This window comes from Silene latifolia, chromosome X (assembly GCF_048544455.1).
Source record: "Silene latifolia isolate original U9 population chromosome X, ASM4854445v1, whole genome shotgun sequence".
NCBI lineage: Eukaryota > Viridiplantae > Streptophyta > Magnoliopsida > Caryophyllales > Caryophyllaceae > Silene > Silene latifolia.
In genome coordinates, this window is record NC_133537.1 from 183,505,694 (window position 1) to 183,577,782 (window position 72,089).

Sequence of the window (72,089 nt, forward strand, 5' to 3'; positions counted from 1 at the left end):
TGTTTTATGACCATAACATGCTAAAACATGCATAACACGATCCAAAACATAGGATAGACGAGCCAAAACTGAGTTTTGGCCTGAGGCAGAATCCCCTTGTCCTGTACAGAGGCCCGCGCCTCAATGGGGTGCCCAGGTCAGAACTCAACCGTGTTTGTTCTCGTCCTTCCTCATTAAACTATTTTCATATTTGTAATCGGTTTTTACCATTTCGAATATTTTCAAACTCTTTTATTTATTTTTACAAATTTTAACCATAAAACATTTTTCACCCTTGGTTCTTAATACCATGATGGTTTAATCCGTGTCTCGGTGATAATATTTGGTTAATAACATTTAAAAGGTATATTAAAGCCTTTTATTTCATTTCTTTACATTTTGAGAGGTATTTTAGAGCCTTTCATCATTTCTTTACATTTCCAAAATTAACATATTAGTCACCAACACAAAGTCATCCTTGGTTCCACATACCCTGCCGGATTTTAACCCGGGTACGATGATGAGTATCGACTAATTATATTCAAATGAACTTAAAACAATTAGTTCATAATTATTTTCAAAACTATTCATGTCAAGCTCGCCAAGTCGAACCCGACACCGAATATCATCAAAATAATGATGATTATTCGAGTCTGGTTCCTCAAATCAACACAAATACGGTCTAAACGACCCTTTTAAACCAAAACGGGCCAAATACCCATTTTCAATATGTTTTATAAACGTTTTTCAAATGGTCAGAGCACGGCATATATCCTTTGGCAGACCCTCGCCTAAACAGGCCTTTTCTTTCTTATTTTCAAAACCAGGGGAGGCCCCCTTACACCGCCGGCATGCTCGCGCCTCATATGGCCGTCTGGCACAGGGCCTGTTTCCTTTCCAGCATTAGTCTAGGACGATCCCGACTCCGGTTAACCCGGATATAGGACGCATCAGACGACTAATCATATTTGCAAAATGCCTTACTAAGACAAATGGACCGCGTTATGCACCATCAACCTAATACGGTAAATGGATGCTTAATTTCCGTCTTGCATGCAAATCAACCATAAATCCAACTCGACATCTTATAATTGATACTTGGATTAAATAAACCGACTTAGAAAGCTCTCACATGTTAGGTTTAAATTATTGGATGCGTATTCATGCATTTAAACCGTTTTATCAACTTTTGCATTCAACCAACCAAGATCGATCAGTAGAGGCCGCTACCGCGGGCGGGATTGGGTGTCTGATTAAAGGGCTTCCCAATACGTACCTTCACCTCTTACTCAGAAACTTTGGATAGTGGACGACCTTATCCAGGGCGTACGAGAGTCATTATAGAGATAGGATGCTAAAGAGGGACGATTCCTTATCTTTAGTACCAATGTCAAACCCTGCTTTGTGCTTCATTTGACCGAGGTATAAAGTGGATTCGAACGGGTTCTAAGCATCCCACAAATGCTTGGTGGCGACTCCGAACATCTCTAATCGTTTCGAGACCCTTACCGAGACGAAACCGACCGATCTAAAACGATCTGGTCGAAAGCATTTTTACGCCGCCGAGCGTGGCTTTCAAAAGACCGCTGCACGTCCGCAGATCGACCGGGCTTGCAGGTGGGTCGATGTCCACAAGAAGAAAGTAGTCTTTCTTAGTAGCTACATTCAATTTGTTGTAGTCAATACACATCCTCCATCCCGTCACTAGTCTAGTAGCAGTTAACTCATTTTTATCATTAGTGACAATCGTAGTTCCTCCCTTCTTAGGAACTACCTGGACAAGACTGACCCATTTAGAATCATAAATAGCATAAATAATACCAGCATCCAATCATTTCTGTACCTCCTTTCTAACAACTTCCTGCATAGGAGGATTTAAACGGCGCTGACCCTGTGCACTAGTTTATGACCCTCTTCTAAGTGAATACGGTGTATACAAAAGTCAGGACTAATACCATGTAAATCATTAATGCTATGCCCAATTGCCTTTTTATGTCTTTTCAAAACATCCAACAAAACAGATAGTTGGTTTTTGGTTTGCCTAGCATTGACAATTACAGGATTCATCTCTTTATCATCCAGAAATTCATATTTAAGATGAGAGGGAAGGGGTTTAAGTTCATGTTTCTTTACCTTGATAACCTTAGAGGGGTTACCTAAGCTATACATCTTTTTCAGTTTGCACTCCTCTCCAATCAGTAGCTTCTCTATCTCGTCCCCCTTTTTGCTCCATGAACTCGTCCCGACATCAGCAGCGTGAGACAGAAGGGTAATCTCTAGAGGATCCTTGTTCGAACATAGAGCAAGACAATCATCAATATTCATATGCACCATATCAATTCTATGAAAAGTTTCTTCTAACATGGGATGTTTTAATGCATGATTAAGGTTCAATGTAATGGTGTCATCCCCAACAGTTAGTGTCACTCTCCTATGCCTAACATCTATAACCGCCACTACTGTATGAATGAATGGTCTCCCCAAGATGATAGGTACTTGGGTGTCCTCAGCCATATCTAACACTACAAAGTCAACTGGTATGAAAAGCTTCCCTACTCTAACTGGCACGTCTTTCATGAGTCATAATTATATAAACATTTATGCCTCCCCTTAGTTGCTTTTGAGATGGTTTTATGCTATAATATGTTAATTATATGCCGTTTATATTAGAAATGTCGATACTTCTGCCTTTTTGTGTTTTAATGCAGATTGGATGCATTTGTGGAGCAAAATAGTAAAATGGAGCACCGCGGAGTCGACAAGACGAAAACAAGAAGAGAAGAAGACACGAAGACACGAAGCTGAAGTTGCTGAAGATACTCGATCGAGTATCCTAGACTGACATAATTTCTACGAAACTTTCCTTAAATCAGTTTAATTAATTATTATATAATAGTATAAATAGGAAATTCCTGCACAAAAATTAGGTTATGCCTCTTTTACATTAAAACTCTTAGAAAACCCTTAGTTTAGTTTTGCTACTTTATTGCTTTCAGATCTACTTTGCTAATTAGGGTACTTCGTTAATCTTTCTTCATTAATCGTTTATTCAAGTTCCAATTTCATAATTGCTTTGTTGTTCATATTTTTCGTGCTTTCAATTATGTTTTCCATTCGTCTTATTATTGTTAGTTTAATTATCATGAGTAGCTAAATTGTTAATTTAGGGTGAAAGGGGATCTAGGATGTATGTTAGAAGGGGGTAATTAATGAATTAATCGTTAAACTGCTTTTGGTTGTTATTCAAATGTTGTCCTGAATCTAGTTAATTAATTACTGATCAGAATTGGTTAATTAATCTAGCAAATTAGGATTTTTACCGACTGGGTTAAGACTAATATAGGTTACGACAACTGAATAGACTAGCTTAATTATAGCGACCACGTGTTAAGTCTAGATCTAAAGGGCATAAATGAATCGATTGTGTGGGATTTATCTGTATGCATCCCTTTAAATATAAGGACTATAACGAATTATAATGATGAAACTAGTCATAAAATTTAAATTGCATAAACAAAATTATATAGGATTTAGAAATAACCTTCGGTCCTAGCAAATACGGCCTAAGAACAATATCAAAGTAGATATTCGCCTATCAGTTGCACCCAAGACGATATGAGATATGCCCTTTGATTATGCTAGAATCGATCCAAAAATTAACTAAATAATTTTAGGTTTTTTTGTGTTTTTTTTCTGATGAGAGGGAGGCAAGAATGGCTTAGGAAAAATTAGGTTAGAAAAACCTCTCCCTACTCCCCTATAAACCGTGTATAGGAATGGATTAGGGTAGGATTTTATTTTATTTTTTATTTTTCTCGGCCCATATCCGAAAATAAGATGATAATTTTCTTCTTATTTTCGGTTATTCCAAAAATGTATAAAATGTGTAAATTGTCATCTAGTGAGGATCGAACCCATGACCTCTTGGTTTGAGTACCCTCACTATTACCACTATGACACATTCTTCTTGTTGATATTAAATATAACCAATTACATTTAATTACAAATTAACAGATTAATTCGTTCAAACTAACATTACATACATTTAATTAAATATAACTTATTATATTCAATTTACGAATTGACAGTTAATTCGTCTCTACTAATATTATTTAATCTTCATTAAATAATTGTCTCATCAACACATTGACTAACTGTTTAGTCATATAAGGCATCAATGTGATTATATTTCTATAACCACATCTCTCAAACACATCCTATAGGTGTGACCTTTAGGGACCAGTTGATCACCGCCATCTGTATGATAATAACGTCAAACTTTCTAGCAAGCCAACCGTTATTAGGTAATCGTTAATCAACTGATTAAAATACGAAGTATACCCTTGTGAACCTGTAAGAGATTTACAAATGTTATCACACTAATTTGTGGAGGACACAAGCTCCAACAGATTGATCTTGTGATCTTAAACAACATAAATTGCTTTGTTAATTAATTAAATCACACCCCTGGATAACCACCTAGTGAACTTGATCCCTAGACTTTTAAATCTTATTGTATTCATCTTTTACTTTATTGCAATTAGTTTAGAAATCAAACAAACAAAACATATCTTCGTTACCTTAAGACAAACTTAGATAAAACAAACTAGATAATTACCGCCTCTTTGTGGATACGATACCTGTCTTACAACTAGCTATTTGTTAGCAGTACTGTAGGTTTACTTTGATTAAGGTGATACAACTTTAGCCTTATCAAATTTGGCGCCGTTGCCGGGGAGGCAACTATTTTCTGTTTGTTTTTGTTTAGTTTGTCTTTTGTCTCAGGGAACATCAGTTCCTTGAGACCGTTCTAATGATTTACATCTAGTTTTCACAGGGTGAAGTTGAGAACCTCCACGATTACATGCTTAGATGGAATGATTGGATTCGTTCTCATAACTGCGAATACACACTCCCACGGCTTATTGTGTGCCTTGCCATCATAAGAGGTATGAACAAACAAACCCAAGCCTATATTGACTCCATACGTACGGGAGATTATGGTGGTAAGAATATTGAAGATGTCCTTTGTTTCTTTGAATGACTTGTTGTTGAATGCATTAAACCCACTTTTTCATTTCAGCCATATATGAAAGAGGGTGTGGGTGAGACCATAGAAACCGTTTCAGCCAATGAAAAAGATATCGCCGGACACATAGAGGAGGAGACGATATGCTCAGTTGATAACCCCTTCTTTGAGGATAATCTAGAACCCCTCTATGAGAATTTTACAGACAGTGAGTCACATGAGGAAGACTTGACGGACCCCCTAGAGTACCCCTTTTGTGATGAGTCTTGGGATAAGGAGGGTGAGGATGCGCGATTCGAAGATCTTGAGGTCAAATGGGACTCATGTGACGATATGTTGACTCTTTCTTTGGATACTCCTCCTTCAGTTGTTTCTGATGTTGAAGATGATATTGATGAATACTCTGCACAAGGGCCCTCCACTAAGGAACCTTCAGATGCTTTGATATGTTTTGAGACATGTACAGGTGAATCTCCCATTTCGAAAGCTGAGTTGGATGCTTTAGAGGCTGCAATATATGAGATAGAGCCTAAAATACCCCGTATTTTTATATAATAAATTAAATGGATATTATTAAACGGATATTATTATATATTAATTATTTTACATTTTATATTACCAATTAAGTCGGGTAAATTGTCGAGTTGATAATTATGATAAGTTATTTTAATTAACTCGCGTTGTATCGATATAAGTTAATTAAGACGGGTTTAAAAGGAATTCGAAAGGTGAGCTAAACAATTAAACATTGACCCATTTGAGCTGGCCCAATACACGTCCAGCCCATTTAACCCTAAGCCCTAACCTTAACCCTAACCCTAACCCTAAATACCCTAACCAACCCGCCTCCCTCATCACACACACCCTCAACCCGCCTCCCTCTTTTCTTCAGCTTAGATCTCAGCCTTTCACGCAAAACGAGAGAGAGAGAGAGAGAGAGCGTGAGTGTTGATGGCACGGCAGGGAGGAGCTAGGGACTATTGTGGACGGTCGTGGGTGGCCGTGGTGGCTGTTGTGGTGGCGGCAAGGTAAGCATTCAATCCCCTTCTCTGTTTTTCGAATTGATGTCGGGCTTTTGGGGGTATTTTCGTGTCTTGTTGGGGAATTACTGGTGGTTGTTGGAAGAGTAAGGGAGTAGGGTGGTAAGGGGCGAGTGTAGTGGTGGTGTTTAGGGTGGTTGTTGGTGGTGATAGTGGCGGAAGAAGGCAGCAGCGACAGGGGTGGTTAAATGGGTTATAATACGGGTTTTCAGGGGAGTTTTAGACGGGTAAGGTTTGGGTGGCACCACCGTGGACTAGGGGGAGGTCGAAACAGTGGTGCTATGGTGTCTGTGGGCGTGGGTTGACGGAGAGTAGGACGGTGGTAGTTGGGCAGGGATATGGTGTTGGTTGCGGTGGAGGAAAGGAGAGAAACAGAGGGGTTTGGTGATGATGCACGGTGAACCGGCCAGATTGCCAGCCCCTGGTTCGACTCGGCGGCATGGATCGAGCTGGTGGTGGTCGTTGGTGGTGGGGTCGAAGTGGGGAACACGGCTGGTGGTTGTCGTGGTGTTTTCGGGCGGCGCGTGAGGAGTTGTGTCGAGTTGAAGAGGGTGCGTGTGTAGTCGGGTTTGATTCGCTTTATTATTTAAGTTATCGTGTTCTTAATTAATTAATTTAATCCCGAGTCATTTAAATAATTTATTTAATTAATTCCCGAGTGTATTAAAATAATTAAAGACGGATTTTTGAGTCGGGTTTGTTAAAAGAGAAAAGTTACTATATCGGGAAAGTTTCCATTTTAAGAAATTATACTTTAATAACTGCCTATATTGGGAAGTTGAGTCAAATATTAATCGGGTTATTTTAGTTACCAGTTGGGCATAAGTTGGTGTCGGGATTGTATCTCGGGAAAGCTTCTATTTTGGGAGATTGCTATATTTAGTAGTTAGTAATTATAAATATTATAATTGTTTTAGGTGACGGATTCGTGAAGGATCGATAATCAGATTCGTTGCTTTATTTTCGGATCGCTTAATCGCTTAATTGGAATTCTTTGGCACTTTGAGGTAGGGAAATACACTTGTCCTATTATCGTTATTGATCAAATTGTGTTAACTTGTTTCATGGTGGTTGAATTTCGTTATCATTTATATTCGGGAAGGTGATTGATTGATTTGATCGTATTGAGTATGATATCACAACATCGGGTAATTGGCATGACTTTATGATTTATCGGTTCGATTGATTTATATACATATTGCATTGCATTAATTATGTTGAGCATTTCATATGCATTGGAGTTGGAGGATGATGTGGTGGTGACGAGGTTGAGACACGATGTGATGTTGTGATAAGGCCCGGGCGGGTTCTCGCAGACTTGCCCTGGTGGTGTCCGGTGTTGAGTGGCGGATCGGCTTGGTCGATATATAGTCTACCGGGGATCGGTATGGCTTGGGTTGTCGGGTATGAGATGTGTGTGATGAGTTGAGATGAAGATGGAGGTGACGGAGTATCATGCATATCATATTTTATTGTTTTATTGTTTTCCCTACTCAACCTCGTGGTTGACCTTGTGTATTCGTGAAACACCGTGATGAACCGTGTTATGGGGAGCAGACTTGACGGGTTTAAGAGATAGGACGGGAGCTTGATGGGTGTGAGACACTGGATCAGACGACTTAGTAGCTAGATCATCATCTAGAAGACTTTCACTTTTATTTATGTCAGTTCTTGTAATTTGAGTTGGAAAGAAGTTTTGTAATAATTAAGTTAAAATTTTATATAAATTGCCTTGGAGTTTAATTTGTTATTCACTACCTCGGGAAACCGAGATGGTAACAGTCCGTTTTATTAGAGAATGTCTTGACGAGGACTTCTTTTATAAACCGGGGTGTTACAAAGTGGTATCAGAGCGAACGATCCTCGTGCCGAACCAATGAGCCCAATGAACATAGGATGTGTCTAAATAAAATGAACCCGGGATAGAACTGTTAGGAGCACACTACGGTAAGGTATGAGTTAGGGGCCCCCTCACACCGAACAAAGTGGTCCTCTCGATTGAACCGGAAACCATGAGTGTATACGAGAGAAAGGGTAGAATAGTTGTTTGAGGATGAACAGGAAATTCATATATCGTTGCCTAAGTGTTAATCGATTGATACATTGATTATTGCAGGACAACGCTACGGTAAGTAAATTGTATGAATGATGTGTTGATAGTACTACTTTGACTAAGTAATATGCGGTTATGTGATCCCGAAGCCATGTTAGTATAGTCTTGTGATAGTAATAAGAAACACGATAGAATTTCATATCTTTAGTCATCACAATCGTGATTTAGATGTAATGAGTAGATCGAGATGCAAAGGGATTCTATGGGGTATATGTTTACGTAAGTACAGTGTGAGATCTAAGTTGGTATGGGTTAGTATCGATAGTATAGTTGTAAGAATTGGGACATAGGAAATGAAAGACTTAGTGATGAAACATGTTTTGGTTGATGTTCCTCTTTAATTGACCTTACTGCCATTTCTTTTCTGTTTATTACCCATCGATGAAAATTTTATGAGAGATAGCCTCATGAGTTAGTGTTCATTTGACGTTGGTTTCATGCTTATATGATATACGGATTAGGAGTAATAAATACTTTAGTGAACTGTGGTTAGGAAGTTCCCGTGTAGTGATGTTTGACCAATGATCTTATAAAATCCTCATTTAAATGGTATTAATAATTGTCGCATAAATTCCAACTCCATCGATCGTAAAATTCACATATGTGTTCAAATTAATAAGCTACGAAAAATCTTGATGTTTCAATATTAAATGATAAATTTTACAAACTGACCCAAGTTTTTGGACCAATTGTTGTCACATGTTTGTTTAGACCAACTGAGTTGTAAAATTCTTTAAAAATGAAATTCTTGTGCTGTAGACCCAATTATTTTTTCCCCTGCGTTTTTTAACTCTCTGTGTTTTATAAAAATAATATGAATCAAGTTTTAATCGAACGGTTATTTATTCGTGATCTTTGAAAGTTAGAACGTGAAACATGACTTGTAAACTGTGTGTTCTAGGTTGAGTTTCATACAATTGTTTGGTTAATTCATGAGCTTTAATAATGTGAATTTATAATGTTTTATATAACGACAGTAGCACGCATGTTCAGTAGTTATGTGTCTTAACAAGTGATAAAATTAAAACTTAGTTGATAACATTCTTGGCATGATAGTATGAGTAAAATGGGATAACTTAATTTGATTTTTATCAAGGGTGAAATGTTTATACGAGTCCAGTCGTTTGCATACGTTATATACATTTGGCATGTTTTAATATTTCTAGTGCGTTCATCATATTTGCATAATGGTCGGATATATATATATAAATATAAAACTACATTGTCATATCTTGGTAAAAGTGATAGCGTTAAATGATAATTTGATTATTCTAATTATACACTTGCATGAACAATTATAATAATTATGTCTAAATGTTCACACATATAGGATGCCTCTGAGTTCTAATGTCTTTCATTTGAGTTTATGTGCCTATAGTTATACTCATAACTTTCATTTCATTAAATTATTTCAGTAGGACCTCAGCCTATAACATGAAAATAAACCGTGTCGTTATTCATTATTGAATATGTTCGTTATTATATTGTCATAAAATGCTAAAGTGATTCTTGCAATTGTATGGGCGTGATATAAAGGAAATTGTTTAACACGACATTTGACATATCTATATTCTCGAGTCGTTATTATCAATTATGTTCTAATAGAGATTGTTATGATAATTATATTAGCAATTATAATGGGATAACCCTTTTTATGATTCACATGATATACATTGGTTTAAATGAAAGTCGTTATAGTTACGTTTAATTGAGCCGTGAAAATAACTGAGTAAAGAAGTGCAACTAAAATCCTGATGATTGAAGTAATAGTCGCTCATTAGTAAAGATAGGACTGAAATGAATAAGATGAACCTGTAAATTACGATATATGAGTCGACACCTAAGCTTGTCATGTTTAAAGGAATTGAATTAAGTTTATCTGATTTCGAGTTTCGTAGTAAGCTGTAAATGGATTCTATGACGGCTCTGTTATAAGATTTATGTTAAGAAAATTATTCACCGTTCAGTATGAAAGTAAAAGCTTTGAAAATGAAATTAAATTTTGTCGTGTGAGTATAAATTCGGAATGAGATTTCCAGCCAATGTCTCGTGGTATGGTTCCATGATAATTGCTAGTCTGGAGGAATGAAACTAGAACGGAGTCATAAGTAGTGGGATAATTTAGTCATGTGGTTAGTTCATTTAGCGAATTGGTGGGTTGTGGTTAGTTACAAATGTCAAACGGGAAAGGTAATGTGGTGATTTAAGGGAGTTATGTGTTAACATGGTAAGTTGATATTAGCATAACATATAATGAATATTTGTAAAATTGGTGTAGTTAAATACATCTAATCTTTTCTGTCATTGTGTTGGATACAGTCTAAATATAATTAAAACCAAGAACGAAAATTTTATGTATGATAGTCTTGTATGTTACCTTTCCAATATCGTTGTTTAATCACTTGTGTGACTCGACCAATAAGTTATAAAATTTGCCAATCAATGTGCATTCGTCATTCATGAATAAATACCAAACCTTTGCTATGAGGATTAAAAATATTTCTGAGACGATAAGTACTGCGAAACTGGTGTCTTCATTTTATCGGTGATTCTGTGTCTTGACCTAAATCTGAACAATTAAGAAAAGGAAAGTCAGATCGGACCTATTAGGTTATAAATTTTCAAAAATCGAGTTATCAAGTTTTGACCCTAATTCTTTTCTCATGTTGATTGATTCCCTATGTTTCTTCTAAGGTATGAGATTACAATGATTGATAAAATAAATAATTACTAATGATTCTACGGGTAACGGTAGCTTCCTTGAGAGAGTTTGTATATCGATTGTCTTTGGTAAGGATTAGTTAACTTAAGCGAGAGTTGAGAATCTTTTATCCTCTTTCAGTTGTTAGCAGTAGTTGAGAACTTTGGTAATAATAATGGAGGTTATGAGGACGTAACCATGTTTTTAGTTGGGTAGGATTGTAAAATCTTAAGGTTTATGTTACACTTGTTTGTAGATTGTAGTCTTGATCAAGTGGATATTTCGTTGTGGGGGTACCTATGCAAATGCGTTCTATATGTTTTGTTCCTACTTCTTTAGTTGGTTGATGTGTAAAAGGAGAGTATAAGTATTGAGTTATGAATTGTGGGGCCTTTGTGCCGAGTTACATTTGCGGTCCAGTGAAACCATGGTTATCGAGTTACTTGAGTTGGAGATTGGAATTTAAATGGAAGATGATGGTGTTCACAGATGAATATTTAGTTGTTATACAATTGTGTTCTCAGGTAGTTATTAATTATAGTTAGTTGGTTAAGTAATGATGAGTTAAACTTCGGGACGAAGTTTATTTTTAGGAGGGCAGAATGTAACATTCCGTATTTGTTAGGTTTAATTGATGTGTTAACCGAGTTAGAAATGCGTGACGTCCGTAAGTACGATATGCAATACCCTTTTGAGGTTTGAGTATGGGAGCGAACTTCGGGACGAAGTTCATTTTAAGGGGGGAAGACTGTAATACCCCGTATTTTTATATAATAAATTAAACGGATATTATTAAACGGATATTATTATATATTAATTATTTTACATTTTATATTACCAATTAAGTCGGGTAAATTGTCGAGTTGATAATTATGATAAGTTATTTTAATTAACTCGCGTTGTATCGATATAAGTTAATTAAGACGGGTTTAAAAGGAATTCGAAAGGTGAGCTAAACAATTAAACATTGACCCATTTGAGCTGGCCCAATACACGTCCAGCCCATTTAACGCTAAGCCCTAACCTTAACCCTAACCCTAACCCTAAATACCCTAACCAACCCGCCTCCCTCATCACACACACCCTCAACCCGCCTCCCTCTTTTCTTCAGCTTAGATCTTAGCCTTTCACGCAAAACGAGAGAGAGAGAGAGAGAGCGTGAGTGTTGATGGCACGGCAGGGAGGAGCTAGGGACTATTGTCGACGGTCGTGGGTGGCCGTGGTGGCTGTTGTGGTGGTGGCAAGGTAAGCATTCAATCCCCTTCTCTGTTTTTCTAATTGATGTCGGGCTTTTGGGGGTATTTTCGTGTCTTGTTGGGGAATTACTGGTGGTTGTTGGAAGAGTAAGGGAGTAGGGTGGTAAGGGGCGAGTGTAGTGGTGGTGTTTAGGGTGGTTGTTGGTGGTGATAGTGGCGGAAGAAGGCAGCGACGGAGGGGGTGGTTAAATGGGTTATAATACGGGTTTTCGGGGAGTTTTAGACGGGTAAGGTTTGGGTGGCACCACCGTGGACTAGGGGGAGGTCGAAACAGTGGTGCTATGGTGTCTGTGGGCGTGGGTTGACGGAGAGTAGGACGGTGGTAGTTGGGCAGGGATATGGTGTTGGTTGCGGTGGAGGAAAGGAGAGAAACAGAGGGGTTTGGTGATGATGCACGGTGAACCGGCAGATTGCCAGCCACTGGTTCGACTCGGCCGGCGACGCAATCGACCAGGTGGTGGTGGTCGTTGGTGGTGGGGTCGAAGTGGGGAACACTACTGGTGGTTGTCGTGGTGTTTTGGCGCGCGTGAGGAGTTGTGTTGAGTTGAAGAGGGTGCGTGTGTAGTCGGGTTTGATTCGCTTTATTATTTAAGTTATCGTGTTCTTAATTAATTAATTTAATCCCGAGTCATTTAAATAATTTATTTAATTAATTCCCGAGTGTATTAAAATAATTAAAGACGGATTTTTGAGTCGGGTTTGTTAAAAGAGAAAAGTTACTATATCGGGAAAGTTTCCATTTTAAGAAATTATACTTTAATAACTGCCTATATTGGGAAGTTGAGTCAAATATTAATCGGGTTATTTTAGTTACCAGTTGGGCATAAGTTGGTGTCGGGATTGTATCTCGGGAAAGCTTCTATTTTGGGAGATTGCTATATTTAGTAGTTAGTAATTATAAATATTATAATTGTTTTAGGTGACGGATTCGTGAAGGATCGATAATCAGATTCGTTGCTTTATTTCTGGACTGCTTAATCGCTTAATTGGAATTCTTTGGCACTTTGAGGTAGGGAAATACACTTGTCCTATTATCGTTATTGATCAAATTGTGTTAACTTGTTTCATGGTGGTTGAATTTCGTTATCATTTATATTCGGGAAGGTGATTGATTGATTTGATCGTATTGAGTATGATATCACAACATCGGGTAACTGGCATGACTTTATGATTTATCAGTTCAGTGATTTATATACATATTGCATTGCATTAATTACTGTTGAGCATTTCATATGCATTGGAGTTGGAGGATGATGTGGTGGTGACGAGGTTGAGACACGATGTGATGTTGTGATAAGGCCCAGGCGGGTTCTGCAGGACTTGCCCTGGTGTCCTCATGGTGATTGGCAGATCGGCCGGTCGATATATAGTCTACCTGGGGATCGGTATGGCTGGGTTGTCCGGGGTATGAGATGTGTGTGATGAGTTGAGATGAAGATGGAGGTGACGGAGTATCATGCATATCATATTTTATTGTTTTATTGTTTTCCCTACTCAACCTCGTGGTTGACCCTGTGTATTCGTGAACACCTGTGATGAACCGTGTTATGGGGAGCAGACTTGACAGGTTTAAGAGATAGGACGGGAGCTTAATGGGCGTGAGACACTGGATCAGACGACTTAGTAGCTAGATCATCATCTAGAAGACTTTCACTTTTATTTATGTCAGTTCTTGTAATTTGAGTTGGAAAGAAGTTTTGTAATAATTAAGTTAAAATTTTATATAAATTGCCTTGGAGTTTAATTTGTTATTCACTACCTCGGGAAACCGAGATGGTAACAGTCCGTTTTATTAGAGAATGTCTTGACGAGGACTTCTTTTATAAACCGGGGTGTTACAGAGCCTATCAAAGAGGGAAACGAGAAGGTATATGAGTCAATGAATACTCTTAGCACGGTAGAGGTAATATATTCTTTTGCCACCGATTCTGACATTAGGAGTGGTAGACCTCCCGACCTATCTGAGGTAATTGTTGACGATAATTTCATGAGGATTACTAGTGTGGCGGGTAGTAAACTACCTCGTATGACCTCTACTTTGTGTTTTGATGCTCCACCCTCTTTTCGTTGGACGAAAAATTTGATGAGGTTTTATTATAATTGTTATTAAAAATTTGATATGCTGAGACGGTTTTTAACAATGATTTTATATGCTCATATTATATCTTGGTGTTACTTGTGCTTTTGTGTAGCAGATGCATAGATTTATGATCGACTTTTAAGAGCTCTGAGTTGTTTTGAGTGTTCCCAATTGCGGGAAATTGATTTATAAAGACAAAAAAAAGGTCTTGCGGGACCTATCTGAAACAAGCGCTATCGGGAGGCAGTCCGGACTTTTATCATATTTAATTTGTGAAGTTTAGAATGTACTTGCATTTAATATCGTCATTATTTAGTTTAGGTTGTCTTAAATATGGGTCGTGTTCATGTCTTGAGTGCTCTGAGGAAGTGAATTTGGCGAGTTTTGTGAGATTTATTGCAGTAAATAAGAATTTAAGGCGTAAATTAATTAGACAGGAAAAGAAGGGACGTGTTTTTGGTCCCTCGATCGAGTAATATAACCACTCGATCAAGGATACTAATAATTTAATTATAAACTGGAATGTCGAAAGTTGGGTAAGACGGAATTTGATTCCTCGATCGACTAGCCTAGAACTCGATTGAGTAAAGTCGTCTATAGCAATTTTAGCCTCTTTTCATTAATTCTTAACAAAAACTCTTTATTACCCAGATCTTCAACTCCAATCTCCCTCTTCACTCTCTTATTAATCTTCCTAAATCACCCTCTTCAATCCTATCTCTCGCTACCTCCGCGCCATCCACTCCGTCTCACCACCGCCGTTATGTCGCCTCCGTCCGGTGCTCTGCTGTTTCTCCGTGCTCGAATCATGCGCCGGTATCCTTATTAGTTATCTCAGTCACCCCCAGCTTCCATGACCACCAAGTCAGCCACCGAAGGCCGTCGCTTACTGATGCGACCTTGCCACTGCGATGACGTCTGACCTTCACATCCACCTCCATCGTCCCCTGCTGTGGCTATCGCCGCGAAAGAAAACCCACGCCCATATCCATCTTATTTACTCTCATATCGGTGCTAATTTGCTGCTTCTGGTTGCTTTCTAGGTAGCTATGGGTTCGAATCCAGTTGTGCTAGGGTTCTAATTGATTCAAGGAGGTTTAAATTGGCATCCTACAATCAATATCAGGTGTTTTCCACCCCTAATTGCTTTAGTTTCATTGATTTGTTTTATTTTTAATGTTAGGGTTTGCTGAATTTCAACAAACTCTGGATGTTATTAACAAAATTGGTCGTGTTTATTGGTTAATCGACACTTTGTTACGGGTTTTCGGCCTGGGTTGTGCATCTTTTTTGCAAAATTTGAGTATGATTTTAAGGTTCTTTAATTTGAACGAATTCTAGGGACAATTTTGCAGCACATGTATGTTTGCTGTATTCTATGACGAAATTTTGCAGGTCAAATTCTTGATGTTTGAAGTTGTCACTGTCTGTATGTCAACCCCATTGACCTGGCTTACCAGTTTTTCTGACTTAGTCTTCGCTATGACTACGACCACAGGACACCCAAAGCCCAAATACAGGTTCGGAGGACGGGCAAACTTACTTCGAGTTACCAAGTACTCTGGTATGGAGTGACCCCACCCATCTGACCACCATCCTTAGTTATTCAGCTTGATGAATCTGTTTTTCATCCGTGTTGGACTCACTGTCTTCTTAGCTAGTTAGATGCTTGATCTGACAGGCATATTTAACAAACCTACATTCCTATTTGAAGATGTTGGATGTGAGGTCTTGTTTTTCTCTGCATCATCCGTCCTATGCAGGTCTCCTTTGGGTTTTCGAGCTCGTTTCACTTCATCAAGCCAAAGCAAGGGCCTGCTGCTTTCAAGTGCTTAATATGGATATTGATCGCTCATTTGATGACTTTCGAATGATGGTGAGTACCGAATATGTTGATGAGGATGCAGATGCGGATGCGCTATAGTGACAGCCAGTTTGCCGCTACATCCCCTACTTTGCATCCGGTACTATATTTCCTTTCATTTCCTTTTATTGTATTATCTCTAGGTTGCTAGTTATTTCCCCTTTCCTTTGTTAGTAGTGTCCTATAGGCTGCTGTTGTTGGATTTCTTTGATTGATATGTTGTTAGGATCACAATGAGGGGTCCTTTGTCAAAATGACCATTCTAGTAAAACTTTTTACCAAAATAACCATTTTCTAAAATTATTTACCAATTTAACCAAACTATCATGAGTTCTTTCAAAATATTTAATCATTAATCTTCTTTTAACTTTAGCAATCATGATAAATAATCATTAATCTTCTTTTAACTAAGCATAAATATTGTTGCAAATTTAAGAACTTGCAGCTCTCAATCTCATACTCAATCTCATACATGGAGAACGGCCTGTATATGAGCGCGGGAGCAAATTTTGCATCCGTAAAAATTTGGGATTAACTATCGGCCAAAAGTTTATACCACAACTTTTAAAGTTGTTTGGCTTGTTGCTCTAGTGATTCACTTGGATTCATAAATTAGCAATCGTAAATTCATAATCTTATTACCGATTTACGAATAAATGTTCAGTATTGGAACAAACCCAAAGAATAAGGGGGCTTTATCATACCAGCAAGATTAGCAATGAAGATATTAATGGAGAGGTAGAAGGAAAGTGAGAAAGAGATTGATTATTTTCTAGGAGACGAGAACACCAAAAACATTAGCAAAAATCATTCTAATTATCAACCAAAGTCCAAAGTGTCGTCGAGCAACCGTGGAAATTGAAATGAAGTAAGAGGGATGAAACTATGCTTGGTGAAGTTTGCTTTTCATAGTTTTAATTTTGGTCAATTAGGAAACTAGTTTAGTAAAATTAGTTATTTTGGAAAATAATTTTAGAAAACGGTTATTTTAGTAATTAGTTTTATAAGAATGGTTATTTTGGCAAAAGACCCCACAATAAGGACACTATGACATTTAGGTTTGGGGGAGAATATTTATTTCAGTTCTGTGCTTTTAATTATGTTCTGTGCATTTATATAAAAAAATCCATAAAAATTTAAAAATTTATAAAATCCAAAAACATGTTTTTTCTTTGTTTTAGGTCGAGTCTTGGTGGAATTGAATATCAATGATGATAATTTGCATTGTTTTTGCATTTGAATCCCAAATAGTTGTCCATGTACATTCTTTTGACTCGTTATTCATGAAAACGAAGCTCAAACCCGAGTCTTGACCGTATTTGACATGCCTTATGCTAATTAGATTTGACAAAATTATGTTGGTAAACTACTTAAATTATGAGGTCTATAGAGGTTCCTAGGCCAGGAACATTTAAGGAACATTTAATAAACTGGTCTCATTTGTCAATTGGGCTTGAGTTTGGTTCTCCTTGTGGAATGTGTAATATCAAACTGCATAAGTGTGACATTAACTTCTTGATACTTTTATGCGTTCATATGACTAAGTACATGAGAATAGGCGGTTCTTACGGTTCAAATAAGCCTTTCATTACCTTTGTTTAGCCCGTTTGAACCCTTGTAGCCGTTTCATATCCTATTTTAATAGCTACAATCCTAGAATTTGCCTACCTTATCGGGACAGTCGTAGTTGCTTGAGTATCTTGTCTATTTTGCTACTTTGGTTGGGAATGGGACTTTTAATGTCTCGTGGGTAGTAGCTTAAATTTTTGTAGCAATTGTGTTATATCTCTTATGGTGAAAAAAAGAAAAAACATACGAAGCAAAAGTGAAAAGACGGAAAAAAAAAAAGAAGTGAAAAAGAGAGCGAGAAAAAAAGGAGAAAAAGAAAAAGAATTCGAAAAAAAAGAAAAAAAGAAAAAAAAAAAGAGTTGCTTCATTTGGTTTTGTTAAGAGATTATAAGAGGATTTGCTAGAGTCTAATGCACTTTTGGAGAGTAGTTTCTATTGTCTCTCATATGTTGTCAAATTTGAGATAATTTCTCTAGTTGGTTGATTCATGCTTATTATTGTTTGGAATTGGTTAGCAAGAAGTAGTTGCGACTACCGTCTTAGCCTCACATATCGATATGTCCTTTGGCATAAATCATTTCTACACCATTCACCCATTTTCCATCCTCATTGTCCTTGATACATGTATTTTTGTCTATATTGTGAATGCATATTAGCTGGAGAAATTTCTATCACATTAGATTGCATGCATGTTTCATAAGTCGAGTGAGTGTTCTAATTCTTTCTATCTTCATTTATAACTCACCCTTACATACTTATGAGTTCATGAGTGTATCCGCGAGAATCAAGGTATTTGGCATTTGTCTTTACTATGGTATCATGGGTCTTGAGCTGCGTTTTGTTTTACCCGTACCTTTTAATTTGTTTTATTGGTACACATTGGTCATTACTTTGTTATAGATATGAGTAGCTTGAGATTTGTATGTGTGTTAACATTAGCTCTGAGTTATTCATTTACCATTTGTATGATTGTCTTTTGTATTGTGTGAATGCTTTGCTTAGGGACAAGCAAAGAGTTGATTTGGGGGAGTTTGATGAGTCATAATTATACACACATTTATGTCTCCCCGTAGTTGCTTTTGAGACGGTTTATGCTATAATATCTTAATTATATGTCGTTTATATTAGAAATGTCGATACTTCCGCCTTTTGGTGTTTTAATGCAGATTGGATGCATTTGTGGATCAAAAGAGTAAAATGGAAACACCGCGGAGTCGGCAGGATGAAAATAAGAAGAGAAGAAGACACGAAGCTGAAGTTGCTGAAGGTACTTGATCGAGTGTGTCAATACTCGATCGAGTACCCTAGTCTCACATACTTTCTACGAACCTTTCCTTTAATCGGTTTAATTAATTATTATGCAATACTATAAATAGGAAATTCCTACACAAAAATTAGGTTATTCCTCTTTTACATTAAAACTCTAAGAAGACTCTAAGTTTAGTTTTGCTACTTTATTGCTTTCAGATCTACTTTGCTAATTAGGGTACTTTGTTAATCTTTCTTCATTATTCGTTTATTAAAGTTCCAAATTCATAATTGCTGCTTTGTTCATATTTTTCATGCTTTCAATTATGTTTTCCATTCGTCTTATTGTTAGTTTAATTACTATGAGTAGCTAAATTGTGAATCTAGGGTGAAAGGGGATCTAGGATGTATGTTAGAAGGGGGTAATTAATGAATTAATCGTTAAATTGTTTTTGGTGGGTTTTCAAATGTTGTCCTGAATCTAGTTAATTAATTACTGATCAGAATTGGTTAATTAGTCTAGCAAATTAGGATTTTCACAGACTAGGTTAAGACTAATATAGGCTGCGACAATTGAATAGACTAGCTTAATTATAGCGACCGTATGTTAAGTGTAGATCAAAGGGCATAAATGAATCGATTGATCTTCTTACCTTAAACAACATAAATTGTTCTGTTAATTAATTAAATCACACCCCCGGATAACCACCTAGTGAACTTGATCCCTAGATTTTTAAATCTTATTGAATTCATCATTTACTTTATTGCAATTAGTTTAGAAATCAGACAAACAAAACCAATCTTCAAGAAAACTGTTACCTTAAGACGAACTTAGATAAAACAAACTAGATAATTACCGCCTCCTTGTGGATACGATACCTGTCTTATCACTAGCTATTTTTTAGTAGTACTGTAGGTTTACTTTGATTAAGGTGATACGACTTTCCTTATCATTCTTTTAAGACACCTAAAGGGTGTTTAATAGAACGGACAGCTATCTGCAATGTCATATTAGTCACATTAAGTTGACCCATATTTAATTTCGTGCATATAGAAAATGCCATAACAGTAACACTTGCTTCTAAATCACAAAGAGCCTTACTAATTGACAAGCTACCAATAGTAAAAGGAATAGAAAAACTCCCTGGATTTTTTCGCTTAGGTGGAGAGGGGGATTGTAATAAAGCACTGCACTCTTCAGTAAATGCAACCGTCTCCACTTCATTGAATGACCGCTTCCTTGTCAAGATATCTTTCATAAACTTCGCATACGCTGCCAGTTGAGTGATTAATTCGGTGAAAGACACACTCACTTGTATATTCTTCAAGACCTCCATAAATTTCTCAAACTGCTGATGTAATACTCCGTATTTATGAGTCTCTGGGTACTCTATCGAGTAGGCCTTACTCTGTCGAGTAAGGGTGAGTTGCGTTTTAAAATAGTTTCGACTGTTGGGTCTTCGGATCGAGAATCGGGATACTCGATCGAGTAAGGGGCACTCGATCGAGTACTTTGGCTACTCGATCGAGTAGCCAGGTTTACTGGAGAGTTATTTCTCGGGTTTTGTTAATTATGCGATTAAGGTATATAATCTTTTCCGTCATTGTTCTAAACACTTTTCAAAACCTAAATTATCACAAGAGAGAAAGCAAAGTACGTTCTTCACTTTAATCGCATTGTTAGCAAATCCCGGAGTTTGGAAGGTCGGTTTTCATCGTTCGTTATACCGTTGAGATCCTTGCGTCGAGGGTAAGACCTATGTACCGTTTTTATGGTATTTCCTTTAAGTTGTTTAAACCCTAAAATGGGAATTTGGGGGTTTGTGTAGATTGTGATTTGGTAGTGTTTATGTGTTTGTATGATAGGAGGAGGTTTTGTAGAAGAGGCTTTTGATACAAATTTGTTGAGACCGTCGATAGTTGTGCTTTCGGGTAGGATTTCCTACTCGTATTAGTCCCATAATGTGATGTTGATGTGTTGTGGTTGATTGAATAATATAGTAATTGTATTGTGACGGTTGTTGATTGTGATTGTTTGTCTCTGGTTCTCGAGGCGTGTCCTCGGCTGAGTGGGGTCACTTGCGGGAGTGGCTTCACGCCCTAGTTTCGCCCTTCGCGGAACCCGCCACGGAAGGGGATGTGCACATTAATGGACAGGGTTATCGCTCATTATGAGGAGCGGGGATTTGGTGGGTACGGCTGCGGTCCCCCGCGCGGGGTCCGGTGGACGGTGATTGAGATTGATGGTACTGATGTGATTGTGTGTGTGAAGATATCTGTTTATCGTATTGTTGATATATATATAGATTGTGTGATTAGTACTGACCCCGTGTTGTTGTTTGTAAAACCTGCGGTGATCCATTCGGGGATGGTGAGCGAATTGAGCGAGTTTGAGTTGAGTCACATGGGATTCTTTGGGATGTGCCACTGTCGATGATAGAAGTCTTCCGCTGTAGCTTAGTCGTTTAATAAACTTTACATTTAGTTGATTAGACAGTTGGTTTGAGAACTTGTACCCATATTTTGGGATTTGGCTTCGTTTGTACTTTTCACTAAAGTTATACTATTAAATGTTGTTTCGTTATTGTCTTATGATTATCATGCCTCGGGTAACCGAGATGGTAGTATCCTTATACCTGAGTGGTCCTGGTAAGGCACTTGGAGTATGGGGGTGTTACAAATGGTATCGAGCGACGATCCGAAACCCGTAACCAATGAATCTAATGAATATAGGGAGTCAATTAAAATGAACCCGGGGTAAAGGTTGTAGGAGCTAATGCAAAGGCTTGGGAGACGTCCTGAAGTCGCGAACTTGCCCTACAATTTTGAACCGGTCACATGGGGGGGTGTATGTCGAGGTCGTATGCGTTGTTTGTCAGCTTGTGTGTGGATGTGATGAAGTATGTGTAATTGTTGGATGTTGGGAGTAGAAAGTTGAGAATGTGAAATAAAGATTGATGAGATATATAGAACTGTTGTTGGAATGAGAAGCATGATGCATGTTTACTATGTGGCGTTTAATAACATGATAGAGTTATTTCGTTGATTGTATGAAAAGTTGTGTAACATTATATGCTTAGTTATGATATAGTGTTGGGATTTATAAAGTTGTTTATAATGTTGGAATATGATATAACATGCGGGTAGCGTTTTTGAGTTAGCATGACTCGTTCGAGTGGGACTGACTTTATCGGGTGGGTATTTGACGAATTTGAATCCAGAATCGTGTTTTTGGGCACTCGATCGAGTACCTCGGGCACTCGATCGTGTAGGGGGTCACTCGATCGAGTAGCCGGGCTACTCGGTCGAGTATGTTAGAGGTCATAAGGTCTGTTTTGGGTCTGGAGTCGGGGCACTCGATCGAGTATGATGGGCACTCGATCGAGTAGCCTGTTACTCGATCGAGTCGGTTAGGGAACTCGATCGAGTATGTCCTGGGCAGTTGCTTTCGTGTTTTGAGGTCTTGGTACGTATGTTTATATCCACCCCTTTTCTGATATAGTTTCAAGATGCCGCCCAAGAAGAATGTTTTGTATGCGAGAGCTGAGCTTATGAACATAGATGATATCGTTAAGATGTTGGAGCATCAGGATGCTCTTACGGAGACTTTAAGGACTGTGGGAAAGGATAAGGATAAGGATAAGGATAAGGAGGTTGATCACTCTAAAATCAGCCTCTATATAGCGAGGTTTAACCCGAAAGAGTACAAGGGGGTTGGGGAGCCTAACCTTCTTGATAACTGGCATAGAGAGATGGAGAACATACTAGATTTGGTTCACTGTCCTAATGAGATGAGAGTAGAACAAGCTGCGTTCTACCTGAGGGAGGCAGCTGGCAAGTAGTGGGATACGGTGAAGGTGAGTGCTAAGGAGTTGTATGCGAACCAAGGTTTACCTGCTATACCTTGGGAAGAGTTTCGTAAGGCTATGAGAAAAGAGTTCGTACCGGAGCATGTGAGGAGTAAGTTGAGAGAGGAGTTCGATGGGTTTAAGATGACATCTGACATTCTGTGGCCGAGTACTACAGGCAGTTTAATGAGAAGTCTAGGTATGCTGAGGATATGGGTTTGAGTGAGGAGGAGAATGGCGCCGAGGTTTGAGAGGGGTTGACCCCAAGATCATGGACAAGTTACCTGTGGGAGTCCTTACCGATGTTAAGGAAGCTTTATGAGAGGGGGGGAGAGCTGAGAGGTTGGTGGAGATGGCTCAGGAGAGAGTGAGTGAGAAAAGAAAGGCTGAGAGTGAGGGTGGAGGCCAATCTAGTCACAAGAAAGGCAACCACAATCAAGCTAAGGGGTTTTCTTTTGGGTCAGGATTCAGTGCTGGGACTTCCTTTAGGCGTGGCCGTGGAAGTGTTAGTGGTAGTTGGGGAGTGACCTGCTATAGTTGTGGTGGTGTAGGCCACAAGAGGCATGAGTGCACAAGTGCACCTGGAACTTTCCAGAGACCTGCACAGAGCTATGCGAGCAATAGACCGACTGGATCATGGGCAAACCGGGGAAGTCAGAGATATCAAAGTGGAGGTAACCACAACGGCGGTAATTCTTATCAGAAACCACCGACGAACAACAACAACAATCAAGGGTCGGGTGCTAAGCCGACCACATCAGCCAGCACTGTCCAGGGACGTGGACAGAAGACCAGTGGAAAGCTGTTCATGATGGAGAAGAAAGCAGCTGAAGATGATGCACACGTTATCACCGGTACTTTTCTTGTTAACGGTATTCATACCTTTGTTTTGTTTGATTCGGGGGCGTCTCAGTCGTTTGTATCTTCGAGTCATGTTAAACGGTTGGGTTTGAGGGTATATGAGTCTGTTAGTGAGGAAGTTTTTATACCTTCGGGTGAGTCTGTAACATGTGGGAGGATATATAGGGATGTACCTATGATAGTTGGGCAAGTTGATCTACCCGTAGACTTGCTAGAGTTTTCTTTTAGCGGTTTTGAGATGATAGTTGGGATGGATTGGTTGGGAAAGTATAAAGCTAAGATAGACTGTCATCAAAAGAAAGTGTCTTTAAGAGGTTCTAAGGGTGTTAGTGTGTCTTATCGTGGGTTTCTGGTCAAACCCAAAGTTAAGTTGATTGCAGCTATTACTTTGAAGTCTTATCCGAGGAAGGGATGTCCTTTGATCTTGTGCCATGTGAGAGATGACCGGATAGAGAGTCCGACGGTTGATCAGATACCAGTGGTGGGAGAGTTTGAGGATGTGTTTCCGGAGGAGATTCCGGGGTTGCCACCTAAGAGAGAGATAGATTTCACAGTTGAGTTGAAACCGGGGACGGGGCCAATCTCTAAGGCACCGTACCGGATGGGTCCTAAGGAGATGGAGGAGCTTAGGAAGCAGTTAGATGATCTGATAGAGAAGGGATACATTAGACCAAGTGTATCGCCGTGGGGAGCACCAGTCCTTTTTGTGAAGAAGAAAGATGGGAGTTTGAGGTTGTGCATAGATTATAGAGCTCTGAACCGAGTGACACTGAAGAACAAGTATCCTTTGCCAAGGATAGATGACTTGTTTGATCAGTTGAGTGGTGCATCAGTCTTTTCCAAGATTGATTTGAGGTCGGGGTACCATCATGTGAAGATTAGAGAGGTGGACATACCAAAGACAACTTTCACGTCGAGGTATGGCCATTATGAGTATGTGGTGATGCCGTTTGGGTTATCTAATGCACCGGCAGTGTTTATGGATTTGATGAATATGATCTTCAGACAGTTTTTGGATAAGTTTGTGGTGGTGTTTATCGATGACATCTTAGTCTACTCCAAGACTAAGGAGGAGCATGAGGAGCATCTGAGGATTGTGTTGCAGACTTTGAGGGAGCATGAGTTGTACGCTAAACTGTCCAAGTGCGAGTTCTGGTTAGGGAAAGTTGCTTTTCTGGGGCATGTGATCTCAAAGGAGGGAGTAGCTGTGGATCCGGCGAAGATTGAGGCAGTGACAAAGTGGAAAGCACCAAAGAATGTTGCTGAGATCAGGAGTTTTCTGGGTTTAGCTGGGTACTACAGACGGTTTGTGAAAGATTTCTCAAAGATAGCTAGACCTATGACAGCGTTGATGAGAAAAGAGAACAGGTTTCGTTGGGATGAGAGTTGTGAGACGGCGTTCCAAACATTAAAGGAGCGTTTGACCACAACTCCTATCTTAGCATTGCCTGAAGGGATCGAGAACTTTGAGGTTTATACAGATGCCTCAAAGAATGGGTTGGGATGTGTGTTGATGCAGAACGGTAAAGTGATTGCCTATGCTTCTAGGCAATTGAAGCCTTATGAGGAGAACTACCCTACTCATGATCTGGAGTTGGGTGCAGTGGTGTTTGCTCTCAAGATATGGAGACATTACCTTTATGGAGCAATCTTTAAGGTATTTTCTGATCACAAGAGTCTCAAGTATATTTTCACTCAAAAGGAGTTGAACATGAGACATAGGAGGTGGATGGAGCTGATTGGCGACTATGACATGGAAATTATCTACCATGAAGGGAAGGCCAATGTTGTTGCAGATGCTTTGAGTAGGAAGAGTGTACATTCTTTGTGTACAGCTCTATCTTTGATGAGGTTGAGAGATGAGGTAGCGAAGTTTGGTATACATATGATGCAGAGAGGAGATGCTGTAGGAGATTTGACAGTACATCCTGATCTTTATGAGGATATTCGTGGTAAACAGGCTTTGGATCCTAAGATGGTTGAGTGGAGAGCTGGAGTAGAAAAAGGGACAGTGTCTCGATTCTCCATTCACACAGATGGTAGTTTGAGGTTCGATGGTAGGTGGTGTGTCCCTAATGACGAGGAGCTGAAAAAGACAATCATGACAGAGGCACATTGTACACCATATTCAGTACATCCAGGTGGTGACAAGCTATACAAGGATTTGAAGAACACGTTTTGGTGGCCTGGGATGAAGAAAGAAACAGCAGAGTTTGTGGCCCGTTGTTTGACATGCCAGAGAGTTAAAGGGGAACAGCGACGACCACAAGGTAAGATTCAGTCTTTAGAGGTACCTGAGTGGAAGTGGGAGTCCATTTCTATGGATTTTATCGTGGTTTTTCCAAAGAGTCAACAGGGTAACAACATGATTTGGGTAATAGTGGATCGACTGACAAAGTCAGCTCACTTTGTTCCAATGAAAGATACATGGACTAAAGCACAATTGGCTATGTCCTATCGAAAGAACGTGCTTAAGTTACATGGAGTCCCTAAGGACATAGTGTCTGACAGAGATGCGAGATTTATATCAAGGTTTTGGAAAGAGTTGCAGGAATCATTGGGAACAACTTTGAAGATGAGTACAGCATTTCATCCTGCGACAGACGGTCAGACTGAGAGAACGATCAAAACTCTTGAGGTTATGTTACGAGCTTGTGTGATGGACTTTGGTGGTAGCTGGGAACAGAGGTTAGATTTGATAGAGTTTTCTTACAACAACAGCTACCACACTAGTATTGGTATGGCACCGTTTGAGGCTTTGTATGGGAGGAGATGTAGGAGTCCGATTTGTTGGGACGATAGTGCTGAGGCAGTTGTTTTAGGACCATATATGGTACATGAGATGGTTGAACAGATTAAGATGATCAGGGAACGGATGAGAGCAGCTCAGGATAGGCAAAAGAGCTATGCAGATCTACATCGCCGAGATATAGAGTTTCAGGTTGGGGACAAGGTTCTTCTGAAAGTGTCTCCTATGCGTGGGGTAATGAGATTTGGGAAGAAAGGCAAGCTGAGTTAGAAGTTTATCGGGCCTTATGAGATCTTAGAGCGAGTTGGGGAAGTTGCATATCGTCTGGCTTTACCAGCTGCGTTAGAGAGAGTGCATAATGTGTTTCATATATCGCAGCTGCGGAAGTATGTGAGTGATCCGTCACATGTGTTAGAGGCAGAGAGCTTAGAGCTAGATGAGTCCTTATCATATCTTGAGGTGCCTAAGCAGATTCTTGACCGAAAGGTTAGGAAGACTAGGAGTGGTGAGACAGTGTTGCTTAAGATCCTTTGGTCTAACCACGAGACCGAGGAAGCTACATGGGAGCCAGAGGAGGCCATGAAAGAGCGTTACCCTTTCCTTTTTGATCAGTTATGTATGGTTACGGGGACGTAACCTTGTTTCTTTTAGGGGGGTAGGAGATGATCGCGAAGAGTTTTTAAGATTTTTTGTACCCTTTTTTATGTTGTGTCGGTATGGTTGTCGGGATGAGTTTGGGTTAGTAACATGTTTTATGTTGAGTTTTGTTTTGGTTGTTGAGTCGGGAGTGTTGTGGGTGTATCTTTGTTTTGTGGTGGTTTGAACTTCGGGGACGAAGTTCCTTTTAAGGAGGGAAGACTGTAATACTCTTTATTTATGAGTCTCTGGGTACTCTATCGAGTAGGCCTTACTCTGTCGAGTAAAGGCGAGTTGCGTTTTAAAATAGTTTCTGACCTGTTGGGTACTCGATCGAGTAACTGGGATACTCGATCGAGTAAGGGGGCACTCGATCGAGTACTTTAGCTACTCGATCGAGTAGCCGGTTTACGGGGAGTTATTTCTCGGGTTTTGTTAATTATGCGATTAAGGTATATAATCTTTTCCGTCATTGTTCTAAACACTTTTCAAAACCTAAATTACTGTCAAGAGAGAAAGCAAAGTACGTTCTTCACTTTAATCGCATTGTTAGCAAATCCCGGAGTTTGGAAGGTCGGTTTTCATCGTTCGTTATACCGTTGAGATCCTTGCGTCGAGGGTAAGACCTATGTACCGTTTTTATGGTATTTCCTTTAAGTTGTTTAAACCCTAATATGGGAATTTGGGAGTTTTGTGTAGATTGTGATTTGGTAGTGTTTATGTGTTTGTATGATAGGAGGAGGTTTTGTAGAAGAGACTTTTTGATACAACTGTTGAGACCGTCTGATAGTTGTGCTTTCCAGGTAGGATTTCCTACTCAGTATTAGTCCCATAATGTGATGTTGATGTGTTGTGGTTGATTGAATAATATAGTAATTGTATTGTGACGGTTGTTGATTGTGATTGTTTGTCTCTGGTTCTCGAGGCGTGTCCTCGGCTGAGTGGGGTCACTTGCGGGAGTGGCTCACGCCCTAGTTTCGCCCTTCGTGGAACCCGCCACGGAAGGGGATGTGCACATTAATGGACAGGGTTATCGCTCATTATGAGAAGCAGGGATTTGGTGGGTACGGCTGCGGTCCCCCACTGGCAGGGCTGGTCCAGTGGACAGTCGGTGATTGAGATTGATGGGACTGATGTGATTGTGTGTGTGACGGTGTGAGATATGTTAGAAATATAGATCTCATTATACAACATATTCATATATGTGATGATTTTAATTTAGTCATAAAATTAATAACAAATCTTATGCATGCAAACAATAATAAAATTAGAGAAGAAATCGTTTTCTCACCATATGATTTTCGGATATATGGGCACAAGTGAGTTCTCCTACTCACTTGTTCTTGAACTCTCCAAATGGAAGAACAAGGATTCAAGTATTGAATCCCTCCCAAAAGCATATACCCAAGAAAAACTCATAATAACCAATATTATTTAGATCTAGTAATAATATTAGTTTTACTTAAAATATGACACAAAATAAATTGTATTTTTTCTCTTGAATATTTCGGTCAAGAGGGAGTATTTTGTGAGGTTTTATTTCTCTAGAAATCTCATAAGATGTGTAGAGAGAAAGCATTTTTCTTACACTATAAAAATATAAAAGATGTGAATGAATAATTGTAGAGGAAATATCCTCTATTACCCAAGTGAAAACCGGTTGGAGGAAGTATGATGTCCAATGCATGGGCTAGTTTTTCTACCCAAGAAAAATAGGCATGCAATGCTACAAGTTAGGTTTTCATCATTGTGTTTTCCACTTAAATAAAAAAAAAAAACACAATATACACCTTAAACCCTCCAATTTTTCGGCACTTATAAAATGGAAAGTCCATTTTATATTTTGTCATTTGTCAATTTTGTCACATGTAACATGTTACATGACATGTCACAATGTAATGTATTTTTAACATATTAAAAATCAACATACTCATAAAATATGTCATTTACAAAATCGACTAGTAATTCGTAATTACTTGTGCCAAAAGTGTTTCCGTATTATAAACCACAACATTCTGTATTTATAATAATTTATTCATTCTGTTTCAATTGTTTCTGTAAACAATAATTTCATCTAAGTAATAAAACAATTCGATTACTTAGACCGTGTCTCATTTAATCATATAATAAGATACGTTAATTATACTCACAAAATCATCCTTCAATTTTAAGCAATTTAATCAACTCGTATTGGTATACGATTAATTAAATAATCAATTAAGAGTATTTCCTTAGGTATGACCTAAGGGGATCAACTGATCACCACCGTCGCACGACAGTAATGTCAAACTCTAGTCAGCCAATCATTACCGATATGTGTGGACCAGTTGACTGTAAAATATTACATCCCACATGTATTCTTAAAATGAGATTTAAACATGTGATCATCATGATCAACAGTTGTGATCGCATTATTGTCGGAGGACACATATTCCAACAATCTCCCACTTGTCCTCGACAAGTGTGCGTCACCAATTCTCTTGTCCTATTACTATCTCCCACTCAATGCAAGGTGTCTTTCAGGTTGTACTTGCAAGTGATCATATCGAGAGTGGTTTCCTCGATCTGGAGAATAACTGATTGACCGGAATTATCCACCATGGATACCTTCCGAGCGTGGCCACGCATTTCCAGTTCATTACTCCTCGAGTGGCCTTGAGATATTGTTTTAACCTTGACAAGGGGATAGACAATTCCTATCGCACTCATTCCCTTCGACTAGCCACAACCATCATAACCCAAAATATGCCCATTTGACCCCATTTACGAAGGTCGTAGTAACACAAATCAAAGTTAATCTGAAACTGTGCCATCTTAGGCGAATAGTCTTTAGTCAAAAGAATCGACTCATTAGAATATTATAGTAGCTCTCGCCACGACCAGGCTATATAAATTTGCAATAACTCTATAAGCGGTCATAAGGCCCGACAAAGTGTTCCTAACAGTCTGCCTATGTGATCGACTAGTCATTCTCATATGACTCCATGGCACTTGAACTTGCCATCAATCGCATCACACTCTAGTCACTTCGAGATGTCACCTCATACAAGTGACTATGGGCGAATACCATGTTAATCCGGGTTCACTTTAACGGGGTTCAATGTTGTCTCTACAACCCGTTTGGATGTAACAAAGTATAAAAGGAGTTTTTAAAGAAAAACTCGAACGACAAATGCGATTATCACATATGAATAGTCAATGCCTGATTACTATTTCATGTTCTATAATCTAATTTGATCTTGTATGTAGTTGTTCATTTCAATTAAATTGAAATGACATGACTCATCATGTTTAGCCTTTGAGAAGGCTTTGGTTAGTAGGTTTTATCAACTTGTTGTACCTTACTCAACCTCACTACATACTCGTTTTCCTTTGTAATGTATACATTTGCATTACAAAACTTTCTGAGTACGTGTCGAGATCCAATCAAGACATAGGCCCTCTAGCCTTAGAATAGCTTCCACTGTTTTCACAGTGCGCAGGACTCATCCTTCTTGCACATCTCATGATTGCAAGTGTACTCAATTTCCGTTGCAAATATTTCTCATTGTTCTTTATTCCCTAGAACGATTCTAGAAAATCTATTTCTTAAATAACATAGCCTACAATGGTATCTTAACCATCCTAATGTGTTTTGATTATGGTTTTGTCGGAAACCATGCGCAATCTCAATTGTCAATTGTCACTTGTGTAACACCCTTACACAAAATTGCATCAAAAACACTTTGCATTATATCCTTAATGCTTCTGCAAGCACTTAAGGGTAATCAATATGGCTACTTGGTAATTATTTCTTGAATTCGATTTTGAAACGATTCATCATACTCAAAGTATATGAAGTGTTATACATCATTTCCTATTTAATTGATCCGGCAGCGGAAGCAAATGGAATCAATCAAATATGTTCAACTCGATTGAACTAGTCATGAATCTTATAAACATAAGACTTCTTATTTGACGCTAATATCATGTAGATTTATCTCCATAAATCCGGATATTAAAGATGTACTATATTTCTCCAAAGTCTTAAATCATTCTCAATGATCAATATGTCATCCACATATAAGACTAATTAAAATTTCCGTAACTCCCACTAAACTCCATGTATAAACACAACTTCTCGACTTATCGAGAAAAGTTTTATAATATGATCAAAACATTGATTCCAACTCACTGATGTCCTACTTAAGACCCTCTCTTAAGTTTCACATTATCTTAGGATTGCAAGAATCTACAAAATTCAAGACTTGTATTGAATACATTCCTTCTTTTGAAGAAGTAGGTTTTAGATTCACTCGCTATGTATTTCATAATGAAACACAATCCCTAAGAAGATCCAAATAGACCTAAGCATTTCAACTAGTGCAAAACCCTATGCAACCAATCAAGCTTTGAAATCTCTCTTTATTAGTGCAAAACCCTTTGCAACTAATCAAGCCTTTTATTTCGGATTTTCATGGCTCTAAGCCTTGTATTGAGTTGTGGCTTAAACATTCTCATGTAAGTCATATGTTCATTACTTTCTAGAAGTAATCAACTTGAATCAAATGATTTCTTTTGTAAGTTATAAGCTCTTTACTTTCTTAGAAGTAGCATGAATTCATCATTTTCAACAAGTGACGAGTTTAACCTCCTAGGTTTTAAAGAACAACATCTTACACAAAACGTCTCATGTAGCCAAGAAAGACCAGTTTCTTGCGACATAACATTCTTTGTGGCATTCTTTGTGGCTCTTGAATAATCTCTCCCACTCTGTCTTCTAGAAATAAACTTGTATTTTAGAAAGACAGCTTCACGAGCCGCAAACCCGTCGTACTCGTGATAATTGAAAGGGAAAAATGAGCATTTGTTCCTTGTGAAAACTTACAAACATGGTACCCTACCATTTCATATCTCATATGATTTGTTCTAGATTTAGTGGAAAAATAACTTAGACAAAATGATAAAATCCCCAAAAGGATCAAGTAACTCAAAGTAACTTGATTGAAGTCCAAACCATGTCGAATAGCGTTTGAATTCTTATCCAACCACACATTATTCCATAATGCGTGATAAGAGAGATTAACTTGTGATACAATATCACATTTCCTTTGGCTTATATCAAAGTCTTCACTTTGATAATCCCATCACGACTAAGTCGTGCTTCTTTGAACTTTTGAACTTCTTCAAAGATTTTTCTATTTACCTTATTAAGTGAACACATTAGTGTCAACCTAAATCGTTGGTAAAAGAAAATGATCAACCTATTTTGGATCAATGATTTACAACCTCGATCTCCTTTTCAACCAAAAGGCACGAGACATCTTGCTTTGAATACAAGATACGCATATACCATTAACAATCTAATGGTTTCAAGAGTACTCGATAACTCTTTGCGTTCGTCATTCCAGAATCTAAGGTTCAATCTTGGGTTACCAATTTGAGTCTTGCATCATCTACATGATATATCATTCTATTTTTGGTTTAGAATACAATCACCTTGATAATGGGCTAGCCATACATCAAATCGTGGTGTATAGGGTCACAAAAGTGAAACCTCTTTTGTATCTTAACAAGTATATATTCTTATTTAGAGTTTATGTACTTAATAGTCATAATTAAGTACAACTATAAACCCAAAACTAGATTGATTACACAATAACTCTATCTCTCAACATTATTGTTGCTAGTCGTCATATTCTAATCATCCTATGTATCAAGTACAATGATGAAAACCTCCATTGGTTTCTAATATTGACGAAGTAGTTCTAGCAAAATTTATGTCAATCAAATAAACATTTAAATAAGAAGATCCTATTAGATGTCCCACAACTAACTTGTTGATTCTTCAATAATTTGGGGTAGTTTCCTTTCTTGTGTCCAACATTTAAGACAATGGAAACTTTATTGGTTGAGATTGATAGGTTTAGTATCGTCATTCTCAACAACTTTACCTTTAACATTACCTTGTATCAATTCCATTATAATCCTTACTTCTTGAACCTCGTCCTCATCTTAACGGTTTAAGAGAATGCTCCCACTCATTTCAATGAGTCTTTGCTTTGAGAAGCAAAATTGAATTCATGAAGATTACTCTTCATTTGTTCGTTTTAGTCTTAAAACTTTCATTGAAGTGGTTGCGTTATTTTGGTCAATTACGAATTCTGACAAATCTAATTACCAAAACAATTTATCGCTTCAAGGTACTTAATTCAATTAAGTATATGAATAACAATCCATTGTAAGTAGATGTGTTAGTCAAGAATCAAAAACCTGTTTGATAATGAATAATTCTAATCTATACTCTTTACAAGAGATCCTTAGCAATGGATAATTCTAAGTCTTTTAGAAGAAAATTCAAATTTGTCTTTAGTTACGATGTTTTAATGGAGATTTGAATCAAAAATCGAAATGATATCGTATATGGATTGTGGTAAAGAAATAGAACAATATGATAACGGAATAGTGGAAAACTTAACATTTATCGTTTTATTAATACTTGTAAATTACAAGTAAAGCATTTACATAGTGACCTCTACCCAACTATGATAAATGATTCCAAGATCCAAATTCATATCAACTTGGGCACGGTAGGGCCGATTCATCCCTTATCAATATAACTCGGTGGATTAACACTTTAATCAATTCTACTTTTAGAACTCTTGGTCGATAAAATTACATTAACATTTATCTTTAGCCCAGAACACATGCGACTACGGTCACGAATACTTCCGTTGAGCTCAATACAAATTTCGAATAAATGTGTCCATGATCCAAATCCACATCAACTTGGGCACGGTAGGGCCGATTCATCCCTCATCAACATGAATTCGGTGGATAGACATTTATCACCCACTTCACCAACGTAACAAGGTTTGTCTTACGGTAAAGCCGGCTCAACTCCCTTGCGAAATTGGTACTTCACGGTTTCTAATTTTTGGTAAGGCTAAGTCTCAATTGATTATTTTTAGCGAGAGGTCATGTCAATTTATTATCTATCACGTTTTAAGTGAACTAAAGCGGTGAACTACGATAATTATAATTGACACGGTCGATAAACTCGATTAAAATGACAATGCATGTTTTAGTTATGGCGATTTAGCGATGCATGCGACATATAAATAAAATGCAAAGCATAAATTAAATCCTAGTATGGCCTTCCTAAAATAGTAAATCTAATAAACTATTACAAATTCGGAAACCAACTCCATTGGTCCCTTGAACTTCGGTTTAGGCGCACATCTCGAGGTAACACCGTCTTTATGTATCGTCTTTCTTAAGTGACACCGTCTTCAAGGAACTCCGGAATAAATAAATTACATAACAAATTACATAATTTCCTATTATACATTTGTAATTAAAATAAAATAAATCTATTAAATTACAAAACGGTGATACGAGATCACAATAAATTACAACCGAATCGATATTCCCATACATTTCGGGTAATACCAATTAAAAACTAAGGCCATACTAAGTAAAAATTACATAATTCAAAAAATTACATAAAATAAAATTATGACAATCATAAAGAAAATGCAGAATTATAATATGTATGAACATGCCCAATTTTATGCTAAATCGCCTTTAAGTAGCCAATATCGTATATTACACGGTTTTTACGGATTTGCGTGATTCAACGTTTTAAAATCACAATAAAATACATAAATTCATATTTATGCATAAGTTAATTACCCTAACCTCTTAGGACTCAAAATTAGTCTCCACTAACTATTTGACCATAATTAACTCATATTTCTAAAATTGTTCATTAATGGACTTAAAACTACAATAAAAAGGCAATAAACTTCAAATAAATCACAAAAATTCCAAATAAATTTGAAATTTGAAATTTAAAACTTGTGAACATTCTGTAAAAATACCATGACACTCATAATGTTCAAAAAACTTAAGTTAAAAATTTCAAAAATTATCGGGAAAAACAATGTTGCGGTTTATCGGATTTAACATTTATAATCATAAATACATGAGAAAAATTATATTCACCAACTTTTCAATTTTAGATCTGAAATAGATAATAAAATGCAACATGTGACGTTTTTTCTTAGTCATGAAGTATGTTTTAGCAATTTTTCACTAATTAAGTCACTATTTATGCTATTTTTCATCAAAAATCCATAAATCATGCATGAAGACTTCATTATAGCCTATTATTTTACACACATCTTGTAAAATTTCATGTGACAACATACTAAATTTCTATGACCATATTCGAAATATTTCTCATATTAACCTATTTTTCATTTAAATTCGATTTTTATCATGAAAAATCCATATTTCGAGTATAAGAACTCCAAAAATAATGAAAATTTACAGGTCATCTAAAAATAATATATGTGAAAACATATCCAAAAACCACTGGAAAATTCAAGGTTTAGCTAATTTTCGTCCAAAAATGACATTTTAATCATAAAATCACATTTTTAATGCCATTATTATATAAGATGAACAATAAAAATCCATAAATTAACCAAAATATCCTAAATACATTTTAGGATTAGAAACTTTAACATGCACAATAAATTTCGTGATATATCATAATAAACACAAATTTATAAGTTTTATATGTTAATCGTATAACTCGGAAAAACTATAACCGATTTGCATGCAAACAACCAAGGCTCTTGATACCGCTTGTTAGAAATCTAGATCTCATTATACAACATATTCATATATGTGATGATTTTAATTTAGTCATAAAATTAATAACAAATCTTATGCATGCAAACAATTAATAAAATTAGACAAGAAATCGTTTTCTCACCATATGATTTTCGGATATATGGGCAGAAGTGAGTTCTCCTACTCACTTGTTCTTGAGCTCTCCAAATGGAAGAACAAGGATTCAAGTATAGAATCCCTCCCAAAAGCATATACCCAAGGAAAACTCATAATAACCAATATTATTTAGATCTAGTAATAATATTAGTTTTACTTAAAATATGACACAAAATAAATTGTATTTTTCTCTTGAATATTTTGGTCAAGAGGGAGTATTTTGTGAGGTTTTATTTCTCTAGAAATCTCATAAGATGTGTAGAGAGAAAGCATTTTTCTTACACTAGAGAAATATAAAAGATGTGAATGAATAATTGTAGAGGAAACATCCTCTATTACCCAAGTGAAAACCGGTTGGAGGAAGTATGATGTCCAATGCATGGGCTAGTTTTTCTACCCAAGAAAAATAGGCATGCAATGCTACAAGTTAGGTTTTCATCATTGTGTTTTCCACTTAAATAAAAAAAAAAAACACAATATACACCTTAAACCCTCCAATTTTTCGGCACTTATAAAATGGAAAGTCCATTTTATATTTTGTCATTTGTCAATTTTGTCACATGTAATATGTTACATGACATGTCACAATGTAATGTATTTTTAACATATTAAAAATCAACATACTCATAAAATATGTCATTTACAAAATCGACTAGTAATTCGTAATTACTTGTGCCAAAAGTGTTTCCGTATCATAAACTACAACATTCTGTATTTATAATAATTTATTCATTCTGTTTCAATTGTTTCTGTAAACAATAATTTCATCTAAGTAATAAAACAATTCGATTACTTAGACCGTGTCTCATTTAATCATATAATAAGATACGTTAATTATACTCACAAAATCATCCGTCAATTTTAAGCAATTTAATTAACTCGTATCGGTATACGATTAATTAAATAATCAATTAAGAGTATTTCCCTATAGGTATGACCTAAGGGGATCAATTGATCACCACTATCGCACGACAGTAATGTCAAACTCTAGTCAGCCAATCATTACCGATATGTGTGGACCAGTTGACTGTAAAATATTACATCCCACATGTATTCTTAAAATGAGATTTAAACATGTGATCATCATGATCACGATTGTGATCGCATTATTGTCGGAGGACACATATTCCAACAAGATATACATTTTATCGTATTGTTGATATATATATATATATATATATATATATATATATATATATATATATATATATATATATATATATATATATATATATATATATATAGATTGTGTGATTAAATCGACCCCGTGTTGTTGTTTGTAAAACTGCGGTGATCCATTCGGGGATGGTGAGCGTAATTGAGCGGAGTTTGAGTTGAGTCACATGAGATTCTTTGGGATGTGCCACCTTGTCGATGATAGAAGCCTTCATTTGTAGCTTAGTCGTTTAATAAACTTTATATTTAGTTGATTAGACAGTTGGTTTGAGAACTTGTACTCGTATTTTGGGATTTGGCTTCATTTGTACTTTTCACTAAAGTTATACTATTAAATGTTGTTTCGTTATTGTCTTATGATTATCATGCCTCGGGTAACCGAGATGGTAGTATCCTTATACCTGAGTGGTCCTGGTAAGGCACTTGGAGTATGGGGGTGTTACAGCTGATCTAGCTTTGTTTTATGTTGTCGATGTTGAAAAGGAATAGCAATTTTAATAGGCTCGGCGTCCTTCTTCTTTTTCTCGACAATATAATTACCTGAGAGGAGTCACTCAATCGAGTTTTGGGTCTACTCGATCGAGTGACCTGGGAACAGTAAATCTGTCATCAGAAATAGTAGCAGTGACGTCACCAAGTGAGGACACTCGATCTAGTTTTGGGGTACTCGATCAAGTGTTCTGCGTGTTAGCTTCTTTTTCAGCAGATTTCGTAACATGCGAGGACTTTTCGCCTTCCTCATCTTCCAATTGCATATTTCCCAACGCCTTGGGATGCATATACGAAACAATATCATCTTCTATTGGCATCTTCGGCCCTTGATAAGAAGTACCGCTCCTCAAATGAATTGCATTATCTTGCTCGTGAGCTTATTTATTTGAGGAGGAAGATTGCCGGATTGCCTGCTCGAATTTTAGCTTGATAATTGACCAATTTGATTATCCAAAATTTTATTATGAGCCAATAACTGAGTAATCAAGGCTTCTTGCTTCTGTGAAGCCATCATCTGTTGTTGTAACATGGCTTTAATTTCCGACATATTATTATATATAGATTGATGAGCAGGTTGTATCTGTTGTTGAAATTGTTGATGCTGATTATTGAACTTTTGACCTCCTTGGTTTTGCCTTTGATAGCCACCTTGTGGTTGATTACCACTATTCTGAGGAACCACATACGTATTTTTCTGTGGTGGTTGCGGTTGCGGATTTTGCACATTCTGACTAGAGCATTGAAGGAAGGATGCTCCTTAGTCTTTTCATTGTAGAAATTAGAGAAAGGTGTACCTTGCCTGAAAGACTGAAAGGCATGAACCTGCTCTATTGTGCTCAAACACTTTGATGCACTATGACCATCCATACCACACCGTGCACAAGACTCCTCTCGTTGAACCATATCATGAATCACCTGCTTATTACCAAAAGATTGGGTTGTCTTCATCTCCACAATTTGGGCAGTTAATGCTTCCAACTGGGCTGCAACGACATTATCCGAACCACCTCCTCTTGTACTTCCTCTGGGTTACCATACTCAGCAATGTGAGTAGCCATCTCCTCTATCAATTTCCAAGCATTGGAATCATTGTTGTTATTTTGAAACATCCCATTGGCAGTGGAATCTAGGAGAATTTTTTGATCATCGTGCAACCCGTTATAGAACTGGTTGTAAAGAAACCATATCTGAAAACCATGATGTGGAATAGAACAGAACAACCTCTTAAACCGAGTCCACGCCTCATTCAGGTCTTTAGTGGGACCTTGTTTGACGCTTGTAATCCGACTTTTCAAAGCATTGGCGGTGGGAAATATCTCTTGCAGAATGCAAGAGTCAAGGTCTTCTAATATGTTATAGCATGGGCTTCCATATCCAGATCACGTAGTCATTCCGCAGCACCATCTCGAAGAGAGAAAGGAAAAGGCACCTGGTTGACTTGGTCCTGAGTGACCCCAGTGGTCAAAGGGATGGAGCAACAATAGTTAGTGAATTTCTTTAAAGGCTTGGCAGGATCTTCACTAGCGCCTCCTCCAAACATGTGTCGCTCCACCAAACTAATGTAAGATGGGCGAATCTCGAAAGTGTCATTATCAGTGGTAGGAAGTTTGAATCCTTTAGGGATGGAAGCCAAGGTAGGCTCAGAATGACTTGATAATGTAGGCATCTTAATTACTGTAGGAACTGGAATGTCAGCGTCAGAAAGTATGGTGTCCTCTTCAAAGGACGGATTTTCTGAAATAGTAGAATGCTCAGCGTCACTGTGAAGTATACTCAAGTCTTCTACTTGACCAACTTCTCTTTGAAACTTTCGTCTGTAGCGAAAAGTCTTCTCTGGTTCGGGATCTAATAGTAAAATCTCGAACCTGTTGGACCTGGGCATACACGAAACTAACAAGAAAGGTGTGAGAACGGTCTCAAAGAACTAGGTTCTCTGAGACAAAAGACAAGCTAAACAAAAATAAACAGAAAATAGTAGCCTCCCCAGCAACGACACCAAATTTAACAAGGCTAAAATCATATCACCTTAATCAAAATAAACCTAACTCAGTACTAACAAATAGCTAGCAGTAAGTCAGGTATCGAATCCACATAGAGGGGGTAATTATTCAGTTTGCTAATATTTAAAGTGTCTTAAAGGTAACAATTTCTTGAAGGGTTTGTTTGTTTGATTTCTAATAACTAATGGCGATGTAAAATAAAGGCGAATTCAAATATATTAAAGGAGTCTAAGGATCAAGTTCACTAGATCAGTTATCCGGGGGTGTGAGTTAACTAATTAATCGAGCTGTTATGTCGCTTAAGGTCATTGATTGGCCGAGTCAAATATGCCCTTTAGATCTAAACATAACACGCGGTCACTATAATTAAGCTAGTCTATTCAATTATCTCAGTCTTTATTAGTCTTAATCCGGTCGACAATAATCCTAATTCGCAAGACTAGTTAACTAATTTTTGCCAAAACTAATCAACTAGATTCAGGATAACAATAGAATAAGAACTAAAAGCAATCCCTTATCTATCTATAGGGGTGTTCATTGGTCCGGGAATGGACCGGACCGGACCAAATTCTCTGGACCGAAGACCAAATAAGGGTTTAGGTGGTGGGCCGAGGACCGGACCATATTAATATTGGTCCGGTCCGGTCTGGACCATAAAAACACGTGGATTGGACCGGACCGAACCAAATGGACCAAAGTGGACCAAATATTATTGTCATTGACATGTTTAAACATATAAAACTAAAACTCGAGAAGTTCGTAATGATCAAAATAAACAACATTATTTTCTTACGAGATTTAACTACATAATTACACATCTTATAATACGTGTAAACAAAGTAGAAAATAAAATCAATAATATTTAAAAATTCTTTTATTACATAACTTCGGTCCATGGTCCGGTCCGCGGTCTATTCGGGTTGGTCCGGGACCGGACCAAAGACTAAAGTAGAGTAAATAGGTGGACCGTGGACCAGACCAAACAAAATTTGGTTCGATCTGGTCCGGACCAAATGGTCCGGTCCGGTCTGGTCTTTGGTCTGGACCACTAAGTGAACAGCCGTATCTATCTATAACTTGTATCTATAACCTCTTAAAATACAAGGACGTCTGAAAATGTTTCTTAGGAATAGTGCTAACTATTCACTTGTGTGCTCTACACCACTCCTTTACATAGACACATGGCCCTTTATCCTTCTCTTTTCCTCTACATTCTGACCTTATTTGAACACCGCAACATTCCATCTTTCTCCCTCAAACCCTTCATTTTTCTGATCTTTTCCTTCATCAATGGGTAAATTCGATCGGGAAGGCGTAACTTTCACTCGTTCTCCTTATCTTTTCTGATTAACTCTTCCTCTATCATTCTTTTCATTCCCTCCCTGCAGATCTGGAGCTTTTGATGATTCGTTTTTGCATCATATCATCGATCAATCACCTGGTTGGTTCTATATCGAAATTTTCAGATTGTTTACACTGCATCTTAGAGCTTTCACTTAAAGGTAAGGGGTTCATTCTCTGCATTTTTGGTTTCGTTGTAAATGTTCAATTTATGATCTTATTTTGACGATTTCTGATTTATTTTGCTGTTGTCAAATTAGGGTTAGCGACATCGCTCAATCAATCACCTGGTTGCTTCTATATAAAAAAACAGTGCCTTTGTAGTTTGGTTAGTGGCTCAATTATATTGTTCATTGATCATTTATTTGTTGAACCATATAGGGTGTTGTTGTTGGGAGTATATTGGCTTTTTAATCCTCGTATTGTCGTTGTTGACAGATGGAACGGCACTCGCTTTTGTCGAGTTTGGTTGTGCTGTTGGCTACAATAGTCAAAAGTGATTCTCAGGTTTGAAATGAACAAATTAGCTGCTCTATTTGCTTTAGTTGGCTGAACTCTTGATTGTTAGAGCTTACTGTCATTAGATAAATGAATATACTACTTTATTTTACCCTGCACATCATCATCTTTATCACATCCATTTGTTGCTTTTCCATGTTTCTGGCTTGTTCAATTTCTGTGCTTCCTCTCTTGAGATCTGGTCTTCTATTCCACAATTTAATCCTCTACCATTTTGGCTCTCATCACTTCATCATCAGATATTAGGTTTGGGCAAAAGATCCTTTTTGGGTTGTCTTGGTATATTGACTCCAGACCCATCTCGCAATACATAGTGTATGTTAATTCAAATTATGCGAAGAGCAAGTTTTCGGGAGTAAACAAGCTGCGGAAGTAACCTAAAATCCATTAAAGTTGTCATATAGCTTGATCACTCCATTAAGTAAGGATTTATTTGTTTTTAAGTTGCTTTTTTTATTGTTAATTGGTTCTGATTTCTAGATCTGGAGATGTGGTCAAAACTTGGTTTGGTGGGTCGGTTTAGTTTAGCTTATTCTTGTTGTGAATGGTATGGATTTTCTTAATTTGTGTCACTTGAATTGAGTTCTAGGTTATGGGGATTGTCGCTTTGTTCACATCCGTAGCTGAAGTATGTCTTCATTGTGCTAAATGCAGGTGTCTTCCGGTATAGATCTTATAACGACTTAACTAGGCTAGCTCCTTGTGAGTTATGTTCGCTATGCGAAATTACATTAGTAGCGTTAATGTCCACATAAATGTCGTATTAATACGTGTTGACTACTACCGAGAATCATTAAGACTAATTAAGCTTACTTCAAGTCTTCATGATTGAGCTTAACTTTTTACTTCTTTGTTGCCTTGTGTTGCAGGAGAAATTCCCATCATTTCTTTTTCTAATTGAAATTAAGAATATAGCAATTAGATTAACAGTGATGAGCATTAGATTACGACCTTTTGCTACCTCACTGTCATCAGATAAATGAGGATACATCATACTCACAACAAGCCTATCATCAAGTCCTCTATTCTGGAGGTCAAGTGTAGAAGAAATATTCCGTGCTAATATGTGATTTTACCAGAGGTCGTTAATCCGAGTTCAAGGTGCACCTTGTTATAATTACATCGCTAAATGTGAGAATTGTATTGTGGTTGTTGGTGAGGTGTGTAGTAGATTTTCATTTACTGTGAGTGTTGGGAATATCTTTGATTTGTGATCTCAGTTAAGTTAAACGGTTCTTCGCTTAGTGTCTTGGATATTTTGTTTTATTTTTTGCTTGTCTCAGTTTTACTGTCAATATCTTCGATTTATCGTCTGTTCCTTGTATTAGTAGACCAGTGTCATTTGTGTTTGAGTTGCGCTTTTCAGATCTGGCAAATTTTATTTTCTGAAGCCTTCTTTTTTTTTTTAAAATTACTGTTAATGTGTTGCGTGTTCCCAAATCAGGTTGCTTTCAGTTGCTAATTTTTCCTGTTTACATTTACAGTGAAAAGTTCGTGTGTTGTGTTGATTGTTTGCTGAGGAATAGCGCTAACTATTCACTTGTGTGCAGGGCATGTGATGAAACGATCTCTTTCTACCTCACTCCTTTACATAGACACGTGGCCCTTTATTCTCCACTATTGTTGACCCTTCTACCTCAACATTCCATCTTTCTCCCTCAAACCCTTCATTTTTTTGAACTATTCCTTCATCAATGGGGTGAATTCGATCGGAAAAGCGTGACATTGACTCATACACCATTAAAGGCACTAACAAAGTCGACTGAGGTAATTTCCAATTATCATCTTGTTACCTCATTGTATTTACATTCCTTTCCATCTGACCATTCCCTCTTCCAATTTAGGCACCGAACGGATTTTTATTCATTTTATACTTGAATTCCGTTTTCGTTTCCAATTTATGTCAATCCGACTGATATTCCTTTTTTTAACAATTTGTGTCAATCCGACTGATATTCATTTTAAGGTTACAATCGGTTGATTTAATTATGTTTTCACTTTCCACTTGTCATTTTTTAACCATCAATTCTGCGTGGTTAGGTCAGACGGGAGAAGAGCCAGCGTCACCTACACGCTTCAGCAGGTAGTATTCGTCAACCTAGGTATGTAATTGATCAGTATACGCAAAAAATTGCTCATCCCTGCGACAGATCAGTGCTGCAGATACCCTTTAGTCATGTAGAGTTGCATTCACATGTTATAAAGGCCATATGCTTACATCGCTTGAATTGAATAACTAGAATTGGACAACCTGTGCCAACTAATCACTGAACAACGAAATAACCGACAGGGAAATGCTTAATTGTCCTCGAGTTCAAAAAAAGTACTCCGTAATAAGCATCTTTAATTACAAATGTAGTTAGAACTAGAAAAATGCATACAGGCTTTAGGCGTCCCATCACATGTTTAACCCTCCTAGCTCCGTGTTCCTACATAACCTAACAATTGTAGCATTGACCGTGCAGATGACTTGGTACGCTCTTGCCAGCAGGCAGCCCTGTAATACTATCAAGATTGTGTGACTATGTTAGCTGGGAGTAGAGGCGGCGGCACCTACGCCAGCGTCACTTACGCCTTTCAGCAGGTGGTATTCATCAGCCTAGGTATGAAATTGCTCAGAACCTGCAAACCATTGATCGTGCCTACGAAAGTTCTGTACTGTATACGCCATTTTGTCAAATGAAGTTGCATTCACATGCCTTCAAGGCCGATGCTTACACCGCTTAAATTAAATTTCTAAACTTGGACTATTTGTGTCAATTACTCCCAGAATAGAAAGATAACCTACAGGAAACTTCTTAATGGTCCTCGAGTTCAAAATGGTCCTCGAGTTCGAAATGGTCATCGTCATCTTGAACTATTAAAGTAGCTAAAACTAAAAAATGCATACAACCTTTAGAAGTTCTGTCATGTGTTTAACCCTCCTAGCTGGTGGTCGTCCATAACTAACACTGCTTGGTCGCATGGCTACATGGTCAAAACTTCCGAATCCCAACGACTTGCTACATAATTGCGTAGTCCAGTGACGACATTACTTGTATTAGATAGACAAGAACATTAACACTGTCGAATCAACTAAAACAGGTGTCCATATAATCATACAATCCATATGCTACATCTCCAATGAATTTCGCTTTACATACTTAATCTTAGATATGCATGGATGTTCCAACTATATGAACCAGAAACCACACTGGATTTCAAAGGGCAAAATAAGAGTTCTAGACTTCTAGCATAGAGAAGCCTATACATGAAAACCTGGAAGATTGTTGCTACAAAATATCTCTTCAAACACAAGAAATCCTGAAAAGGAGAACTCTTGCTTTTTAAAAAAATATTAAAAAAATAGAACCAAGTACACAGAACTGACCCCCATGCATTCAGTGTGTACCATTCACTTTGTATCAATGACTAAATGTGATTTCCCTGACCACTTGGTTACTCATTCCAGGAAAAGGGAACTAACCTCACTTTTTCATAACCTCTACAACGACCCTCTACTTACACTTATATATATATATATATGTGTGTATTGTTTCTGTTGTAGATTGCACCGGTTCAGAGTGATAAAAGAGTCACTGAAGTACACCATATCCACTAATGCAAGAACCTCAGGTATAGTCGATTCAATCTTCATCATTTTTCTTATACATATATTTTTAGATGAACACATACATTGATCTTTAGTAATTTTTTTTTTACATATTTTGATAAACTACATGATTTTTCTTATACATATTTTTAGATGAACACATACATTGATCTTCAGTATTTTTTTTATACATATTTTGATGAACTACATGATGCTGTTGGTGATGTTGATTTCGGTTATCTATAATGTTGTTGATGATGATTAGGAAGTTTGTGCTATTTTATTCGATTTAGCTTGTTATCTGCTCAATCTACTATTGGTTTAATGGTTATTTCCACTTCAATTTAAATAAATCCACTACTTTGAAAAAGGAGTGATTTTCATCTGGGTTTTGTTCAACTTTTTGTTTTTTTGATTTTATTAGTTTTGATTATTTATTGGGTATGATGGTGTCATATCTTAGTTTACCTCTTTCATGTGTTGTGAAGTTGTAATGTTGCTCTCTTTTGACCTTCTAATTAGCAGTAACCCTCTGAATGTAAATGTGAAGTGATGCTCTTCTCACCACATGCTTTTTCATAGTTTATGTGCTTAGTATCGAACCTCAGACTACTTGGTTACATAGCTGCTTAATATCCATTAAACTCCAGCATTTTTTAATACTTCTTTTTAGATGAACATTTAAAGGGCCTTATGTTTTAAGGTTGTAATGATTAACCTCTTTTAGCCTTCTAATTAGCGGCCACACGCTCTTCTCTCACACGCTTCTTCATATTTTATGTGCTTAATATCAAGCCGTAGAATGGACCTCATCTTAACTTAGGTCTGTGATATGAAATTTTTAGATCTAAACGGAAATACCAAACTTATCAATGTTGCCGTGTATAAATTTAGATGACCTTAGGCGAAGCATATTAACCTAACCTATATTCTGTATACTCCATCGTTAGACCCTTCTCACCATCTAACTCTATGGTGGACGGTTGACAGTCCGTTTATAAGGGGTAATGGGTCATAATTATATATATGACCCAGAGATTATGGAGCTGCTAAGTTAATTTTTTAAAACACCATCTTAATGAAGTCAGTCCCTTTTCAGGTTGTAATGGCTGCTGTTCCAACTCAAGTCCTGATTCCCTTTCAACCATTACTACAACAACTAACTAAGTGCATGAATTTCCCCCTCCCAGTGTATGCGTTCTTAGATGAAGCTATCCACAATGCCTATGTCTCTGTGAGGACGGATATGGGTCCAGTCGCATATTCGTATGAGGGTGGCCCAGCCGCTACTATTGAGGAGTCTTGTGAAAGGGCTGCCCAAAGGGCAATCCGTGATCTCATTGAAAAATACAATGTCCTTGTAAAGGACGTAACATTCACCAAGATGCAGGCGTATGATCGTTGCGCCCGCTTATATGGCCAAAAGCATTCTGAAATGGAGTACCTAGAGTGGGGTTGGGGGGGTACCTGTCTTATATGAGAATCTGAATCCTCCATATGCTCATAACCCCAGATCTATTAGTGTGGCCTACCCGTCCATCTTAGAGGCAATTCTCAAGAAGATTCCACTTAGGTGCACCCGAATGACTGCTCTACGTCATGATAAGGACAAGTTCACTGCCTGGATGATAGTGTTCCCCCAAAACCCAAACATGTTGGGGAAATCCATGTTCAGTGACTGTTGCTCTAGCATGCCGAAGGCCCAAGAAAATTTGGCAGAGATAGTTGTAGAGTACCTAGTGGGTGCTTGCAATCAGGAAATAGTTGATGCCAATTACAACCCAAACACCGCAAAGCTTAGCGATATCTCATGTGCCCTTGCAAGGAAGAGCTATCTGAATATAAAGGAAAGGTTGTTTGGTGTTAAGGAAACAAGCGTACCTTCTTGTCTTTTGGTTAAGCCGGAATGTGCTACTCCTCAAGGACCGCCATTCCAGATACCATCCACCAATGCTCCACCACTTCCACCCAAGAAACGCAAGGCACGTAAAGGGGGGGCTTCAACATCTGAGGTCCAGCCACCAGGAAACCCCCCATAATTTATTTAGCGTCCCATCAATGTTGGAGACTGTGTTTAAGCGGTCCAAACAAGGTGGCCATTAGGCTAGGGATGCCTCTTTCTATTTAAGTAAGTAGTATGTAGTGCTTTTGTCAAGGCTCGTGTGATCAGCCCTTAGTGGCTTGATGCCTTGAAGTCTATGTTGTCTGTCCTGTGACGATAAAACTGTCTAACTATAAGTGCCCAGTAGGCCAGGGATGCATCTTTCTATTTAAGTAAGTAGTATATAGTGCTTTTGTAAAGGCGCGTCTAATAAGCCCTTAGTGGCTTGTTGCCTTTAAGTCTATGTTATCTGTCCTGTGACGACCAGACTGGCTAGCTGTAAATAGTATCTAGCTATGGCAATTAGTTTAATTAGGTGGCTTACGCCCTGTCCGTACAATGGCTATCTTTTGCTTGCTGACGTGAGAGCATTGACTTGTATTCTGCTTACACTGAAGTATTGTATGTAATTTTAAAGAAGCGTAATGGAAGGCACTTTTAGATGTCTATTTGAAGGCTTCCCGCTTACTAACAATGGTTCTTGTATCTTCAGCGTATTTCAATAACAATATTAATTTTACAATCTACTAATTCTGAACAAGTAAAAACACTGACAACAAGATTTATTACGAATACGTAATGCCGTTACCAGGACTAACTCGCCTGGTCACTATACTCTGTCATTTTGATTACGATTAGACAAGTATTAGTAAATTGACCCCTTAGGTTAGACCAATACAATGGGTGTCCAGGCTTTAAAACCCCTTTATCTAGGAAGTTGAGAACATGACTGAGTGTGCCCTTTATGTGTAATTGACAACGTTAGAAATGGGGTGAAAGTATTGACTTAAAAAAATGAAGTTGCGGCAGACTTGTTTGTTGTGTAAGCCACATACTGTCGTTATGGGTCTGGTTCGTTACATATTGAATGGCATCACACAATAAATGAAGTGGCATCCTTGTGTTGGACTATAGATTTTACCGCTGTTTTCAGGTGTAGTACATATTGACGTGTTGCCATGCTCTTGTTGGCTTGCAGGTAGTCGCTATTTTCGTGTTCTAAGTGAACAGCAAGCGCACAACAGCTTGGCCAGCGTTTGGTTACATTGCACTCTTCGGTTACCATGTTTGACTAATAATGCTCCTAGATCCCCTGGTATATTCCTGAAATGCTTTCTATGTTTACATTATGTGCTACCACTCTAACTTACCTGTTCCATTAAAAAGTACCTTCATTTTGATTTAAATGACAATAATGTGCCTTCATTTTCATTTAAATGACACATTATTGTCATTTAAATAATAATGAGTTTGAATTGTAGCTAGGTTGGGGGCGATCACTTCCTACCAATGGTATTCCTGCACATCCCCCGTGAGATATCAACATTTTTCTTCCCAAACACCTCAAACTATTTGTTAAAGGCGATAACCATGATGATAATGAGCTGTATTTAGTAAGTTTGATTTAAAATGGTGGTGCTTAACCACCACCAAAGTCCTAAATATGAGTTAATCATTTGCAGCTTGTGGTTAACAAACCCGGTTGTATCTCCATTAGGTGCTAAATACTATTGGGAATTACCTTACCCATTAGGTGAATTGTGATACATGGATATTATTATCGTAAACAATAACAAAAACCCCTTTTCACTAAAATCTCCCAGGCAATGCTTGGACACCCTTAAAATGAGGGGGGCTGTCTTACTATTTGCTAATGTACTAACTGTTTACTATTGTCTGGTGATGTCATAGTGCACTACTATTGTCATGGAAAATCAGTGATGTCATAGTGCACTACTAAGGTCTAGGTATCTCTGTGTATATATATATGTGCATTCTATACATAGATAGACAGTTGATTACCTTTTATAAACATTGCTTTCAACCCACATATCAACAACAACTTAAAGTTGCAATTCTACCATAGCACATCAGCACCAGATCTTTTATACATCTCCTCAAAACTTTTTTTTATAAAAAAAAAAATAGATCAAAAAATGTTTTAAGTTTGATATAACATGTTGACCTACGCATTTCATTTTGCCCTTAAACTGAGATGTGCATGAACCTGCCATAGAGCAATGTTACATGGAAATTCCTAATAGTTTAATTACGCAGGGAAGTTGAGTACATAAGTACTGCTATATACGCTATAGGTTGTGTTGTGCGTACTTGTTAATTGTGTGTGCACATGAATACATAAGTTATGTTGTTGTTTGGAAACTATAATAATTATAACGAAGTGTCTTCTTAAGGGCAGCTTCACAATTAGATGACAAACCCGCTAAAGCTTTAAATCATTCATGGTCATTATTATGTATAGTTATTGAAAGTTCATGCTTATTGTGTTAAGCTACTGTTAAAATGACCAATGTTAAAGACAAGTAGGGTGAGCATTGGAGTATCGGGAGGTGGTTCTTGTTGTTTTTTCACAGTGCATTAAATATGTATATGTGTGTTGTAAATTGTAAATAATATCCCCGCCGAATATATCGCATTTGATCATACTTAGTAAAGCGTATATTATCGTTGTTGATGGTGTTTTTTTAGGAACTACAATGGCCAGGTTCTCTAATTACACTTATATGAGTATCGTTATTAGTATGAAGTTTTACATAAGGTTAGTCATTTATAGTAGACTCATTGTAGCCATTTGTGCCTGCTCGTTTTTATAAGAGCACAGTACAGTCTGTATGTAGTTAGCATGTTTTATTTCTCGGTGGAACATGTGATTAACTACATACCGTTTCAGGTCCTATGGCTGCCTCTCCTACGCAAATTATCATTCCTTTCTGCCCATTGTTGCAGCAACTAACTGAATGTTTGGGCTTTCCCTTGCCACTCTATGAACTGTTAAGCCCGTCAAGTAACAGTTCATATGTATATGTCAAGACAAACAAAAGCCCTCTGGCGTACATTTACGTAGGAGGACCAGCTTCGACCATAGCAGAATTGTGCGAAAAGGCTGCCCGCAGGGCTGTGAATGACTTGATGAACAAATGTAGTGTATTCGTAAATGATATCACGTCCTCTAATAGACAGTCCTATGAACGTTGTGGGCGCTTGTACAATATTAGGCGTGTTCAACTTGAACATTTAGAAAAGGGATTTGGGAAAACGACTGTGTATGAGAGTGCTAGGCGCCTGACGCCTACTTCCAAAAAGGTTATCACTGTCAACTACATGAGTGTTTTGAGGACAATTTTCAGAAAAATAGCCATAAAGTTCAACCCTATGGAAACCATTGAGCATGACCCTCACAATTTCACTTCCTGGATAGTCATTATGAGGCGAGGCACTGTAAGATTCGGGAAGTGTATAATTGGTGACTGCTGTAGTAACCCTTTTGAAGCGAAAAATAACTTAGCAAAGAAGACCATTGAATACCTGATAACTGTCTATGACCTAGAGATTGTAGATGCCAACTATAACTCATCCCGCTTACAGTACAGCACCCTGACTTGTGCCTTAGAAAGGGAACGTTACATGACTGTTAAGGAGCGAGTTTTTGGGATAAAGGAAGACGTAGGGCCTTCGTGCCTCATGGCTGAACAAGATTACAACACACCTTCTTCCAATCGTTCTCAGGTACCCATGATTAATTCACCCCCACTGCCACTAAGGAGGTGCAAGCGTTATGATAAGCTGGTGCCAGGTGTGGTGGTGCTATTAGCTGGACAAGCTGAACGAAACACCCCTGTATTCTTTAAAGTGCCAAGTCCACTTGAGACTGTGATTGTCCGTCCTAAAAAGGCTTGAACCCTGCCTGTATGTAGGCCGCTTTATTAAGTATGTAGTGTAAGCTAATGTAGTTTAAGTTGCAGACAATAATTTGGCTAAGGATGTATCGCAAATTTTTGGTCTTTTGTAATGCCTCATGTAGCGTTCATGGGCAGACGGTGTTTCTAACTTAATTGCGCCTTTTAGGGCTGTGGAGCTATTGTTCTCCTTCTTGGTTTAGCCTACTAAGTCTGTTTTAATTGGAGCGGAGGCAATTTGTATTTTGTTGTTACAGTGTTTAAATAAATTCACCTAGGATCACTTTTAACTTTACTTGCAATGCTCAGTTGTGTGAATGCACCTTATTTCTCGTAGCTCCCTTACATTTACCGATTATTACCATGTCGTGCTTGCTTGTGTTAGAAGTCATATATCCATAGGTTATATAAAAAACACTCGAGAACATTTATTGTACAATACTGCTTTTAATGTGCTGGCTTAAATTCAAGTTCCATTTCAAACTCACCAAGCGGCCTATAGCCTTAGGACATGCATCTTGTGTCAAAACCAGAAAAGTTTCAAAACCTAATTGTTTGTAAGAGCTTCGAAACCCATTTGTTGATAAGCATTGATATTGTTTTTAATGTGGGCCTCTTTTTAGAGGGTTCTTCACTGGGGAGCAGCGGTGGATATTCAAGACATGCCCATTGGCAACAACAACCCAGGCATAACCAACAATGCAACTACTGGTGCGCTTTTTCCCCCTTCGACTTAAGTTGCGTAGCATTGTGCTTGTTATCTATGCCATTTTGGCTTAGAAGTGTTGCAACTCTAATTTAAAACTCACCATACAGCTTATTACTTGGTACTTATTACTTGTAGTAGCAGATACATTCCCCTACTGTCCAGAGCCAACGGGAATAAGGACACGAAAACGTCGGCGCATGTCTCAGACGCAAAGCCAGGCTGCAGTAGTGAGGTAGTATACTTTACCGTCTTTAGCTATTTAGCTATTTAACATGTATTGTAGTTAATAAGTGGTAGCATAAGCACTTGATTACTTTAGCTTATTACAAAATCTGGCAAGTGAGACTACGTTTAGGCTGTACATACCTGGTTCCCATAGTTAAGAACAACAATTCTATCAGCATATGTAGTCATGCCGTTTTCAGCAGTGTACATTTCTTTAATAACTTTACAGTATAAAAATTAGTTAAAAAAGGTATTTTGACACTTTATATTGTATGAGTATACTTTAGGGATACATGTTAAAAAAAACTGAAAAATGCCAAGAACCTCTCTTCCCTAATCACGATCTTCGTTGCTCCTGTCAATTTACATGCACTAACTTGTATCTTGTGGGTTTCTTTTCACAAGGATGATTATCAGCACTTGTTATGTGTTTCTAAGTGCTTGTGCTACTGCTGTAGTCTTAAGATTAAATCGATTAATATCGGTTCCGGCATTAATGTGTTTTGAACACAGGGACCAGGCATCCACGAGTACAGTTGTGCCTAAAAGGCCTCGTGGAAGACCCAGAGCACGCCGTCACCCAGGTAACAATGTTTTTACATTGGGTGGTATAACACTTTTACATAGAATTTTTGAGTGACACTTGTTATACGTCTTATATTTGTACACTAGGAATACCGGCTGCAACAATAGGCGAACCATTGCCTGCTATTCAGCTGCGGTTGCCTCAAGTGCACCAATGTCAGAAATGCAACGCAAAGAGGTTTGCTCTTGAATGGCGGACATTCTGCTGTGGTGACGGTACCATAGTACTGCCCCTTAATGAGTATCCACCTCAACTAATTAGGTTGTACATATGGACGCGTGCCCACGGGGGCGCTTGGGAGGAGAACAAGCGTTTGCATTTGTGGAGTCGCCACCAATTTATTGTGGAAAATTGGAAACCGTTCGAATACCTCGTGTCATGTCAAGACACAAAGTAGTGACATTAACACCAATAACTCGTTACCCTTAGCATTCTATGTCTAGAATGACTCTCGTGGATGCCAATGAACACGGATGTTCACAGAGATCTGGAGTAAGGGGTGAGGGTACGTATTAGGAAGCTCTTTTGATCGAACACCTAATCCCGCCCGCCTCGATAGCGGCCTCTACTAATGATTAGGGAAGTTATTCGTACTTGATATATCGTCGATTATATGCATGCAATGCAACATCCAAGTTTTAATCCTAACATGTGAGAAATTAACTAAGTCGGTGAACAATTAATTAGCAAACAATGAATGTCAAAGTAGAAATTTAAGTTCAATTACATGCGAAGGCATACAAATGGTACAATAAAAGAAATACAATAATAAATACAATAATGAAAATTACAATAATTACATCGGATTCAATAATTTATGTCGAAAATACTTTCAAAACGGATAATTTGAGAAAGAAAAGAATAAAGGAATAATGAACAGGAATTAGGCGATAATACGATTAATAGTTAATTAAATACGTAAACTAATTAAACTAGGTCAAGGCAGAACGGAAGTTCAGAGACAGAAGTCAACCTGGAACAGGCGTAGCAGAGCTGCGCCCTATGGAAGAGGCGCAGCAGTTGCTGCGTCTGTTGCTGTGAAGCCGGAACTGCAAATCGTTAATATTCTTGGGTGAATTTAATGATTGATTATGATATTCGACTCGGATGAAAGTGAATAATGGGTTAATTACATGCGAATGAGTCATAAAAACGATAAAACATGGATGAAACGAATGTGGATGAATTAATTACATGAATGAAAGATTGATTAGCGACATCGGTGAACTAAATAGGGGAAATATAACGAATTAATGACGAATTAATGACGGATACGACAATAGACAGATGGAAATATACCAAAGATCGAATTCCAGAGACCCAATATGAAAGAATCAAATCTCTACAACCCGGATTGATTTTAATGACGAAAACCCGCAAATATTGGTTATAAGGGATTTAAGTCGAGAATTAATGATGAATTATATGCATTAATGATGATGGACAATGTACGTGTGAAATTATTATGATATTATGTCAAGAAATTGAAGAACAAACGAAAACAAACAAAAAACAACGAATTGACAGAGGACGAAGGAAAAAGAAAGGAAGCAGGAACTGCGGCAGCCTCACGAAGAGGCGCAGCAGGTGCTGCGTCCCTTCGAAGAGGCGCATCAGTTGTTGCGTCCTTTCTCGACGGTTGTTCTCTGATAATCCGTAAAAAAGGATTTAAACAAAGGGTTTTATAAATTGGTTTTAGAAGTATTTTCGACATAAATCTTACATTAATGATACAAAAAGTAAATAACAATAAATAAACAAGGATTTACACCCTCAGACTTACATGTTTGACGAAACGAGATGAACTAAGTTAACGTTTTAGTGATGCTCGACTCGAATGTAACGAAAGTGCCCTCGTAAGAGGAAAACGATTAAGATTAATTAAGTTGATTGATTGTGGAGTTGGTCAAATTGGTCGGTCATGCAAACGAGGCTGGTACTCAGAAGGATCCGAGCTTACGTGGTCGAATGTTCAAGCACGTAGACGCCAAAAAGTAGAACGTGGTCTAGAATGCAAAGGGAGAAGAGAAGGGCGGACACTTGCGTGAGAAATATGAGGAGCGAAGACTCCTATTTATACTAATCACGTGGAGGAATTAGGGTTTTCGGAGAAACTTTGGAAGTGAATCTCGAAAAGATATGAAAAGATACGAAAAATACGCAGAAAAGGACCTGGGAAGAGGCGCAGCATGCACTGCATCTCTTGGAAGAGGCGCAGCACCTGCTGCGTCTGTTCCCAGGTGGTTTCCTCCTGCGGAAGAAAGATTTCCGTGTTTAATTTATGGAATAACGGATTAATCTTATTTTCCTTAATATTTTGTGTGAATATTACGGAAAATCCTTTACCAAAGATTAAAACATTGTGAAATATGGAATAGAAATATCCGGAACATTCCAGAACATTCTGACTCGGGTTTTAGCAGGTAAAAGAAAATGGAGACGGTTTTAGGTCCGGACTCCAAATGTACTCTAATTACTGTCAAAACGACCGTATCGGCGCGTATATGACAATTAAGAGGTAGACATCAGTGTTTGAGAAATCACTTGACGATAAACTTACGAACTATCACAAATCGTTTGGCGTACCAAACATGCGGCCCAATCATCACCGGGTGGTTTGCGGGAGGTGCAGAAATGAGGTATCTACAGTACACATCGCCCGACGAGGACGCTGTGCATTCCGGACGTATGTCCGCATGTACAACAACCTATTTGCTTTTAGTTCGATAGGGGGACATATCGATGCGAAGACCTACAAAGGCATTTACGTGTTCAAACTACATGGGCAATTGTACCATCATGTCCCTGAATTGCTGCCGGAGGCCGGAAACCCTAAGTATCTTCAACTGTACTTTTATGATGGGCAACATGAAGCTGATAAACGGACTGGCTGTTTTCCACAACTGCGCCAAGACGTGATAGACATTCTAATGGTGGTGTCGGAGTCATCAGTGATAACACACAGATACGTATTAACAAGACAACTGTTAGAGACCAACGTGTGTATAATGCACCTACAACGGACAAAGTCGCTGCTATATGGCATGAAAATGCAACTTCAGGGGAAACAAATGGGCCACATATCATGGTATCTACAACCGCCCAAACCTCCCATAGGATTATGCACTATTATGGGTGTTATGATCCACTGCAGTACCCTCTTCTCTTTCCAAGGGGGGAATCTGGGTGGCACCAGGGCTTGAAGAAAGTTAACTCAGACAGGGTTACAGCATTGACAGGTCTACCAACACCCCTATTGTTAATGCATATCCAGACGCTGAACATTTGTTGGAGGACGAGGCAGCCCGTATGTAACCTCCACCGACTTTACATTTCTAGATCAATAACCACTTTCAGTTACTACGCATGGTTGTGTTTTCATGCTTTAACCAATTATTGCTTCCTAATGATGCAGGTGCCACACACGCAGCCGCACACACAACCACGTACGACGATCAGGAACGAAATGTTTCATGTCGGGAGTATTATTGCTACAGGTTCCAGAATCGCTCGTCTAATATGCTACTTAGGGCTGGCCGATGTTTGCAGTAGTATGTTGTGGATATGTATGTTAAGCTTGAGAACACGAGGTTAGACTTTTTTCGCAATAACCAAGACACAATAAGAGTCGAGCTTTATCAAGGCCTGATTGACACTGTCGAGGCTGGTGAAAACTGCGCAGCTAACGTTGGTCGCAGAGTAATACTCCCTCCAACATTCATTGGGGGGCCCCGAGATATGAAGAAAAGGTATCTGAATGCCATGGCTCTTGTCCAGAGGTTTGGCAAGCCGGATTTTTTTGTGACAATAACATGCAATGCCAATTGGCCAGAAATAAAAGCTGCACTTGCCCCTGGGAAAGTAGCTCAGAACCGACCGGATATTGTGGCTCGGGTTTTCCGTGCGAAGCTGCTGACCTTTATGAAAAAAGTGACAGACGAGAAAATTTTCGGAGAAGTAGCTGCTCTCATATATGTCATCGAGTTCCAAAAGAGGGGGCTTCCCCATGCACATTTCTTGATCATCTTAAAGCCTGCATACAAAATGCACTCCCCAAATGATTTTGATAAATTCGTCTGCACCGAAATTCCTTCAACAGCTACCTTAAACCTTCGCACATCTGTACTCAAACATATGATGCATGGCCCATGTGGGGAGCTAAATACCGAATGTGCATGCATGAAACACCAAGGCTGTCTTGGACGGTGCAAGTATGGGTACCCTAAACAATTCATATCCGATACGACCAACAATGCAGATGGCTATCCAGTCTATAGAAGGCGTGATAACGGAGACGAACCAACTATAAGGGGTCATGTTTTGGACAACTGTTAGGTTATCCCATATAACCCATATTTGATGGCTCAATTTGACTGCCACCTTAATGTGGAAGTATGCTCAACCATACATGCAGTTAAATACCTTTACAAATATGTTTACAAAGGCCATGACAAAATATCCTTTAATGTGGTAGCAGGCAACGTTGTCCCGGTCATGGACGAAATTACACAATTCCAATCTGGGAGGTGGGTGTCCCCATGTGAGGCAATCTGGCGTATTTTTGGGTTCGACCTATTTGAAATCCATCCACCTGTGATGGCGCTTCCAATACATCTACAAAACATGCAATCAATTCAGATTAGGCCTCATGAGAATCTACATGCTGCGCTTGCCAATGAAAAGCGCTTGGGCACCCCCATTAACTGAATATTTCAAGATGAATGCCGCTATCACTGACAACACTGTTGCCAGACTAGCGTATAGGGAATTCACTGAGCATTACAGATGGGATGCTAATTTAAGAGAGTGGTTCAAAAGAAGAACTAAAGCGTTTGTCGTTGGTCGACTTGTATTTGTCGCTCCTTCCGAGGGAGAACGGTATTTCTTAAGATTACTCCTCCTACATGTGCGAGGTCCAAAGTCGTTCGAAGACCTCGTCACTGTGGATGGGCATTGCTGTGCAACTTTCCAAGAGGCTGCTCTTAAACTCCGGTTACTCGATCAAGACGATGCGGTCGAGATGTGCTTAAACGAGGCTTATGCTGTACAAGTGCCTTTTGCTTTGAGGCGCTTGATCGCAACTGTCCTTATCTTTTGCCAGCCTAAAGACCCATGCGGTTTGTGGGACAAGTATTATTCTTCATTGTCTGAGGACTATCATCTGAAATACCCACATGAACCGTGCAAAGTTATGACCTTGACATTGCGCACAATTGAGCAGTATCTAGAGGCAATGGGAAAGACTTTGAATATTTTTAAAATGGACCATTTAGTTGAAGACCAACCGGATGAAGTAGCGCGCACACGAGATATTACCGATGCTCTTGATGCACCTATACCTGAAGATTGTATAGCTTGTCGAGGCATGTTGAACATAGGACAACAGGAGGCCTTTGACACCATCATTTCTCATATTACGGAAGGTAAACCAGGTGCGTTTTTTATTGATGGCTCTGGAGGTACTGGAAAGACCTTCTTACACAACGCTTTATATGCTGAGGTCCGCCTCATGGGTAAGATTGTCTTGCCCACTGCAACCTCCGGCATTGCGGCATCCAACATTCCATCTGGGAGGACTACACACTCGCGCTTTAAGATTCCAGTCGACTTGGATACTTCCCTCTCTTGTGATGTTCCTAAACAGGCGGTTTAGTTTTGCACTTATACGTGCATCGAGTCTGATAATATGGGATGAAGCTTCAATGGCAAGGAGAAAAAATGTCGAGTCTCTTGACACATTGCTCAGAGACCTCTGTGATCCGGCCTTGTTATTTGGTGGTAAGCTTGTGGTGTTTGGTGGCGATTTCCGCCAGATACTCCTTGTGGTTCCTCGCAAATCCAACAGAGAGGTTGAAGACTCCAGTTTAGTTGCATCTGCAATTTGGGCTAAACTAACCAGATTCAGGCTTACAGAAAACATACGTGCAAGGGGGGACCCATCCTTCTCATCTTTTTTGTTGGCCCTTGGGAATGGAGAATTGCAGACAGAAGAAAGTGCATATGTATGCCTTCCACAGGGGCTTGTTCGTTGCCCGGCCAGTGAAGGACAAGACCCTATATCGGTGATTGCGCATGCAACCTTTCCAGAAGGTGATTTAAGCACTCTAAATCCTGAAGCATTTACAACACGGGCAATATTGACTCCAATGAATGACGATGTTGATGCTATCAATTCGTTGTTGATCAACCGGTTCCCAGGTACGCCTGTCACGTACAAAGGCTATGATTCTATGTTAGACGATTACTGCAACATTTACCCGACAGAGTTTATAAGCAAGCTTTGCCCCGGCGGTATGAGTCCTCATGAACTTGTTTTGAAAAAAAAACTGCCCCGTAATACTACTACGGAATATCCTGCCATCTTCGGGACTCTGCAATGGAACAATACTAATATGCAAGCGATTTTCACCAAACATGATAGAATGTATGATAACAACGGGGCACCACAAAGGAGAACATGTGTTCATACCTCGCATAAAACTGCGTCCACCAGCATCCACAAACTATCCTTTTCAGTTCCAGCGAAGCCAGTTTCCACTTAAACTCAGTTTCGCAATGACCATAAATAAATCACAAGGTCAAACGTTAGACCAGGTTTCTGTATACCTCCCTAGGCCTTGCTTTTCCCCTGGGCAACTATATGTAGCCCTCTCTTGTGCAAGAGCGTCGAACAAAATTACTGTTGTAACGACCTCTACACCAGCGCACGCACCAGAACTTTCTGTTAAGAATGTTGTGTCCTACACTGTCCTGAGGCTTGCAGGGATAATTTAGGATGTAGGAATATTAGGATCCTGGAATAAATAGAAAGCAAACCTAAAGTCTTACACCTTGCTCCTCCGCTAAATGACTTAATAGGCCTCCACCTACCTTCCTCCATCCGTTGATGTCTTTAGCAATTAGTATTTTTCTAATAAAAACTTGCATCCTTGCCAAAGGACCAGGGTATTCAAGCAAGCGTACCAATGCAACAAACATACAAATGCATACAAATGCTCTCTACCTTGATCTTGAGCCACAGCTATGTGTGCCTACATATCTTAGATGACACTTCATCGTAGGACAGTCTCTAAAACCATTGTTAAATCATAGTTGTCGTTAATGTAAGTTTGGTGTCTTCTTTAATTACAACCAAGCTTTTTCTCTAATTATTGACTTTTCCTTATTATTATTATTTACATACTAATTATTTTCGAAATATAGTGTGTTGGCCACAATGCACACTAAATCGCAGTCAAATACTAAATGTCCACAATGCAATGCATATGTTTAGACATTCCTAATTACTCTGCGTGTTCAAAATGTGCCCAAAATACACTTATTCACCCTACATGTCTTAACATAAAACCAGGAATATATGTACCATAGCTCTATATAATTTCCTAAATCGAGGTAGGACATGAAAAGTATAATCCAGGACACTTAGAGCAGGGGATATCGGTACCGTTCCTACACGAGGGATTGCGCCCACGAGTCTATTCGTGATGGCATAAGATTTACACCAAACAAATGGAAAATTACGATACAATCGGGTACCATAGGTTTTAACCGTTGTAGAGTTTTACTTCGGTAAAAGGTATAATACTTGAACGTAATACTGAAATATGGGTTCTGTTTATTCTGGTTGCATGTATCATCTCTATAGGGAAGATGACGTTCATAGGAACTCTCCACAACGGATTGCTGGTTTGATATACAAATAAGAGGTTGGTCCCAAGCACAACCACACATAATATGATGACACCCAGGAAAAGGGGAAAAGGGGGTAATCTGATGAATGGACAAGCATAAAATAGGGAATAATGTTTTCAGTCTATGTCATATCATGACATCACTATATCATTACATTATCTTCATGGTACACAACCACTCTTATTTTCAGCCTATTTAAGCATGCACATACTTAGTTTACTAACCAGTAACCATAGCACCTGCATACAAGAGAGTCAGTAACAAGAAAAATACAAGGTATGATGCCTCCCAAAGTTATAAACATATGCATCTTCTATATGATAACACTTTATAATATGCATTGCGAGAAAGTACATAACATTTAATTCAGAAATTTGTAATATGTTATACACCTCCTTAATTGCTTTCGTTTTAGAAATTTGTAATACAAGTATAGGAAAATTGCCAACTGATATATGGGCTATATCCTTTGAAATATGTTTCAAAAATTTAATGAGAGTCGTGTTTTTTTTATCTAGACAAGGGCGTTATCCGCTCCTAACTGTGTAATGTCCAATAAATATAGAATGAATTGCACCCATATTTTTGACTGCCAAACCAATGGGTTGCTTGTTTCTGTTTTACTTGTTTCTGGTTTGCTCGTGTTTTAATTGTTGTTTGATGTTTGTGAAGTTAGATAAACTTTGTCGATTATGATACGCAATACAAACAACGCTTTGGGTGGGGTGGCTTATTAGTAGTTTGCCTATAGAGTTGTAGTATTGTATTGCAGTTTGCCTTGTTTAGATCTTGCTACGCGAATATCTGTTTCTCGTGAGCCTTACTACTTCGTAAAAATCTTGCAGTATGAGCCTAGACAGCGTTTTCTTGAATGACCTCACTATCAGCAGCACGAACTACAAAGTCAAAGTTAAGGTAATTGACAAAGGCCGCGCTAGGGTATCGAATGCTACAGGCGTATTGTTTCAGGGTCTACTACTTCAAGATGATCAGGTACATATTTACAAGCTACCATTTGTCCCAGTTCCTATTGAGTAATTATGAATGCATGCAATTCCAGGAAACATGTTGATGTAATCATTTAATTACACAGGGAAATAAAATGAAAGGCACCCTGTTTGGAGATCAAGTTGAAGGGTTTAAAGACGCACTCGTATACAATGGCATGTATGAAATTTCAAATTCTCCAATCTCCGTCTACGCAGAAAAATGGAGGAACAATCCATCAGCCTTGAACTACCAGATGGGCTTTGGCAGACAAACTGTTGTGACGCCGCTTGATACCAAAACAGGGCCACCCGAGCCAGCTTATCAATGCTTTGCTAGAGTTGCTGATCGTAATGCGAAATTTGGTAAGCCACTCAATACTTTGGTTATAATTCTCGTTTACAAAACACACTACCATTCTTTACTGCATCCAAAATTTTCAATGAAGGCTCTCACCATGTTAATAATGTGTTGTAATTAGTAAATTTGATCTGAAATTGTAGTGCTTAACCACCATCACATTCCTAAATACGAGTTAATCATTTACAAATTTTTGTTAACAAACATGGTTGCAACTCCATTGCGTACATTAACGCTAATATCTAATGTTTCTAAATACTTATATGTCCCTTCCTTAGAGACTCTATAGGGAGAGAGATAAGTGAATAAGCCAGTTTTTTTCACATTTTAAAACCTGCTTACCCACCGTATCATTATAGAGTTTGATTCGTCTTATACATTTATGGTGGAAATATGCCCTATAATGTGGAAGGTGGCATCCGCATTGTCAAGCCACCGTCACAATTCTCATTTACAAAGCACTTTACCATTCTATGCTGTTCCCAACATTTTTCATGCTTACCTTTGATTGATTATGGACAGATGTTTTGGGAGTTGTGCTGTTTGTTGAGGGTGGCGCGCGCAAAGTAATAGTAGGTCAAGACCGAGAATACACTGTGCGCGAGATCGTCCTGGCTGATCACAGGTTGTGCCTCACTAATATCTTTGATATCTATACTAATTTTTGTCATGTGCACCTTCATTTTGATTTTAAAAAAAGGCAGTTTATTGGTGACTAATTCAAAATGTACAATGCAGCAACCCACAATTCCTAACAATTTTCGCATGGAATGATCTAGCAGAAGATGAGTGCACCCTTCTCAGGACTGGGCCACGCCAATTCAAAATTGTCGGCATCACCGCACTAAAAGTGTCACCCCACAAAGGTAATACTGTGACCTTAGTAACTTAACCAACTATCAAGCGCATACTAGGAACAAGTTGTTAACAATAAGTAGCATCGTATACACAGGCTTTTCAATGGCAACTACAATGTCAACGACATTCATCCACTCACCTACTGGTGAAAAGGCTCGTGCACTGGCAGAATGGTGAGAATCAGGGGCATCTACCACGCCATTACCTTAACTGATACTAACCAAAAAACAATGAGATCCATGCCACCAAACATTAATTCGTTTATTTCTTCATCGTCCAAATGATTTTAAGGGCGGCCAGCCACCAATCTCTTCTTACTAATATGCAATCACGGATACTCACTGTGAGAGTGGTCGGCGGTCAGAAGACCCACCTACAGCTATCAGCACTAAAAGTCAAAAAGGTGATTGCTCGCACTGGTACCATAATGGCTTATTTTTGCGCCTTTGTCACTAATAGCTGACAACACTTTATCTATCATTTAGGCAAGCACCACATTGCAAGATGAACGGTATTGGATAAAAGCCACTATTCCTGGTGCAGATCTCCACAGGGTGCATGCCTATATAGGCTGCTCCAGATGCGGAAGAGGGTGCGACGTTCCAGAAGGTCAGACATTTATCTGCCCCACTCCCACCTGTGCACCCTGCACTGACATCTCTACGCCTAGGTATACGTGTAAACGTTCATGTGCACACTATTTAGCATTACACAGTTTAAATGCATTCTGGTAATAACTTGTGTACCTATGTAATCTCTAGGGTCACCTTCAACTGTTTACTTTCTGACGGGACTGGGACTTTGCCAATCACATTTTTCAACTCTCATGTTGAAAAGTTATTCCAAGTTATAGTACCAGACATATACAGAATTAGACACACTGTAAGTTGGGTCATTAACACAACACACGCTCACCCAATGGTGAGTCTCAAAACTGAATGCCTTATGTGCAGGACGATGCCCAGGCCTCTGGAGCTATCCGGGAGCTCCTTCGTAGCCGCCCTATTATGGTTGAACTTGGTCCCAACACTACCCTATCAAGGAACAATGTCCTACAGTGGGCCCTTAAGCAAGTTGTCATTGAGGACGAAGGAGGTCAAGCTGCCTCAGTTACAGGTTCTGTTGAATTAAATGTGGCTGGCATTACTGTAGAAGAGACGGATGTAGACAGCAACTACACAACCGCTGATCAGACTGCCATTGTCCAACAAACTTTATTACAGACAAAGGATCAAGAACAATGTGAGGGGACATCGGTAAAGGTCTCCAAAAAAAGAAAGGTCCCACTAAACAATGAAGCTCTTGCTACAATTACAACCCCTACGAAAAACCTGCAGGAGGTGGCCACATTCCCAGGTACACCGCAACTTCAACTACCTCCTAAGAACAAGGAAATGGTCACTGCTGAGACCCCCTAAGCAATATTATCTACAGTTAGGCCATGAAATATGTATATATAATTATATAGTGATGCAACTATGTAGCCAATAAGTTTTAAGCGGTTTGCCATTGTCGCGGCCCAAGACGCTTTCCCTTAGCCAGTCTATTAAGCGAGGGAAGTGTTTATATTTTGTTGTACTGTAATAGCGGAAGCTGTATGACCTTTTGTAATGCCGGCTAGAGTGTACCGGGAACTCGGAAAGTGAGTTTACTTACTGGAACACCTCCCTGCTCATGAACATTAATGTGTTCACTGGCAACGGCATGCCTTTTCCTACCATACAGTTTAATGTGGCCAGTGTTCCACTCTTATATAAATAAGAATCATCCAACTATACTAAGGTTATGGTTGCTACCATAAAGACGTCTTGTTCACAATGTCAAAATATACTGCCATAGTATTCGCTCCCTGTTAGTTGTTGTGAAACTGGTATCACCTTCTATTTTCATAGGTTGTTAGCTTCATTTTGACTACGTTTAAAAAATCTAACTACAAATAGTAAGGTTTGAACCATTTGGCATGGTGCCTTACTTAATATTATAACCACCCTCCCATCCAAACTGCATGCATGATCCATGACATGCCCAGTATAATATGTCGCTATTAATTTCGTAGTTCGTATTGCCAAATTGGGGCACCGCGCCCGGTAGGGCGTGGTGCAACAACTATAACACAAATGTGAGAAATCTTCCCAACTATGAACAGTAAAGCAGTGTATACCGTGCCTCACGCGTGATAAACAGTACTAGCCCTGTGCTCTATTTTGTTTCTTTCGTTTCTCGTGCTTTCCACCTGTTTCATTTCATTCATCTTTCTTTCTTTCTCTCTTTCTCATGCTTGCTTTCTTTCTTTCGCCCATAATTCCATAAATCTATACTTCCATTTTCTGCTATTATGTGTGAAAGATTAAATTAGGTTTTGATGACTATTACATGGTTTTAATTTTTGTTTTAGTTGTTGATTTTGGGTTTGATTTTTATAAGATATACTTTGTATATGCTTTAGTGATGGAGATGATCGTATTGTTGCTGGTAGTAAATCAATTGAAGGATACTTCTCACCTTTTCTAATCCATTCCCAGTCACCATTTTCCCCCCTTTCACTGGATTTTAAATTTGTTTTTTACAGCGATAATAAAAAACTCGGAATCATCAACATGGGTGATTATCTTGATAGTATTCTGTCGAATCAGTTCGCATCACCGTGTTTGTAGCCTCCGTCATTTGCAACACAATAGCAGACGATGATGATGAGGGAGACGATGAGGAGTTGACGTCATGGTGATGACGGTAAGGAGTTAATATGCGATGACGCTGCTGATTCTGATGATGGTGGCGGAAATAACCAGGTATTTTGGCATTCCATTTCTCTCTATTGTGCTACTTTGGGTGGAATTAGGGTTTTGCTTTGTAGCCTCCGTCATTTGCGACACAATAGCAGACGTGTCTATTTCTATTTCATTTGGATGTGTCTCTTCTTCCTTCATCCCCAATTATTTATTTATTCATGTTGTACACAATTTGTTTGGTCCGAAGATTGTGGCTGCAAGTTGATGGTTAATTGTTACTTTTTTTGAAATTAAAAGGATTTATATCTGCTGCATCTCAATTATCCGCTGCAATATTTTGCCAATGAAACTTTTGCTTTTCCACCTTTTCAATATAAAGTTCTCTAACTCTTTTCTTCTTTTGTAGACAATTTTCAATTTGATGCGTATGATATATCGTGCTATAAAGTAGATTCAATTTGTTTATTGTTTGATTCTTTCTCAATCAATCGTATTTGTTATATCTTGAGTTCATGATGATGTAAAGTAGATTCAATTCCTTATTTTTCTTCTCGGGTGAGTGATGGGTGCCTGTTCAGTTGTTCTTTAATCCTTGAAATGATGCAACTTACCCGGACCGTGAGTATACGATGTCCTAACTGACATCGCCCAAACCAAAATGAACCTTTTTTTCATAGGTTTAATCGTTTAAGACTAACCAATAGACTAGGCCTTTTGTTATAGATGATTCTTTCGACCATAATGTCCCCAAATTCGTTAGCCTGATTTAAACCATCATAAAATCGTACTCTTTGTTTTCTGGATTTTTCCTTATTTCCATTATCACCTTTCTTCTGTTGAGGGGGTAGAGCGAGGATTGACTATCACAACGGCAGCGCTAGAGCAGAGGTCGTTATTTCATCTACTCATCTCTTCCTTTTTTCATTTAGGATGACGGAACATACGAATAGAATTCTATATTGTGATGAATAACAACTTTTTCCCCAACTTGATGTTACTTATCAACCTGCTTGTTTGGTTGGTTTCCAGTATTTGAAATTGGTTATATTGCCTGTGGTTTTCTTTCTAACCCTAATTATTCAAGCGCTGCTTTATCACTGATTATTTTGTTGCACTTTAGGCTTCGTGATTGTTCATGCATTTGTTGACGTTGTTGTATTGATGGTTGTGATAGGTGTTTGTGCTATTCTAGATACAGCGTTGTTCGTCTTACAATTTGGGTGCTTACAATTGGTGATTGTATTGAGGGTTGTAGAGCAGTGGTTGGTGGTGGTGTTATTTGTCAGGTGTAGTTTGCTTTTGCTTGGTCTATTCGGAACTTCACTATGTCAATGTTATGTGAACTTTGCTATGTCGTTTCATATCATGTTTTGCGGTAGCGTTTAAGTACTTTAGATTTGCACATTCATATATCCTAAATTTGGTGAAATCAATAGTGAAAAAACACGGGTTTAAATTTGCTGAAAAACTAATTGTTAGTTTTCATCTCATTAGGCAAGTTTGTTCAAATCGTTGGCCTATTTTCAATCATGAAGTGAGGGGTACTGTCCCTTACATAATGGAAAGTTCTTGATTATTGGTTTGAACTTTGAATCCTTTCTAAATAATTCTTCAACTTTGATATGAGTTGTGTCGTGTCTTGATTTATGTAATTTTGATTCAAACAAATTGTACATATGTGAGAGTCGCATTCAAGAGAGGCTACCAACATAGCTGGCGATTCAGACGAGCACTCACGTTAAATTTAGAAAGTGACAGGTGTCTTACTAAGCAGAAAAGAGGCTGCTTTTAAACATGAGGTAAGCCTTTCTTAAGCCTTTTGTCAACAAGTATTATACTATCATCAAGTCACTTTTCATCTTCCCGTTATTATACCTTGTGATTACGTAATCAAATAATTTAATTATAGATGTGGAGTTGTGATAGAAATGTGCTTACCTCATGTTTAATCCATATTCCATACAATGTAATCACAAGGTAATTGGATTACGTAATTAGTGCCTTCTCGCACTCCATACATAAGATATTTAACTAAACACACATGTAGGCACTACGCTGCCGCTCCACGTAGTAGCTGCGATTTTGCTTAATTTTACTGTAGCCCAACTTGTGGTGTTAGTTTCTGATATGGTAGTTGGTGACATGTTTCTTTTCTTTTTAAGATTATAGTGTGTTTAGAATGCATAACAATGCTAGCTTATCACATGTTTCTTTTTAAATTTGTTTTCTTAAGTTATTTAAGCAATAAAACGGAGTTTATTTCGTAGTGTCCCAGGTTTTGCTGTGTAGTATGGTCACTTATGTTGGAATATGTGTCCTCAACAATAGTCCGATCACATGTTTAAATCTCATATTAAGAATACGTAAGGGATGATTCATTATATAGTCAACTGATCATCATTAATCGGTAATGATTGACTAACTAAAGTTTGACATTACTGTCGTTTGATGGTGGTGATTAGTTGATCCCTTAAGGTCGCACACTCACACCTAAAGGACAATTCCCTTAATAGACAAATTGATTAATTGTATGACGATACAAATTAATCAATTCCTTAAAATTGAACAATTCAATTGTAAGAGAGAATATTAATATCTTATTGTAATGGAATTAAATAAGATTTATTTTAGTAATAAAAATGCTTTATTACTAAAATTGTTTATTGTTTGTGAAACAATGGAGATAAGAATGAATGGTTAATTATAATTACAAGATGTTGTGAATTATAATTATATGACCCATTTTATTTATGTGATCAAGTATCACTAGTCAATTTATTGTATTTAATTTAATTAATTTATAAAATGATATTTATTTGATAAATATGCATTAAATTAATTAATAACATGTATCATACTACATGTGACATATTGTGTGACAAGTGACAAATTGACAAAATAAAATGGAGGTCCATTTTATACATATGACCGAAAAATGGAGGGACTATAGTGGATTGTGGGTGATATTATTTTATGAGATAAAGTATATATCATGATGGCTATTGCATACTAGCCTTACAAGCCTATTTTTGGAGAAGTGAAAAAGAAAAAGCTAGATGCCATTTTGGCCTTATACTAGCCGGCTCCTACCTCCTCTATAAGAGCATTTTTGTTCTCATTTTGGTCATTCATTCAAGCTACATGCAAAATACTCCATTCTCTCTTCCACTCTCTAAACTTGTTTTAGAAAACAAGAATTTGTTCATCAATTCTAATATCAAAATAAGGTTACTAGTGTAGTAATAATAACAATATTAGAATTAATTTTAAGGGTACTAGTGTATTAATCTAGTTAATTAGTATACTAGTTTAAGGGATTAGTCTTGGGTGCAATCAAAGGAGAATCTCTACATTAAGATTTTTGGAGGATCATCCATCATTTTAAGCTCAAGAATAAATAAGAAAGGTGACCTTATTTGTGCCCAATATTTCGAACCATATAACAATGTAAGGGACATTGTTTTCCTTATTAATCTCTTATTTTGTTATACATGCACTAGATCTAAAAGAACACAAATTAAGAAGTTAATTAGTTCACTATTAGAAGAGTCTAATAATAGGTATATGAACCTAACAAGTGGTATCAGAGCATATGATGTTGCATGCATAATCGGTTATTGTTTTTTCGAGTTAAAATGTTAACATATAAAACTAAAAATTTGTGATTTATAAGAGTAAGTTGTCCCCTTTGGTTACGGTATGTGTGCTAAAGATGGCTGAGAACTTGTCGAATGACGACTACCGACATGTCTGACATTGTGTTTAACTAGACTTTGTTTAATGTGAATACGAGTACTTTTCTTCTATTAATTAGTTGTCCCCTTTTGTATGGTAAGATTCTTCCGGTTCCTCACAAGGGACTGCTGCTTATCGGATAGCCAGGGGAATTGGTTATATGCTGCAGGCTGCAGCCTTACACATTTATTATAAATGCACAAAGTGACTGCATGCATCCGAATAAATCATGCCACGATTTACGCTTAACCCGACATAAGTGCAAAAAAATAAGCTGTTTATAATGAGATTGGATGACTTATGTCAGTCAATTCTTGAACAGAAGTTGCAGCAAGAGATGTTGGAGGAGATCCTGCGAGAGCCTTGGTTAGTTTACTTGTGTCTTTTTCGTTGCTACATGTAATCGAGTCTTGAACTTGATCTCCGATTCTCCGTAGTGTTACGTTGTTTTTTGGTTATAATTTTCTTGCTTACAGAATTATTTCTAAGAGTAATTAATCGCTGGATTGGGTATAATTTTAGGACTGAAACCCACGTTCTACAAATAGAGAATGATACACTGCAGATCAATTCGCCACGAAGTTACTGTTCAGGTCAATTCCCCGTTCTTTTCCACAGATTCAGCTCAATCCTTGCTATTTTTGGTAACACGCGTTCACTTCCCCGTTATTTACACATTCTTTAAATCTTTGGTACTTCTTTGTCAAAAGTACCGTATGCCTCTTGTAAATTTGTTTGATACTAAAACACTGTACTTCTTAATATACTTTGTTCCCAATTCATTTGCTTACCTTTACTTTTGACACATACACAAGGAGGGGGGAGGGACATTTTTAGGATGCCATGAAGGTGATTGTTTCTTTTAAGATGGTCGCATATTTATACAAGACATACAATTAACAACCATCATTGTTTGTGGTTTAACAACCAACCCTCATAATTACAGTATGATTGTTACTAATTTTCAGCTAGCCTATATTTTGGGTGAGAGATCAAAGGCCATGACTTTGATTATTGTGATTCTGGACACTAATTTTCATGCCACCTATATTTGGAGTGGAAGATCAAAGGATTTTTTGTTTCTCTTCTTCCCTTTTTACAAATCTTAGTGATTTTCGAATTTTCCCTTTAGTGTGTTTCATTTCTTGTTACCATTTTTCGTTCTGCGTCAACCCCTGGGGTTTTTTCTTTTTTACTATTTCGATCTTTGTATTCTGGGTTTTTTGCTCATATATACCTTGATTATCGATGCCGCTTGATTGCGTTAATTTGTTTACGTATTTCCATTATCGTTTTTCCTTCTTCTCGTTGTTTATTATTTTGATCTTTCTTTTCTGGGTTCATGCATCTACCTTCATTCATGTGTCTATTAGTAATTACTTGACCATTACCTCTTTTCATTTACTCCGCTACTTGTGATTCATATCATCATGTGCCCCTTTAAATTTAAAGGTCGATCAGTCAATCATCCCGCACCCTGTTGAATTTTAAGGTTTTTTGTTTGATTTTTTTTGATATAGGCTTTCTTTCTGACTCGCTATCGTATTCTTCATATATTCTGAGTTACTGCTACTTACTGTTTTACAATTAGCTTCTGGTTGCTATTATTAAGAGTAACATTCAACTGATTCATAGCTCACAATTTGTGGTCACAAAGTCATTACGAGTCCACTATCGTGACCTTGTTCACTGGTTGCATTTGCAGGCGCAGTTATCCTCTATGACATGCATACTTGATGGTTTGAACTTTGAAGGATTTCTGCAGTAAAAAACCGAAGTCGTGTGAGTTGGCTTATAATTTTCATGATTTTGCATCACTGTTACTGGCAATGAGGCTATAAATCCTACTTTTTCGTTGACTTTTCTTTTGCTTCCTATCAATTAGTGTCTCTTTTTTGGCTCCCTAATGGATTCAAACTGGCACCTTGATGTCAAGTGTGTATCCTCTAACCTCATTATATCTATTCCGTTATCTGGTGCAGCCAGGGAGTGATTTTGGTATTTGGCTAACCCTTTTGGTTTGTTTTATGTGTAGCAAATTTAATTTAGTTCGCATAAATTGAGGTTTAAGTACCTAAGTTGGAAAATAGATAATTAGATCCATAAGTCATTCTTTTGTACCACGAATTCTTGATTAAGATCGTTTTACGTTACGACAACACTTACAATCGTTTTAAATAACAATAAAATGAAATACGTGTTTTGAGAGGTATTAACTTAAGACGGTCTTAAGCAAGACCTACTGCTTTTATACATTGTTGATATCATAGCTGATAAAACTTCCAAGTTGCTCCTCCATATCTATTTACTATGTACATGATACGAAAGTTTACAAGGAAACGGTGAGTCAATTTTGGTGATATAAACATTTGTTCATCATTAGTGTACATTCTCACATGTACTTAAGGATTCATCTATCTTTGGGTTGTCATACATCTCACGTACATAACAAATAACAACATTAACTTTATTAGTCTTTATGCGTGAGACAGCGAGTGGCATTGTTTGTGGCTGATTTGAAACTGCATGTGCATCGCTTTATTTACATAGTTTGGACGGCTAAATAGATATGACCCTCAAGCAAGCTTAATTTTTTAAATTATGTCAAAAAAACGGTGGAGCTTATTTGAATTTGAATTTCGGGCCAAGGTAACAAGGTCTGATCTCTGGACCTTGATTCAGGTTCCCCCACACCTTATGGAATGATGATAAGAGTTGCTACTTGAAGTTCCGTGGTGGGTTGTGTGGTTCTGACTTGATTCATGCAAACTTCTGTTCGAATAGTGTTTTGTGGGTTCGTTTTTTAAATGGTGCATGTTTTGTGGGTGTTTCGTAGTTTCAACGACGTACTTTTATCCGTCTATTTAGGGTTTTATTGAAGATGATGAATGTGGTGGTCGTGCTGGTGGTGTGAAAGATCCCGCTTTAGTTTAATCTACAAGTGCGTAAAACTCTTTATTTTCTTGATGGTATATCTAATATTTTATACGGGAATTACATTAGGCATGTGGTCTGTTTGTATGAGCTTTTCAATCTCACGATTTTCATAAAACTACTCCCTTTGTTAAAATTATTTATTTATCTTTTAAAATGAAAAAGTTAAACAAATGATTGTGATTTGCGACAAAGGGAGTATAATCTTTTACGATGGTGTATCCCAAGTCCTAACTAAGTAACTAACTGGTTACTTCTAGCTATAATAATGTTGATTATGTGAAGAACTGGAATGAGGTTGTAGTCTATTTAACAATTATATTGCATGAATTTCTCTCCAGTGTTTGTATGGGGGGAGCACCTAAAAGCCCTCAGTTGATGGAGCTAGATAGAGTAGTGAATGTTGTGGTAGCGACCCCTGTTCGTTTGAATGATATAGTAGAGCCGAAAAAAGTCAGCTTACAACAAGTTTCTAACTTGGTGTTTGATGAGGCGGAACATATGCTGGACATAGGTTTTGAGCCTCAGACTAGGAAATTTGTGAAGGAGTTATCTACTCACTGCCAGAATCTTTTTTATACTGCAACATGTCCAATGGAGTTTA

General features: G+C 38.0%; 1 protein-coding gene and 2 long non-coding RNA genes across 5 annotated transcripts in view; 2 read left to right on the forward strand and 1 right to left on the reverse strand.

Moving 5' to 3' along the window:
* The first annotated feature begins 14,721 nt into the window (after positions 1-14,721).
* LOC141623737 (uncharacterized) lies at positions 14,722-19,175 on the forward strand. Its single transcript, XR_012533571.1, has 2 exons — positions 14,722-15,324; positions 15,697-19,175. It is a non-coding gene; the product is annotated as an uncharacterized LOC141623737 (long non-coding RNA).
* A 654-nt stretch (positions 19,176-19,829) lies between these two features.
* On the reverse strand, positions 19,830-20,216 carry LOC141618869 (uncharacterized). Its single transcript, XM_074435932.1, has one exon. The coding sequence runs from the start codon at positions 20,214-20,216 to the stop codon at positions 19,830-19,832; it is 387 nt and encodes a 128-aa protein (XP_074292033.1).
* Positions 20,217-68,603: 48,387 nt separating this feature from the next.
* Positions 68,604-72,089, forward strand: part of LOC141621663 (uncharacterized) — a 3,845-nt gene continuing 359 nt past the window's right edge. The window contains exons 1-5 of one of the 3 annotated variants that reach the window (XR_012532554.1): positions 68,604-68,917; positions 69,074-69,195; positions 70,257-70,333; positions 71,420-71,492; positions 71,827-72,089. The exon at positions 71,827-72,089 is cut by the window's right edge and continues 359 nt beyond it. This is a non-coding gene — a long non-coding RNA (uncharacterized LOC141621663). The remainder of the gene's footprint in view (positions 68,918-69,073; positions 69,196-70,256; positions 70,334-71,419; positions 71,493-71,826) is intronic. The other 2 variants (XR_012532553.1, XR_012532555.1) reach the window with 2 other exon arrangements.

Bases quoted from the DNA above. Each gene is read 5' to 3' on its own strand.
- LOC141618869 (XM_074435932.1), bottom strand. From the start codon at position 20,216: ATGGAGGTCTTGAAGAATATACAAGTGAGTGTGTCTTTCACCGAATTA.